Genomic DNA, 72089 nt, shown 5'->3' with positions numbered 1-72089 from the left:
ATGCGTGCGGCGCCATGTAGGCAGGCAGGCAGCTGAGGTGGCGCGGTGGTGGAGCCTTCACGAAGATCTGCATGCCGCCACGCAGGCGCTCGATGAGTTGGCCTGGGGCTGCATGTTGCCACGCAGGTGCCTGCCCAGCTGGTTGGGCTGGCAGCTGCATGTGAACGGCGGTGGAAGCTTGGTTGGCGTGGGCCTGGCGGTGGCCCTGCTGGCGTCCTTGGTGAGGGCCTTGCCGGGTGGCCCGGCAAGGGTCTTGCCGTGTGGCCTGGCAAGGGTCTTGCCGTGGCGCGCTGTCGTCCCCGGCAAGGGCCTTGCCGGGGGTCTGGTGGCCTTCCTCGGCAAGGATCTTGCCAAGGATCGTCGTCTTCTAATCCTCATCTAATCTTGAATATGTCTTCACAAAGATCTGCATGCCACCACAGAGGTGCCTTCCCGAGCCCTGGCCCCACGTGGATGATGGCGTTGGGGACCGTGGGCTCAAGGGTGGCTCGCTCTGTTGGTGTGGGGCGGGCTGCCCCGGCAAGGGTCTTGCCCGGGGAGCCTGCTTCGTCCCTCTGCTCCTTGTGGTCTCGGCCTCGGTGTTGCTCTGATTATCTTGGGCTTCGGTCTTACCTTGGCTCACCTCCCTGTTCTGCTTGGTGTGACCGTGGGCGCGGCTCCGACTGCCCGTGCACAGGTAAAGGGGTACGAAAGCGTGCCCCTCTTTTTGTACACCGACAAGAGCCCCCGGGCCTGGGCCACACATAAGCGCGACACGTTGTTGGGCCAGGCCCAAAACGGTGCGCGGGCAGGCGGGGCGGTTTTTACCGTGGTAAGACTTTTCGCGCGCTGCCCCTCCCACGACCCGCGCGCGCGGCGCGGCGTGGAGGGGTGTGCGTGACGTGGGCGGCATGCATGGGGCGGTTTCCACATGATGCGTCATATCGCAGTAAAGAGGCGGCTCACGCCTTCCCCATAAAAAGAGGGAGGCGTGGAGGCGCGGCTCATTTACTGAACGGGGCTGGGTCGCGGTCTTCAAGGCGTCCACTCCCCACGATCACGGGGTGGGAAGAGGTCGCTTCACCCGTCCCCTCAGTTCTGCACGTCCGCCACGCGTCCTTCATGCGCTTGGGGTGGCAAGCGGTGGAGGCGGGAAACCGGGCCGTCGCTGGTTGGGGCAGCGGGTCGGTCCTGATTCCCTGCACCTCCGATGGCTGGATTGGCTGAGCGGGGCGGCCGAGCCCCGACCCCGCCCCTTTATAAAGAGGGGGAAGGGGGATGGCGTCCCGCATTCTTCTGTCATCTACCTCCTCTTGCTTCTGCTTCTTCCTTTCACTCGCCATGGAGAAAGGGAACCCGGGTCGCCGCTCGACAGCGCGTCCCTCCTCCTCCTGAGCCCGTGGTGGTGGAACCGGCCGCGAGGGGAATGGGGAGGGGGCGAGGCTGTGGGCGAGGCCGAGGCAGAGGTCGTAGTGCTTGGGGAAGAGGAGGACAGGGCGGCGCGCCGGCTTCGCCCCCGCCAATGGTGCCTTTCCCGATGGAAGGCCATGTCGGAGACCAGCCCCGCGAGTTCTTCATTAGGCTGCGCCGGCCTCCGCGTCGTCGTCTCCGTCTTCCCGCCCCGTTTGCTCGGGAGATGGAGCGTGACTAGCCCCAATCCCTCAGATTGCACATGAGGGGTTGTGGGAATGGGGGCACGCAGGTTGACGTCGACTTCTCGGCTCCTCGGGTCATGTACCTCCGTCGTGGGTGGAAGACGTTTCTCGCATCCACAGCCTGACGGCGGGGCTCGTCCTCTACTTCAAATTGATGGAGGACGGCCTGCTCTCCGTCAAGGTCTTCGAAGACTTCGGGACTCGCCTGAAGTGCTGCGTGGAGAGCTCCTCCGATGGAAATTCCGACGATGGAAGCTCTTCCTCGAGCGGAAGTGATGAGGAGGACAGCGGGGCAGATGACGGGGATGAGTCCGACTAGGCGTCGGACACCCCGCGCCTGGGCGGGTGCAGCAGCAGAAGCATCTGCACCTGGCCGCTCCTCCGGCAGGGTTTTGCCGGGGGTGGGGCCAGCTCCTTGAACTTCTCGGGGTCGTCTCCTTGGGCGGCTGGCGTCGGGAGGCTGCGGAAGAGGAAGAGGGCGGGCGGCAAGGCCGTCAACTCGGAGTACGCGGGCACCGACGCCTTCGTCGCGTAGTGTCGGTCCTGCCGCCTCGTCTTCCAGCTCCTTTCCCGGCACCATCATCATCGGCCTACCGTGGGCGACCACCGAGGTGTTCTCTTGGTGCTTTCTGCTGCTCGTAGCTCGCCTAGGCGCCCCTTTTGTCCTCTCACCTCCTTGACCTGCCTCCTGAGGAGAGGGACAAGAAAGGGATCACGGGCACCTTATCTCTTTTTTAATCTGTAAGCCTTCGGGCCTTGTTAAATTTAAAGCTTGTAATCCCCTTTGTTCATGTTTTTCATTCCGTACGGACTGTACCTGTTGTGGGATGCTTTTAATGAAAAAGGGATGTTTGCCGGGGTTTTCGTTCGTGGGCAAACCCCACGACAAGGAACGAATCCTTGTTATAATTTAATATAAACGTTTTCACCCGGCAACAGGCCTTGCCGTCCCGCTACTTCGCTCGACCATTCTCGCGCCCTTGGCGGAGGCAGGGATGAAGCGGGCTTAGGCTCCTTGTTCTACTTCCTTGCCACCGCGGCTACAACCAAATCCGGGCCCAGGAGATAATCCTTGGGTATAGAAAAGGGGAGCACGGTGGCCTAGAAATAAAATGAGGTTTCACATATCCTAGTTCCGTTCCGAAATGCATGACAGAGGTGAAGGAAATATGCCCTAGAGGCAATAATAAAGTATTATTTATTTCCTTATATCATGATAAATGTTTATTATTCATGCTAGAATTGTATTAACCAGAAACATAATACATGTGTGAATACATAGACAAACAGAGTGTCACTAGTATGCCTCTACTTGACTAGCTCGTTAATCAAAGATGGTTATGTTTCCTAGCCATAGACATGAGTTGTCATTTGATTAACGGGATCACCTCATTAGGAGAATGACGTGATTGACTTGACCCATTCCGTTAGCTTAGCACTCGATCGTTTAGTATGTTGCTATTGCTTTCTTCATGACTTATACATGTTCCTATGACTATGAGATTATGCAACTCCCGTTTACCGGAGGAACACTTTGTGTGCTACCAAACGTCACAACGTAACTGGGTGATTATAAAGGTGCTCTACAGGTGTCTCCAAAGGTACTTGTTGGGTTGGCGTATTTCGAGATTAGGATTTGTCACTCCGATTGTCGGAGAGGTATCTCTGGGCCCACTCGGTAATGCACATCACTATAAGCCTTGCAAGCATTGTGACTAATGAGTTAGTTGCGGGATGATGTATTACGGAACGAGTAAAGAGACTTGCCGGTAACGAGATTGAACTAGGTATCGAGATACCGACGATCGAATCTCGGGCAAGTAACATACCGATGACAAAGGGAACAACGTATGTTGTTATGCGGTTTGATCGATAAAGATCTTCGTAGAATATGTGGGAACCAATATGAGCATCCAGGTTCCGCTATTGGTTATTGACCGGAGAGGTGTCTCGGTCATGTCTACATAGTTCTCGAACCCGTAGGGTCCGCACGCTTAACGTTACGATGACAGTTTTATTATGAGTTTATGTATGTTGATGTACCGAAGGAGTTCGGAGTCCCGGATGAGATCGGGGACATGACGAGGAGTCTCGAAATGGCCGAGATGTAAAGATCGATATATTGGACGACTATATTCGGACTTCGGAAAGGTTCCGAGTGATTCGGGTATTTTTCGGAGTACCGGAGAGTTACGGGAATTCGTATTGGGCCTTAATGGGCCATACGGGAAAGGAGAGAAAGGCCCCAAAGGGAGGCCGCACCCCTCCCCATGTACTAGTCCGAATTGGACTAGGGAGGGGGGCGCCCCCTTCCTTCTTTCTCCTTCTCCCTTCCCTTTTCCTACTCCAACAAGGAAAGGAGGAGTCCTACTCCCGGTGGGAGTAGGACTCCCCCCTTGGCGCGCCTCTCCCCTTGGCCGGCCGCCTCCCCCTTGCTCCTTTATATACGGGGGCAGGGGGCACCCCATAGACACACAATTGATCTACGATCTTTTAGCCGTGTGCGGTGCCCCCCTCCACCATATTACACCTCGATAATATCGTAGCGGTGCTTAGGCGAAGCCCTGCGTCGGTAGAACATCATCATCGTCACCACGTCGTCGTGCTGACGAAACTCTCCCTCAACACTCGGCTGCATCGGAGTTCGAGGGACGTCATCGAGCTGAAGGTGTGCTGAACTCGGAGTTGCCGTGCGTTCGGTACTTGATCAGTCGAATCGTGAAGATGTACGACTACATCAACCGCGTTGTGTTAACGCTTCCGCTTTCGGTCTACGAGGGTACGTGGACAACACTCTCCCCTCTCGTTGCTATGCATCACCATGATCTTGCGTGTGCGTAGGAAATTTTTTGAAATTACTACGTTCCCCAACAAGAGGATGAAAGACTTATCTGGATCTGCAGCCCCCGGCAACCTTGTCTTGCCACGGTTCGATCCTCGTGCTTGTAGCCCCGGGCAACTCTGGTTTGCTGGGGTCGGGACGCCGGTCTATTTCCCTTCTTCCAAGTAGCTCAGCAGAAGTGCTCATGTGCCCTGCGAACCAAAGGAGGACAGAAAAGAAACAGATTGACGCGCACTCGACCTCTAGGCTAAGGGTTAGTCGTCGCTAAGCACTATCAAACCTTACTAAGGAAGAGACTCGACCTAGCATGCATGCTATAACTTAGGGTGCCAGCACTTCATTTATTTATGCTCAGGGTCTGCGCCTGGCTTTGTACAAAGGGTTACATGCCTTGTCGGCAAGGCTTGTACAAAAGGTGGCTTGCCGGGAGGCCCGGCAAGCCGCGCCTTACGGGTAAAACTTGCGAAAATGCTCGATGTTCCAGGAGTTGCTCACTGGGATAGCATCTTTGGTCTCCAGGCGGACTGCGCTGGGCCTGGTGACTCGTATTACTCGATAAGGGCCTTCCCACTTTCGCGTCAACTTGTTGGAATTCTTGGCCGACTGAACGCGCCGAAGAACAAGGTCGCCTTCCTCATGGCTTCAGGCATGAACCTTGCGGCTATGGTAGCAGCGCAAGGCTTGCTGGTAGCGTGCTGCTCTCACAGCCGCCCGAAGACGATCTTCCTCAAGGAGCATTGCGTCATCTTGGCGCAATTGCTCTTTCTCAAGCTCATCATAAGCGAGCACTCGAGGTGACCCGTATATGAGTTCCGTGGGGAGAACTGCTTCTGCCCCGTATACCAGGGCAAAAGGTGTCTGGCTGGTGGCTCGATTTGGCGTCGTCCTGATCGACCAAAGAACCACCGGCAATTCATCAATCCAGCACCTTCCGCTCTTGCGCAGCTTGTCAAAAGTCTTTGTCCTTAGGCCTCGCAACACTCCGCTTGGCCGTTGCTCCGTGGGTGTGCCACGGAAGCAAAATAGACCTTGCTGCCGAGGTCTTGAATGTATTGCATGAAGATGTGGCTCGTGAATTCCGTGCCGTTGTCGGTGATGACTCTGTTTGGCACACCAAAACGGTAGACCAGTCCCTTGAAAAACTTGACAGCTAATTGAGCAGTCACCTTTCTCACTGCTTCCACCTCTGGCCACTTTGTGAACTCGTCGATCGCAACGTACAAGTACTCAAAGCCCCCGGCAGCGCGGGGGAAAGGGCCCAGTATATCGAGCCCCCAGACCGAGAATGGCCAGGAGAGAGGGATTGTTTGAAGGGCTTGAGCTGGTTGATGAAGCTTCTTTGAATGGAACTGACACCTTCACACTTGGTTACTTGTGCCGTCGCATCCTGGAGGGCGGTGGGCCAGAAGAAACCTTGCCGGAACGCCTTCCCGGCAAGGGCCCTAGACCCTATGTGGGAGCCACATATACCTCCATGTATCTCCGCCAACAGCTCCAGTCCTTCCTCCCGGGGGATGCACTTCAATTTCACACCGTTTGGCCTTCTCCTGTACAGGACGTCATCGACGAACTGGTATAGGGCGGACCGACGGGCTACTCTTTCCGCTTCTTCCTGCTCCTCAGGAAGCTCCCCTGTTTGGAGGAATTGGACGGTATGCTGCGCCCATGCCGGAGCCTGAGGCTCGACGGCAAAGGCCAAAGGCATTTCTTCCGCCATGGGAGCGGCTGTCTCTACAGCCAGGGCTTGACGCCCTGCCGGAGCCAGTTGCTCTTGGGCAGGCTCAACGTCCGCGGCAGCACCCTTGCCGGCAGCCCCAGGGGGCTTGGTAGGAAAGTACTTGCCGGGACCTGACTTCCTCCGCTTGTTCTGCCCCGCTGATGGTTCGACGGGTGGTTGAGTTAACCGGAGAAAAAAGGTACCTGGTTCCACAGGTAGCTTGAATGCGGCATGCTTTGACAGGTAATCGGCGATGTCGTTCTCTGCTCGGGGGATGTGCTCCGCTTGGATACCGTCAAAGCGTTCCTCCAGCTTCCTCACCTCATCTATGTAAGCTTCCATCAATGGGCTCTGATAATCCTTGTTGACCTGTCTGACAACGAGCTGCGAGTCACCCCTGACGATGAGCTTCTTAACCCCGAGGTCTACCGCGATCCTAAGACCGGCAAGCAATCCCTCGTACTCAGCAGTGTTGTTGGTGGACATCTCCCTGGGGAAGTGCATCTGGATCACGTACTTGAGGTGCTCTCCGGTGGGTGCGACGAGCAGCACACCGGCACCGGCACCTTGCAACGAGAAAGCCCCATCAAAGTACATGATCCAGTCACGGTCTGCTTCCTTGCCGGGGAGAGTGGTCTCCTGGATTTCTTCATCAGGCGTCGAGGTCCATTCTGCAATGAACTCCGCCAAGACTCTGCTCTGAATTGTCGAGGTACTTTCAAACCTTAAACCAAAGCTTGACAACTCCAAGGCCCATTCCACAATCCTTCCAGTCGCATCCGGGTTGTGCAGTATCTGTTGCAATGGGAGGCGGGTGACGACAGTGATCTCGTGGGCTTGGAAGTAATGACGCAGCTTCCTCGAGGCCATAAGGAGGCCGAAGAGCAATTTCTGCACATCGGAGTACCTCGATCTAGCTCCCTGCAAGAGGGAGCTGACAAAGTAAACCGGGTGCTGCATCATCTTCTTCTTCTGCACCACCTCACTTGACTGCGCGGGCACTGCCTTGGCAGCATCAGACTCTGCCGAGGGCCTCGCCTTGCCGGCACCAGGCCCTGCCGGGGGAATTTTGGGCTTGCCATCCGCTGGTTCTGCCGCCGTCACTGCCTCCTCGTTGACCTCCCTTTGTGCCACCAGCGCGGCGCTGACCACTTGATTCGTCGCCGCCAGATACAGCAGCAACGGCTCTTGTGGTTTAGGCGCAACCAGTATTGGCGTGGAGGAAAGGTATTTCTTCAGATCCTGCAATGCTGCCTCGGCTTCTGGGGTCCACTCCATTGGGCCTACCTTTTTCAAGATTTTGAAGAAGGGAAGGGCGCGCTCGGCGGACTTGGAGATGAATCGGCTCATGGCGGCAACGCAGCCGGTGAGCCGACGCACATCCTTGATCCGCTTGGGCGCCTCAATCTGCTCAATAGCCTTGATCTTGTCTGGGTTTGCCTCGATCCCGCGCTGCGACACAAAGAACCCGAGAAGCTTGCCGGATGGAACGCCGAAGACACACTTCTCAGGGTTCAGCTTGAGTTTGATCTTGCGCAGGTTGGCAAATGTCTCTTCCAGATCTTGCACAAGAGTTGGCCCGTCCTTGGTTTTGACCACTATGTCATCCATGTATGCCTCCATATTTCTATGGAGATGAGGTACAAAACCAATTTGGACTGCTCTTGCGAACATTGAGCCAGCACTCTTTAACCCGAAAGGCATCCATAAAAAGCAAAACGTACCACATGGGGTGATGAATGCTGTCTTCTCTTCATCCTCTCTTGTCATGAAGATCTGGTGGTAGCCTGAGTAGGCGTCGAGGAATGATAACAGATCACACCCGGCTGTGGAGTCAATAATCTGGTCGATGCGCGGCAACGGGAAGGGGTCCTTAGGACAAGCCTTATTGATATCTGTGTAATCAATACACAGCCTCCACTTCCCATTCGCCTTGCGCACCACTACCGGATTGGCCAACCATGTCGGGTGGAGCACTCCTCTCACCAAACCTGTCGCTTCCAACTTCCTGATCTCCTCTGTGATGAACTCCTGCCTCTCCAGAGCCTGCTTTCTGACCTTCTGCTTGACGGGCCGCGCGTGGGGGCACACAGCTAGGTGGTGCTCAATCACCTCCCTGGGAACACCGGGGATGTCGGATGCTTGCCACGCAAACACGTCGACATTCGCCCGCAGGAAGGTGACGAGCGCGCCTTCCTATTTGCTGTCGAGGGTGGAGCCTATGGTGAAGGCCCCTCCCGTGCCATCCTCCCTGACGGGCACCTTCTTGGTCTGCGGCGGCTCGGCTCTAGATCTCTTACTCTTGTCGGTAGAGCTCTCTGGCACGTCCTCGACGGTAGCACAACACTCTGAGGAGGTGCGCTTGCCGAAGTGGGTGCGAGAGGTCTTGCCGGGCTTCTTCTTCCTTCCCGGGCCTTCAGCGGCAGGAGCAGGTGCCTTGACGGCAGCTGCTGCAACTGCTTCCCGGTAGAGTTGGTCGGCGCAGATCAGCGCGTCCTTCTTGTCGGAGGGGACGGAGTTGATGGTCAACAGCCCGGGCATCTTTAGCATGTTGTAGGCGTAGTGCACCGCCGCCATGAACTTGGCTAGTGCCGGGCGGCCGAGGATCCCGTTGTAGGGCAAGGGGATCTTGGCCACGTCGAAGATGATCCTCTCCGTCCTGTAGTTCAATTCTCCTCCAACTGCTTAGCTATTAAATGGAAGTCCTCCCAAGGGTCGGACACTCTTTATTTATTTACCGAACTAGCAACAAGGAGCTTTTCCGACTAGATTTCCAACGTCATGGGCAGTGTGACCTTCCCTTCGGCTGGCTCCTCCCCGAATTGACCCCTTGAAACGTGCCTGTTTCCTCGAGGTCTCCATCAGGGATTTGCAATCTTTTGATCACGACAGGTGAGATCAGGTTTAGGCCGGCCCCGCCGTCAACCAACATCTTGTTCACCCTGAGGTTGCGTATCGTTGGTGAGACCAACAATGGCAAACACCCGACCGCGGTAGTGCGGTCAGGGTGCTCCTCGGCGTCAAAGATGAGGGGCGTGCTGGACCACTTCAGCGGCTTCTGAGCATCAAACGACGGCTCCGCTGCTGTAATCCCACGCGCCCACTGCTTGAGCTGGCGGTGAGAGGTATGCAGCGAAGCGCCGCCATCGACGCACATGGCCTCTGTAGCCTTCTGGAACCCTTGCCCACCAGACTCGTCGTCCTCGTCGTGGTCATCGTCTTCTTGTTTCTTGTCGCGGCCCCAGGCGGGCCTCTCTTGCTGGCTGTCCTTGCCGGGGCGGCCTCCTCGGCCGCCACGCTTCTTGCCGGATCCCTCAGCACCGTCCTGGTCCTTCTCCTTGTCCCACCTCTCATACTCAGCCTTTTGCTTCTCAGCAAGCAGCTCGACTTCTCGGCAGTTCTGGAGGTCGTGGCCCTTGGTGCGGTGGATCTTGCAGTATTGCTTGCCGGAGCTCCCTGGCTTGTCGGTAGCCACCAAGGCCCGGCAGGCGGCGCACCCGGCAATCTCCTTGTCGGGAGCGCCTTCCTTGACCTTCTTGCCGGTACCGGTGTCGTCAGATCCCTCAACGGCAAGCACGGCCTTGCCCTTGCATTTCCTGTTGCGACGCCGGCCCTTCTTCGTCGGGGTAGCGGCATCCTCATCGGTAGAGTCGGTTTCCGCGCCGGCGTCTTCGCCGGGGTACTTCCTTCCCTCTTCAGCCCAGGCGCATCTATTGGCCAGAACGTAGAGCTCGGCCACATCGTTAACCTTGGTCATCGCCAGCTCCTCGCGCATCTTGCGATTGCGCACGTTCTGGTGGAACGCGCTAATCACAGCGGCGGGATGAACGTCGGGGATGTTGTAATGCACCCGGCTGAATCTCTGGATGTACTTGCGCAGGGTCTCCCCTTCCTTCTGGAGAATGATATGCAGATCACTGGCCTGGCCATGAGCTTGGTGGCCTCCTGTGAAGGCGCCAACGAAATCATGGCACAGATCCGACCAAGAAGAAATGGAATCCACCGGCAAGTGCATCAACCAAGACATCACATTGGTCTTGAGCGCCAGCGGGAAATAGTTGGCAAGCACCTTGTCGTCGTGAGCCCCAGCAGCCTGCATCGTGATGGTGTAGATGTTGAGGAACTCGGACGGATGGGTCTTGCCAGTGTACTTCTCGCCGACGTCGGGCTTGAACGTGCGGTGGGACGGCCACTAGAACTGCCGCAGCTCACGGGTAAAGGCCGGGCATCCCACCTCATAAGGTAGGCCGCCGGAGCCCCCCGATGCGGGGTGATCCATAGCGGGTCCCGCCCTCTTGTCCGACTGGCGACGTGTTTCATGCCGGCGCTCGACGGTGGTTCGAGCGTCTTCGTGAGCTCGTTCCCGAAGGACATGGCGCTGGTCGCGGAGGGTCCGCAGGTCGGACGACGCTGTGGAGATGTTATCACAAGCGTCGTCACGACGGGCCGACGCCCGCGGCGGCTGGCGAGGAGGAGGAGAGTGCACTGTGGCCGCAACTCCCCCGGTCCTCCCAGCGTCAGCATGCGGTGGCTCGGTGGAGTGCCGACCCGAGGGTCCCGCCGGTCGCGGATCGTCTTTGTTGGCGACGGCAACGAGGCTCCGGATGGTGGCCCTCCACTCGTCAAGCTTCTCCGCGGCAGGAGGGAAGTCGAGGAGCAGCTGCGCGCACGCCAAAGCTTCTGCCGGCGTGGGCGGCGGAGGCAGCTGCGTGGATCGCGGCGCGCTTCGACTTCTAACTACGTTAGAAGGAGCTCCATTACGACCCAGCGGCTGCGTGCCATTTTCGCCAATGCTTCGGCGGGCGTGCTGAACCCCTTCATCATGCGGACGACGCACGGGGCTCTTCCCACGGCGGTGCCCAGGGTCACCAACGCGGTGACGCTGCTCGACGCGCACACCATGGGAAGAGCGCGCAGTGGTCGCCGGTGTGGGCGTCCTGGAGGTCGCTGCGCCACCCGAAGATGGCACAACGACACCCCTGGAGGGCCCCGCGCCGCCTGCGGGGGGCCCAGCTCCGTCTTTGGATCCAGCGACGTGTAGCCGGTCGTCTGGTGCGCGAACGACACCGCTCGCCAGGCTCTGACTACCAGGGCGATGCTGGTGCTCGCGGACCGCGGCCCGGGTCCTGTCTGCGACCGGTCCACTGCCCGCCCACACTGGCACGGGTCGTTCGGCTCCCAACGAGCCGACCGCCGTGGCCGTCTTCTTCTTAGGAGCCATGGCGATGAAGAACTGCTAGGCTAACTACTAGACCAGATTCTCACATTTGCGCCCCCTACCTGGCGTGCCAAAGATGCCGGTGTGGAATGACACCTATGGGATCACAAGAATCCCTACTACGGTTGCCGGGGCGCGGGGTTGCGAGAAGAGCAGGGCTAGTAGACGGCACAAGGATCGTTTACCCAGGTTCGGGCCGCGAGGATGCGTAAAACCCTAGTCCTGCTTTGGTGGGTGTATTTCAGAGAGTTCTTGAGCTCTCGAACTAGCTGTGGTCAGTGCGTGGTTCAAAAGAGCCGAATCCCTCTCCAGTATGCCATGGGCCTCCTTCTATAGTCGAAAGGGGCTGCCACAATGGCACACAGGAGGTGGAAAGGTGCACAGTGCCCTGAGCTTATCACTCGTATTACAGGACAAGACGCATTTAATGCGTAGCTTAGGTGTCCCCTTGCTTTATCGGGGACGGGGGCGAGGCCCATCCCGTCCATCGCCGCTCCTCCTTGTTTCGACACGCGCCTTGGCCAGCGATGCGTGCGGCGCCATGTAGGCAGGCAGGCAGCTGAGGTGGCGCGGTGGTGGAGCCTTCACGAAGATCTGCATGCCGCCACGCAGGCGCTCGATGAGTTGGCCTGGGGGCTGCATGTTGCCACGCAGGTGCCCGCCCAGCTGGTTGGGCTGGCAGCTGCATGTGAACGCCGGTGGAAGCTTGGTTGGCGTGGGCCTGGCGATGGCCCTGCTGGCGTCCTTGCTGAGGGCCTTGCCGGGTGGCCCGGCAAGGGTCTTGCCATGGCGCGCTGTCGTCCCCGGCAAGGGCCTTGCCGGGGGTCTGGTGGCCTTCCTCGGCAAGGATGTTACCGAGGATAGTCGTCTTCTAATCCTCATCTGATCTTGAATATGTCTTCACAAAGATCTGCATGCCACCACAGAGGTGCCTTCCCGAGCCCTGGCCCCACGTGGATGATGGCGTTGGGGACCGTGGGCTCAAGGGTGGCTCGCTCTGTTGGTGTGGGGTGGGCTGCCTCGGCAAGGGTCTTGCCGGGGCTGCTGAGGCTGCCCCGGCAAGGGTCTTGCCGGGGGAGCCTGCTTCTTCCCTCTGCTCCTTGTGGTCTCGGCCTTGGTGTTGCTCTGATTATCTTGGGCTTCGGTCTTACCTTGGCTCACCTCCCTGTTCTGCTTGGTGTGACCGTGGGCGCGGCTCCGACTGCCCGTGCACAGGTAAAGGGGTACAAAAGCGTGCCCCTCTTTTTGTACACCAACATTTCTCTAATGTGAATTCTCAAACCACTAAGCACAAGATCAGCCAAATCTCTCTCGGTTATCACCAAACTATAGCACTGGTTTTTTGTATCTCTAAATCTCCTGACGTAATCGGAGACCGATTCATCATGCTTTTGTCTAACCAATGTAAGATGTGACAAATTAACCTCATTATCACCACTATAAAAATGATCATGAAACTTTTGTTCCAAGTGAAACCATGTAGTAATAGAACCAGGTGGTAACGCGGAAAACCATGAGAAAGCAGTGCCAGTTAAAGATAAAGGAAAATAACATACTATCCACTCATCGCGTGAACTTGCCTCACCTAATTGTGCCAAGTACTGACTAACATGCTCCCAGGTGGTTTTCGTGCACTCTCCATTAAATAACAAAATCTGGAATTTTATATCCCAGAGGGCATTGAATTGCATCAAAGTATTCTGGATATGGCTTTTGGTAAATACGGTTCCTTGGTAACTCAACTCCAAAATTCTCTCGGAGCATCTTAGCCATCTCCCCTCTAAGATTAGCTAGACCATCATCCACAGTGGGCGATGAAGCTTGTGGCAGTAGCATAGGAGGAGTAGGGTTAGTAGTTGCAGGTGTGAATTGTGGCATGTATGCCGAATTGTAATTCGGTAGTGATCTAACAGTGTTTGCTCTTGTAGGTAGGGTTTGGTTCAGCGTCACCACCGAACTTGGCATACTCATGATAGGATTAATGGGTGCAGCAACAATTTGATTTGTGGGGCTAGGATAAAAATTCATCGGCACGGGAGGCGCCGATGAAATAGGTAAAGTTAGACTAGGGATTTCTGCGGTAACAGGCACACCAACATTACCACTAGACGATTGAGGCATACTATTTTTAGCATTACTATTTTCCAAGAAAATTTGGTATAAGAGATTATTGCTATCAGTAATGTGACTATCAATTTCAGCCCATACCTTGGGAGAGAAGGTATTACTCACAGAGGGTTTAACCTGTTCATCATGAAGAGGAGGAAACTTGATTTCTCCAACCGGAGTGATATTGCCTTGGCGATCCTTCTCGAACTTAGCAAGGAACTCCTACATCTCCTTCTCTTCAAGCGCCTTCTTGTACTCCTCATAAGCTTGGCGATGTTCCTCCGATAACTCCTCAAAATTGGGCTTGATTATGTTATCGGCATTGATTTCCGAGGGCTTGGGAATCTTGCCGTTGCCAGACATGATGGATGATGATGATTGATCTTCATTCCCTAGCGGAGTCGCCAAAAAGTGTGTTCGCACATGAACATGCCACGTGTACCCTCGACGCTGGGGTGGTGCACCGCAGCTCACGTCGAAGCAGTCTCACCAGAAGCGCGATTCGCAAGTCGACCGGCGGGAGCTTTTGAGGACCTGAAACCCTACACTCCCGAGAGGGACCCCGTCGGGGAATGCGGCGGCTATGGGCTGCCCTAGGTCGGTCAAGCCGCCCCTAGAGCCTCGCGGTTCGCAGCTCTCCAACATGAAGAATGACGAAGAACGAGGGACAAGACGTAGATGAAAAAGCTATAGATGTGTTTGCGATTGTGTGTTGTTATTCAATCGGCCGTCACCCCTTAGGTATATAAGAGGCGGATGGACTTCCCGTGCAAGGAAAGGTTACAATTCACGTTCAAAACCCTAGTTTGGGTCCAACTCGGAATCAAACTTTCCTAAACGGTTCGGTTTACAACCTGGCTGCACCTTGCGGGTTATGTTTGAGGCAGTAAACGACCTCGGATGGAAACGAGCCCAAAAGCAATCTTGACCTTTCGACGAGACGAACAACTTTCGTGTTGAACGTTTTTTGATCAGAGGCCATCTTGAGGGGGTTTGCGGCTGTTTTCCAAAGTCTGCGGCAGAAAAATTCAAAACCCAGACAAACATACCCGGAGTGTCCGGTTATCCTCGGAGAAATCAAAAACTCGGATGATCATTCCCGGAGTGTCCGGACATCTTGATGCACCCGCGCATTTTCGGCTCTAACTTTTGCATACGAACTCTGATTGAGACGCTTTTTATATTAGAATCAACCGGTTCGACGAGACGCACAACTTTCATGTTGAAACTGTTTCCATTTGAGGAAATTTTAATTGAGTTTCAAGCTATTCTTTAATCTGGTGTCAACATGAGCATCTCTGAACTTGTCATAACTTTTGCATCCGAGCTCCGTTTTAGACCATCTTCATATCCATCTTGATCTTCTCGAAGAGAGCCATCCCATGATGACCTCCAATCATAAGTTTGAATTCATCTTGACATAGCTTAAAGCAACTTCTACCATTGTACCACTTTTGAGCGTCAACACACATCTTACTAAATTGAATGATATAGCCACCCTATTTGCTCATGAGGAAAAAATTTGTTGTTACTATATTCTCAAATTGTTTCCTTTCTTGTTAAAGGGTGATGCTAAGTTATGGTTTAATTCTCTTGCTCCTGTTTGTGTGCGTAGTCCCCAGGATATGATATACTACTTCTCTCAAAAATATTTCTCCGCTCATAAGAAACAAGCTGCCCCAAGGGAAATATTTAACTTTGTGCAAATTGAAGAAGAGAGTCTCCCACAAGATTGGGGGAGGCTTCTCCGATTACTTAATGCTTTGCCTGGTCATCCTCTCAAGAAAAATGAAATACTTGATATCTTTTATAATGGACTAACCGATGCTTCCAGAGACCACCTGGATAGTTGTGCTGGTTGTGTTTTCGGGGAAAGAACAGTTGAGCAAGCTGAATTTCTGTTGAATAATATATTGAGTAATGATAATAATGGGACCCTTCCTGAATCAACTCCTAAACCAACTTCGAAGAGAAGGGGTATTCTATTTCTCATTCTTGAAGATATGCAAGAGGCAAAGAAATCTATGAAAGAAAAAGGTTATTAAAGCTGAAGATGTTAAGAATCTACCACCTATTGAAGAAATACATGGTCTTGATAACCTGACACAGGTAGTAGAGGTAAACTCTCTCCATAGATTTGATGAAGGTGATATTCCTCATAATAAGTCTGCTAGTCAATGCTTAGATGAGTTTGATAATTTTATTGTTAAACAAGAAAACTTCAATGCTTATGTTAGTAGACAATTGAAACGTAATGCTTACATGCTTGACCACTTGGGTGATTATATGAGTAGAACTGTTAATGATCTTAAGCATATTAGTAAACATGCTTCCATGGTTACAACTCAAGTAGAACAAGTACAGGCACAAGATGATTTGCTTAATGAGTTGAATAGTAAGAATAATGATAATGTTGTTAGGGTTATGACTAGAGGTGGTAAAATGACCCAGGAACCTTTGTATCCTGAGGGCCATTCTAAGAGAGTTGAGCAAGTTTCTGAGAGAATTAATACTGATGCACCTAGTCCTAGTAATAAAAAGAAAAAATAAAACTGATAGGACTTTGCATGCTAGTGAACCTGCTATAGACACACCTGAGAATCCCAATGATATTTCTATTTCTGATGCTGAGACACAATCTGGTGATGAACATGAACCTAGTAATAATGTTAATAATGATGTTCATGTTGATGCTCAACCTAGTAATGATAATGATGTAGAGATTGAACCTGTTGTTGATCTTGATAACCCACAATCAAAGAATCAATGTTATGATAAGAGAGACTTCGTTGCTATTAAACATGGTAAAGAAAGAGAACCATGGGTTCAGAAACTCATACCCTTTCCTCCTAAGCCATCCAAGAAAAGGGATGATGAGGATTTTGAGCGCTTTGCTGAAATGATTAGACCTATCTTTTTGCGTATGCGTTTGACTGATATGCTTAAAATGCCTCCTTATGCAAAGTATATGAAAGATATTGTTACAAATAAAAGAAAGATACCAGAAGCTGAAATTTCCACCATGTTTGCTAATTATACTTTTAAGGGTGGAATACCAAAGTAACTTGGAGATCCAGGAGTACCAACTATACCATGCTCCATTAAAAGAAACTATGTTAGAAATGCTTTATGTGATCTTGGAGCCGGTGTTAGTGTTATGCCTTTCTTATCATAGACTTGAATTGAATAAGTTGACACCTACTAAAATTTCTTTGCAAATGGCTGATAAATCAACTGCTATACCCATCGGTATTTGTGAGGATGTGCCTGTAGTGGTTGCAAACGTTACTATCTTAACGGACTTTGTTATTCTTGATATTCCCGAGAAGGACAGTATGTCGATCATCCTTGATAGACCCTTTTTGAATACTGCAGGGGCTATTATTGATTGCAACAAAGGCAATGTCACTCTTCATGTTAATGGTAATGAGCCTACGGTACACTTTCCGAAGAAACAACCTCAAGTTCATAGTATCAATTCTATTGGAAAAGTTTCAAATATTACTATTGGACGTTTTGAATTCCCTCTTCCTACTGTTAAAAAGAAATATGATATTCTTATTGTTGGGTAAATGCATATCCCCGTTGAGGTAACCTAGTGTTATTCGAAAATTCTCCGATTTCATGTCATTCGAAAAAGTTTGTTAATAAGACTTGATCAACCTTGTTAATGGATTCCTTTTGATGAGCATGAGATGGATGAATTTAGAAGGCACAACTCTCTGTACCCATCTTTTACTTTCTGTTATTTAGATTAAATAAAGCAAAAATAGTATTTTATGTCTGTTTTCTGAATTAAAAATGTCCCAAAAATAAAAGTTCTCCAAATGCCCTGAAAATTTAGTATGATTTTTTATAGAATATTTGACAATTTCTGGCACTGAACACAAACCAGGGGCCTCACCAACTGGCCACAAGGGTGGAGGATGCGCCCTAACCTCCCTGGGCATGCCCCCGTCCTTGTGGGCCCCATGTGGGTCCCCTCCACTTATTCCAGCACCCATCCACTTCGTCTTCCTCCAGAAAAATTCACTCCATAGCTCAAACTCGTGTTCTTGCTCATTTTGCTGCCATTTTCGATCTCCTTGCTCAAAGCTCCACTCACAAAACTTCTTTGGGGGATTGTTCTTCGGTATGTGACTCCTCCAATGGTCCAATTAGTTTTTGGTCTAGTGCTTTATTTATTGCAAATTTTTGCTGCTGTGGTGACCTTGTTCTTGAGCTTGCATGTCAAATTTATATGGTCCAAAGTAGTTTTGATGCATGATATAGCCTCTAGGCACTTGTAGGAGTAGTTGCTATCAATTTTGTTGAGTTTGGTACACTTTTATTTTGAGTCACTAAAAATTTCAGAAATTTTTCAGAGGAAGAAAAATGTCTAGGAGAATGTACCAAGGTGGTTCTTCGAGGAAGCAAGCACCGAGGCTCACGATACGCGAACCGGACCTTGAACCACCAAGGGAAGCTCAAGTGCGGCCTTGTGAATGGCCGTTGGATGAATTTATGGTTCGTGCAGGTTTCAAGGATGAGTTCTATACATACGTACAAAATGCCGGCCTTGAAGACTTCTTGTCAGACAAGTGCCTACAATATTATTATCTCACCGATTCCTTTGTGCGGAGGTTTGAGTTTTCATCTAAGCGCAATACTCACACTGTCATGTTTGATCTCTATGATGAATCTTATACCATGGACCTAGAAGACTTTTGTGATGCATGCAAAATTCCACAATGGGGTATTCTTAGTGAGCCTCACAAATCTGAATGGAATGATTTCCTTGCTAGCATCACCGTGGGGGAAACTAGAAATATCACACAAGCCACCATAGGGAACATTCACTTTCCTGCTATACATTATTTTGCTCTCTTTATAGGAAGATGCATTAATAGTAAACATGATCATAGCCACCTTTGCGTTCCAGATCTTAGTGTCATCAAGTGTGCGGTGTTAGGTGATAAGTGATATAGCTTGGGGGCTATTATTGCGAGGAGGTTACATCTTAATGCTAAATATGGAGATTTATTTGGTGGGATTTATGCAACTCGTTTAGCTAATTATTTGGGTGTACCCATAAGATGGTATGATATTGAGTTGCCACCTGCTATTTTGGATTATGATGCTATGGTACGCTACCAGTTTCTTAAGAGGAACGAACATTTCCTCCAGTGCCGACTAATCTTTGATAGACGGCGCGCCGTCCATGTTACTCTTCCTGCTCCTGCCTTCTTTAACTTTCAAGTAAACGGGAGATATTTTATAACTAGAGAGGAGGCAAACGAGTATGAGAGAATAGCGGAGGCTTCTCGCCTCCATGCTGCGGCCCTTCAGGCAGTAGCTGACGCATCTCAGTACAACCCCGACTACAACTTTGGATATCCACCAGGCTAGCCGTGGCCATGGACCAACTTAGGTCAAAAGCCTAAGCTTGGGGGATTACGTATTTCTCACCGACATTACATTCATGTTCATACATTCATTTCAGTTGTCGGTGTTCATACTTTTTCATTGTATTATCCATGTTAGTTTATTTCTTTTTCCCGCTTTCTTCTTGTGTGTTTGAAAAACCTTAAGAAAAACCAAAAAAAATAGTTGTAGTTAGTTTACCTTCTATGCATGCTTAGTTGTAATATTAAAAGAAAACCCAAAAAGATTTCCCGTTCTTCTTTTGCTTGTTGGGAGCTTGTGTGTTTCTTTGAATTTCTTTTCTTTTCTTTGGGGGTCGAGAGGAGAAGACCACGATGAAAACGTTGAGTGGCTCCCATATGCATTATTGTTGATCTAACAAAAGAGTCCATATTACCTTGTCTTCTCCTTTGAATAAATGTGGCAGATTCCAGATTAGTCCAATGCACACGCACTATTATTATTATCCACACCGTTCGGTCGTGCAAGTGAAATGCAATAATGACGATATATCATGAAATGATTGAGATGAGGAAAAGCTTGTATGAAATCGACCTATCTTGTTTTGTAAATATGATTAGTTCATCGTTCCTGATTCATCCTATTATGAATGAAACATGTTTGCAATGACAATTAGAGATTATAGTTACTCATGCCATGCTTAATTAGCTAGGAGTTTATAATGGTTTACCTTGCGTGCCAACATGCTTTTAAAATGGTTGTGATGTAGTATGATAGGATGGTATCGTCCTTTGAATGATTCGAGTGGCTTGACTTGGCACATGTTCACGCCTGTAGTTGAAACAAAATCAACATAGCCTCCACGGTATTTATGTTCATGGTGATTTATATCCTACTCGTGCTTGCACTCAATGTTGGTTACTCTTAATGCATGTTTATGACTGTTGTCGCTCTCTAGTTGGTCGCTTCCCAGTCTCTTTCTAGCCTTCACTTGTACTAAGCGGGAATACTGCTTGTGCATCCACTCCCATAAACCCAATGTTGTTCCATATGAGTCCACCATACCTTCCTATATGCGGTATTTACCTGCCGTTCCAAGTAAATTTGCAAGTGCCAAACTCTAAACCTTCAAATGATAATCTGTTTTGTATGCTCGAATCGCTCATGTACCAACTAGGGCTGTCAACATCTTCCATGCTAGGTGGGTTATTCTCACGGTGAGTGGACTCCGCTCATCATTCACGAGAAAATGGCTGGTAACCGGGATGCCCAGTCCCATGCTCAAATCAAAATATAATTGCAAACAAAACTCCCCCAGGATTGTTGTTAGTTGGACGGTACTCGTTGTTTCGGACCAGCCATGGAGTGTGCTTGTTGGTAATGGGGGGTATAAACTTTACCATTCTGTTTGGGAACCGCCTATAATGTATGTAGCATGGAAGATACCGAGATCTCTTACTTGTTATGTTGACAATGAAAGCATGCCGCTCAAAATATTATTTATCTTTGTTTAAAAAACTCGAGCTCTGGCACCTTTGCAAATCCCTGCTTCCCTCTGAGAAGGGCCTATCTATTTAATTTTATTGCTGAGTCATCATCCTCTTATAAAAAGCACTAGTTAGAGAGCACCACTGTCATTTGTATGCTTTGTTATTAATTTATATTGAGTATGACTGTGACTGGATCTCTTTTACCATGAATTACAATGTCTAGTCAGTCCTTGATCTTCAGGGGTGCTCTGCATTTATGTTTTGCGGTCTCGGAAAGGGCTAGCGAGATACCATCTTGTTATATCATATCATGATTGTTTTGAGAAAGTGTTGTCATCCGAGATTTATTATTATTGCTCGCTAGTTGATTATGCCATTGATATGAGTAAATGTGAGACCTAAACGTTATTGTGAATATGGTTAGTTCATAATCTTTGCTGAAAACTTGAATGCTGGCTTTACATATTTGCCACAACAAGATCAAATAGAGTTTGTAAAAGTTTTTCTTTATCACTTTCAGTTTGTCAACTGAATTGCTTGAGGACAAGCAATGGGTTAAGCTTGGGGGAGTTGATACGTCTCCATCGTATCTACTTTTCCAAACTCTTTTGCCCTTGTTTTGGACTCTAACTTGCATGATTTGAATGAAACTAACCCGGAATGATGTTGTTTTGAGCAGAATTGCCATGGTGTTATTTTTGTGCAGAAATAAAAGTTCTCGGAATGACCTGAAACTTCACGAAGATCAGTTTTGGAATTAATAAAAAATATTGGCGAAAGAATCAACCGAAGGGAGCCCACACCCTGGTCACAAGGGTGGGGGGTGCCCACCCCCTATGGTGCGCCCTCTGTCCTTGTGGGCCCCCTGGACCTCCACCGGCCTCAACTCCAACTCCATATATTCACGTTCGGGGAGAAAAAAATGAGAGAGAAGGATTTGTCGCGTTTTACGATACGGAGCCGCCGCCAAGCCATGTTCTTCCTCGGGAGGGCAGATCTGGAGTCCGTTCGGGGCTCCGAAGAGGGGAGTACGTCGCCATCGTCATCATCAACCATCCTCCATCACCAATTTTATGATGCTCACCGCCGTGCGTGAGTAATCCCATCGTAGGCTTGCTGGACGGTGATGGGTTGGATGAGATTTACCATGTAATCGAGTTAGTTTTGTTAGGGTTTGATCCCTAGTATCCACTATGTTCTAAGACTGATGTTGCTATGACTTTTCTATGCCTAATGCTTGTCACTAGGGCCCGAGTGCCATGATTTCAGATCTGAACCTATTATGTTTTCATGAATATATTTGTGTTCTTGATCCTATCTTGCAAGTTATAGTCACCTACTACGTGTTATGATCCGGCAACCCCGGAGTGACAATAGTCGGGACACTTCTCGGTGATGACCGTAGTTTGAGGAGTTCATGTATTCACTAAGTGTTAATGCTTTGGTCTGGTACTCTATTAAAAGGAGGCCTTAATATCCCTTAGTTTCCAATAGGACCCCGCTGCCACGGGAGGGTATGACAAAATATGGCATGCAAGTTCTTTTCCATAAGCACATATGACTATATTCGGAATACATGCCTACATTATAGTGATGAATTGGAGCTAGTTCTGTGTCACCCTATGTTATAACTGTTGCATGATGAATGCTATCCGACATAATTATCCATCATTGATCCATTGCCTACGAGCTCGTTTCATATTGATCTTTGCTAAGTTACTTTTCCGTTGATACTGTTATGATTGCTACAAAACTGCTACTGTCACTTTTGCCACCGTTACCGTTACTTCCATACTACTTTGCTACTAAATACTTTGCTGCAGATATTAAGTCTTTCAGGTGTGGTTGAATTGACAACTCAGTTGCTAATACTTGAGAATATTCTTTGGCTCCCCTTGTGTCGAATCAATAAATTTGGGTTGAATACTCTACCCTCGAAAACTGTTGCGATCCCCTATACTTGTGGGTTATCAGTTTCATATCCGCTCCCTCAACCCAGACCGACAGAGCCAACGCCAAGTCTTCATCACCAGTGCCCATCGATCGAGCTTAGTCTTGAGAGTCGTTAGGACTATTTCTTCATTTTGGTATATTTATGCCAAAGGGGGGAGGGGTCATAGATCTAGACTAGCTTCAAGGCGATTTTTGGGAGCGTTTGAGTGAGTTACATATTGCTTGCTACTTTATTTGGTTCTTGTGTGATGTAAACGCTTATGTCCTATGTGTGATCTTAACTCATATGCTACTGCACTTATGCTACTTGTTTATGCTCTAGTGCATCTTTTGTGGTCACTGACATATTCTTTTGGTTGTCTGTGCATTTCTTTTCATTCATATCTCTTATATGCACTCCACCAAGATCCATGAGTTATAGAAGATTTTTCTCATGTACCTAATGGATTGTGCATTTGAATTCAAACACAAATCTTAAATAATGCACAAATTTAGGGGGGGGCTCTTTTATACACATGCTTCTTAAAGCATCATTTTATCATGATTATATATTTTGTCCAAGCTTTGATTTATGTTGTTAGAAATTACCAAAAATGGTGAGATTGAAAGTGCATCTAATCCCCTTGCTAAATTTTGCTAATTAATGGCAACATATCTCAAGGAACTAATGCCTAATATAATATTATTTCAGGAAGTTCCTTGTGTGTGCAACAAAGGAATTGAAGGTGGCCCCTACAAAATTACATGAAGCCAAGTGTTGGTCAAGCTTGAGGATTCTTCATTTTTAGTTTAGTGATCCAAGATCACATTGAGTCCATAGGCATGTCCATACTATCAAAAATGGTTGAGGATGTTGTGATGAGTTTCTTTCTCCATGTGCTTAAAGATCAATCTTCAAAACCCTCAAGTTCCTCCACTGTATCCACCTAAGCTTTCACACTTTCAGAACTTTCGAGCTCTTCCGGTCTGAATTGTCGAACAGTTCACCGTATATTGCAATGCCCCTTTTCATTCCGAGCTGCCAAGAATTCCATTCGGAATCATTGAAGCGTCTGGCAAACCTTCTGCTTTCACGTCAGAATTTCTGAAGCCATCCGATCAGAATTTCTGAAGTGACAACATAGAGTGTGCCACTGTTGAAGTATTCCATTCGGAGCCTCCAAATGCTCTTTGGTCAAACCTTTCAAACTAGCTAAAATTTGCCTCTTTATTCACGTCGGTGCTTCAGAGATGATCACTTTAGAGCCTCCGAGTTGTGTAATAAAGTTGATAACAGTCAGATTTCTGGTCCCTCATATTTATACTTCCACCTATCCCATGTGTTCGATCGAACCAAACTCCACTCTCATCATATGTTCTCAGAGACAACTCTACCTCCTTGTACCGATTTCAAAGGGCTTTCTACTCCAACCATCCAAGCCAGTCCTTTGAGATCAAACCCCCTCTTGCTTTCCACTACTTCTCCAATGCAAAAGCCAAATAATTGAGAGAGTATGAGTGTTGAGGAGATTATCTTTTGAAACACAAGAGCAAGGATTCATCGCCAAGAAACATCTATCTTATTGATTTTAGAGAGTGTGCACCTCAGTTAGGAGCTTGGAAGTCTTCAAGTTCGTGAAGAATCCAAGAAGTTTGTAAGAGCTCATAGATCGTCTACTTCACAAAGATCTACCCTTAATGAGGCTAGTCCTTCGTGGCGTACGCCATGGTGGAATAGGTTGTTTGCTCCTTCATGGACCTTCCATGGGTGAGAGTCCTTGGTGGACCGTCTCTTAGTGGGATCTCTCAACTGTGACCCTTATGATCTTAGGTTCTTCGTGAATTGAAGCGTTCATCAACATGGATTTAAGATAGAGCCAACTATCCAAACCATGGAAAAAATTCACTGAGCCGACCCGTGTTTGCATATCTCTAACTCTACCTTGTTATTTTCGCTTGCATATCTTTGTTTTCCGTTGCTCACACTATTGTAGACTTGCATGTGTAAGGTGCTTGATAGATTGCAAAAAAAGCCTAAAATTTCCTAGAAAACTAAAACATGGGAAAAGAGTCCCTTTTGGCTTAGTAGTCTATTCACCCCCACCCGACATACTTATTCAATCCTACAACATCATGTAGGTTGTGGGCAACCAAGATGCATTTAGGGAAACTTAATAGCCCGTGGAACTTAAAATTGTTAAAGAAATGAAATAAAAATTGTAGTTGCCTATTCATCCTGTTGAGACTTCTCACGATGGGTAGTACCATAGACAAGTATCATAGTGCATGATACCACTTTAGTTACTCCATTGTCATAGACTATTTATCTTTGACAAAATAACAAGGTTAAGACCTCTAAAAGTGGGTAGTATCATAGTGCATGATACCACTTTAGTTACTACCTAATCATTTGCATAGTATCATAATGTCGCCTTATTTAGTAATTTGTAGATTCAAAATGTGAAGTTGCGTAGTACAAGATTTAAGTCGCGTTAAATTTTTGTAGTTTTGTGTGGTTATCATGGCATGGTACCATGGTCACCTCTCTCATTATTAATTGTAGTGCCACAACATTTTTTTCCTTAGGTCCAATGTATGAATTATGAAATCTTATGACACTTGATACTTCACTCGGACAGGTCTAAGCTTGAAGTGGTAAAGGTAAATATCGGTCCACTAGGGATGAAGAAGTGGTGTATAATTCATGGCGGGATGCTAGTCACCGTTAGAGAGGTATGCGTACCACAAGGTGCAATGCATGATAATCATAGCTAGTTGTTTAAACTTTTGCCGAGTTGACTCTACTTTGATAATGTGCCATGTAGGACTAAACGAAACACTCCAAGTACATAATGATTACACACGTCATGAAATACATGGTGATAAATGATGAAAAAAATGAGACAATTGCATTTTTCCCCTAGTTGGAACCCGCCCACGGGTTTTGCCCTTACTTTTCGACTATGCTCAGTTTTGCCCTTAGATTTTCCCCCGAGGTCGCCGAATGCCCTTTGACCATTTGACCAATACTTTGAAAATTCGTAACAAATTCATATGAACTCAGAAAAATGCAAATAAGATATCAAAATTTTCAGATAAACATTACCTTTACACGCATGTCATTTGCATTCAGGACAAAAGCACCGTTTAAACTACCCAAGGTTATTAATCTTATTAACATAATTAAAAATAAAAAGGTATGAACAATAGACTTTTCATGAATAAAAATTACATGCAAATGTAGGTGATGTTTTCTGAACATCCTGATATCTTATTTGCATTTTTTTGAGTTCATATCAATTTGTTATGAATGTTCAAACAACTTTGACCATTATTTTGAAACTTCATTACAAGTTGATATGAACTCGAAAAAAATGCAAATAAGATATCAGGATGTTCAGAAAACATCAGCTACATCTGCATGTAATTTTTATCCATGAAAATGTATTGTTTATACCTTGTTATTTTTACTAATGTTAATAACATTAATAACCTCCAGTAGTTTAAACGGTACTTTTTTCCTGAATGCAAATAAAATGCACATAAAGGTAATGTTTATCTGAACATTTTGATATCTTATTTGCATTTTTCTGAGTTCATATGAATTTGTTACGAATTTTCAAAGTATTGGTCAAATGGTCGAAGGGCATTTGGGCGACCTCGCAGGCAAATCTAAGGGCAAAACTGAGCAGAGTCAAAAAGTAAGGGCAAAACCCGTGGGTAGGTTCCAATTAGGGGCAAAGATGCATTTGTCCCAATAAAAATTCAATCAAACCATCATATCATCATTGTTGACCAAGCAATTTACTATGAAAATGTTTATGGTGTAGTGCCATAGTTAATTCGTAACTAATGATAATTTGCAGAGTTTATAATTTGCAAAATCTAAGAGAGAAATTAATTACACAATTAAATCTAAATTGGCAATGGTCTAACTAGATCGGTGAGGCATTTGGGTTCGATGGAGTTTTAGGGTTGAATAGATGTAATAAGATCTTGGGATTTCTATTTCTATGCCTCTCATTGCTTAGTCCTCCTCAGTTTTGCCCCAACCAACTCTTTTTGCTCGCTTTTCCCCTCCATCGTGCCACCCACCCTCACCAATGCCCAAACGGGGGTTTGTCGTTGGTCAAGGGAGTTGACTGTTAACTGCTGCTGTTATTGATAAGTGGGACACACCGTGCCACGTGGTGCTCTCAAATCGACCGTGTGCATGCCCGCATGCATGAGTAGTCACATCGTGGTCACGTCCGCGTTTTCACACAAGGGGAGTACGCACCGTACGGTTTCCATACGAGGAGTCATGTCGTCGGCGTACCCGTCATGCGCCTATTAAGGTATTTTATAGTCGTGCGCGGCGCACTGGCGTTCACCCACTCATGTCCCAATCCCCTTTGTTCCCCTTCTCTTCCCTCGCCGGCCCACAGCCTTCTCCATCGTGCGCCTCCACCAAACCCTAGTTGTCTCCCCTTCCGCAGCCGCAACAATGGCCAGCCACGATGGTGGGATGGGAAGCAACAGTCGGGGGGCGACGTCGCGCGGTGTTCATTCCCGGCATGCCTCGCACCCTCAGGGTCGACGAAGCATTGCTCCTCGCCCGCTGCGGTGTCATGGTCTCGCCGGACATGCGCCTGTCAGCCGGATGGCACCTGAGCGTCGGGGGGATCGGTGGAGCCTATCCCCAGCGTCGGCACGCCGGCCCTATCGCGCGCAATATGCACGTTTTAGTAAAGCATGCCACCGGAGGAGCAGTCCAAACCGCGCTATGCGCCTAGCGGCCAGCGGTGGCCACAAATCCTTGGGGAGGTCAATGTCGCCCGCATCCAGCGCCACGACGGAGGCCACTGCCTGCCCTTGTACAACAACATCGATGAGAGGTACGTCTTCTGGGAAGGGCGTACCTTCCCCGATGTCATGGTCGTGTGTCGTGCGCAGCTCAACCTCGAGGAGGACGACCGGATTTTGCTGCCGCGGTCCACGTCTGCGGGAGGCTGTAGCAGTGCCAGCAGCAGTGAGGACCTTTGTGTTCCGAAGCTGGAGCCGGGGACGGGGATGAGCTCCCGCCGTGGCGGCGGCGGCCTGTGCATCCTGAAGCTGGAGCCAAGGATGAGCTCCTGCAACGGCCCCCTGCTAGTCCCAAAGCCTGAGCCTGGGACGACCTCGCGTGTCCTCCTACTCATGCCCAAGCCCGAGCCTGGGACAGGCTCTGGTGGCCCCCTGCTCGTGTTGAAGCCAAAGCCGGAGCTGGAGCTGGCGCTGCTGGCGGAGTACGGGGGGCAGTAGCCGGTGAGCCCGACGACCCTGCGGACCTGACGTGGCTCCTCTAGGCGTTGTGTGAATCAACGAAAGGGCTGCAGTGCTACCCCGATGACCCGGTCGACACGTCGGGGCTGCAACAGGCGGTTGTCGCCTCGGTGGCTGATGTCACCGTCGACCTCATGAGTGACGACGACGACTGCAAGAAGGAGGACGATGAGGACATCTTCGGCGGCGGCAGCGGCTGTGACATGGACGACGATGATCGGTAGCGGCCTCTGTTGAAAAAGGCAGTGCCTAGAAGACGCTTAGGCACGCTTAGGTGATAGGCGATGGCTTAACGCCTCGCCTAGGGCATAAGCGGAAGTCTAGGCAGGGCAAGAAAATGAAATTCTACCCCAAGCGAGAAATCATGCGATATTATACTAATATGCCAAACGTGGCATATTTCAATGGCGGTAGCTTGTAGTTAACTTATTTATATGCCCTGAATTAATATAATACACATATAATAACATAGATACACCCCGGTAGTAAAATCTATATTACTGCCTAGGCCGCGCCAAGGGCGCTTAAGCACCGCCTAGGCACTAGGCGAAGGCCAACCGCCTCACTTACGCCTACCACTTTTTCCAACCACTAGCGGCAGCAGTAGGTTAGGTTTATGAACTAGCGTTATTTTTTCAATAGCTGTGTAGCGTTTATGTTTGTAATAATTGTCATCTTTAAATGAAATTTGTGCATGTTTCAATGAACAATTTCTACCCTGTTGGAATGTCCAATTTTTTTCCCTGTTTGCATGTCTATGACAAGTGTTGACCCACATTTTATTATTATTTTTAGAATAATTGGTTGTTTTCAAACAAGAAGTGCCAAATTTTCACCAAAACAATCCAAAAGTAGCTTTATGATTTTTTTTCCTAGAAAGTATTGCAAGGCTCAATGCAAAGGGATTTGAATTTTCAAGGCTTTTTCATTTTCTTTGACTTTTTTTCAAAATGGGGTCAAACTTGCAATGCTGACCATTCATACCAAATGGGTTGGAATTTAAACTTTGGTTGTCCCAAGTTCATGCACCACCAACATTAGAGCATAAAATGACTTTTGTCAATTCTCAGGACCAGACTACATCACACAAGTTCGAATTTGGGCAAATTCTGATAATTGACTAGAAGTCCACTAAATGGATGAAATATAGAAATAATGCTCTGACATTAATGACACTTGGTCAGTGGGCATCCAATGTGGCCTACCTTTGATGAAAAATGAAAGGGCCCAATTCTCAAAATTATTGGAGGCACTTCATTCACAAAAAATGCCATTTCTACGACTTGGAAAATGGAAAACTATTTTGAAAACAATAATTCATAATCTCTATGGCAACATTGTAAACAATGGTAATACCCATAGTTGTGCCAAATTTGGGCATGTTATCATGAAATATGCCATGGGTGTGGCCATGGCCATGGGCATATGCCTTGAAATCCATGCAAGTTCCTACTAGATTGGCCATTTTATGAAGGTTTTTTTTTAACTTGTTGTTTTGTAAGTTAATGATTTTTCCCAGAAAGTATTGCACATAAGAAGGCTGAATACAAAGGCATTTGAATTTTCAAGGCTTTTTCATTTTCTTTGATTTTATTTCAAAATAGGGTCAAACTTGCAATGTTGACCATTCAAAACAAATGGGTTGGAATTTGAACTTTGGTTGTCCCAAGTTCATGCACCACCAACGTTACAGCATAAAATTAATTTTTTTGTCAATTTTCAGGACCAAACTACATCCCACTTATAGTTCAAATTTGGGCAAATTCTAATAATTGACTAGAAATCCACTAAATGGATGGAATATAGCAATAATGCTCTGAATTATTGAAACTTTGTTAGTGGGCATCCAATGTGGCCTACTTTTGATGGAAAATGAGAGGGCCTTATTCTCAAAATTATTTGAGGCACTTCATTCACAAAAAATTTCATTTCTGGGACTTGGAAAATGGAAAAATATTTTTTTTAAAAAAAATAATTAATAATTCATATAGCAACATTGTAAAAATGGTAATATCCATAGTTGTGCCAAATTTGGGCATGTTATCATGGAATAGGCCATGGATGTGGCCATTGCCATGAGCATATGCCTTGAAATCCATGCAATTTTTTTGTGAAGTTTTTTTCAAACGTGTTGTATTGCAAGTTTATGATTTTTCACAGAAAGTATTGCACATAAGAAGGCTGAATGCAAACGGGTTTGAATTTTCAAGGCTTTTTCAATTTTTTTGATTTTTTTTCAAAACTGGGTCAAACTTGCAATGTTGTCCATTCATACCAAATGGGTTGGAATTTGAATTTTGGTTGTTCCAAGTTCATGAACCAACAACATTAGAGCATAAAATGAATTTTGTCAATTTTCAGAACCAAACTACATCACACTTGTAGTTTAAATTTGGACAAATTCTGATAATTGCCTAGAAGTCCACTAAGTGGTGGAATATAGCAATAATGCTCTGAAATTATTGAAACTTGGTCAGTGGGCATCCAGTGTGGCCTACTTTTGATGAAAAGTTAAAGGGCCCAATTCTCAAAATTGTTTGAGACACTTCATTCACAAAAAATGTCATTTCTGGGACTTGGAAAATAGATTTTTTTTTTTAATTCATAATTCCTCTGGCAACATTGTAAACAGTGTTAATACCCATAGTTGTACCAAATTTGGGCATGTTCTCATGGAATATGCCATGGCAATGGGCATATGCCTTGAAATCCATGCAAGTTCCTACTAGATTGGCCATTTTATGAAGGTTTTCTTTTCAAACTTGTTGTATTGTAAGTTTATGATTTTTTCCGAGAAAGTATTGCACATAAGAAGGCTAAATGCAAAGGGATTTGAATTTTCAAGGTTTTTTCCATTTTCTTTGATTCTCTCAAAATGGGGTCAAACTTGCAATGCTGACCATTCATACCAAACGGGTTGGAATTTGAACTTTGGTTGTCCCAAGTTCATGCACCGCCAACATTGGAGCATAAAATGATTTTTGTCAATTTTCAGGAAAAAAAAACTACATCACACTTGTAGTTCAAATTTGGGCAAATTCAGATAATTGACTAGAAGTATCCTAAATGGATGGAATATAGCAATAATGCTCTCAAATGATTTGAAACTTGGTCAGCGGGCATCCAATGTGGCCTACTTTTGATGAAAAATGAAAGGGCCCAATTCTCAAAATTATTTGAGGCACTTCATTCACAAAAAATGTCATTTCTAGGACTTGGAAAATGGAAAATTATTTTTAAAAAATAAATAAATCATAATTCCTATGGCAACATAATAGCCATAATTATGCCTAATTTGGGCATGTTATCAAGCAATTTCAAATACTAGATGATAAAACATTCAGACCCCGGCAGTATACCGAACTACTGATAATCGTTGGTTAAAAAACACATGTAGACACACTAGGTCTGGCGCTAGCGTTGCTCTATAAGCGGGTGGTCTCGAGTTTGAGTACCCTTCTTGGCATAATAGGAAGCATCTTTTTTATCGCCCATTTTGCTCTGGGTCCACGTACGACCGTGCAGCCGCTAACAGTGGGTGTCCCACTCGTTAGTAAATTAGCCCACGCACATCCCAGAAAAAACTTAGCCCACATACAACGTTGCGGCTGACAAATGGGCTTGTAGGGCGTGTTCCACACGTCAGTAACTTAGCCCATGTACAAACACGACAGATAGGCCCGTAGGTGGTGTCCTACGTGTCAATAACTGAGCCCACCTACAACCGTTTTGCCGCTGACAGGCGGTGTCCCACGCGTCAATAACCATGCCATGTAACAGTCAAAGCATTTGACCCAACGACAAACCCCTGTTTGGGCTTTTGTAAGGGCAGGCCGCGCGTAGAGGCCAAAAATGAGGACTACAAATGAGCATGGCAAAACTGAGGGCTAAGCAATGAGGGGCATGAAAATAGAAATCCCTAAGATCTTATATTATGGGACGGGCGGAGTATTCTTTATATTTGTATACAGTCAATCATCTTTAGAAAGATGGAATAAAAAGGAAATTTGCTTAGGCAGGATTCTCACCCATCCAAGCAACCGAAATTGAAATATTTTGAAGAGAAGGTTAAAATGATACACATTTCAAATAGCTATGTATATTTTTACATGAAATAGCTGTGTATATTATGAACGTAAGAATCTTGCTCGAAAATGGTCTTTCGGAACCGTTGAACACAGAAGGCAGGACTGTCGGTATTTGTGTACAGGTACACTTGTATACTGTATACTTTGGCATGGATGCTAAGCCTTTAGTGCAGGCAGGATGCACCTGACAGGATGAAGGTCAGGCTCATGTCCATTTTTACAGATTATAGCACCAGACCTAGTAAATTGCACGCTATGCTTGACAAAAATGACTGGCTATGGGATGAAAAAATATGGTAGCTATTCTACACAAGGTTCTGTAAGACTATATTTACAAAAGACAAAAACTAAAAAAGAAAGAATATTCCCCTCGCTAGTTCGGGGTAGAACAATCTGCCGTATCAGTTTTGATAACTCTGGTATTGTAAGAACCACAGGAGCCGCATTTGTGGTACAGCCAATGAAACTGAGATCTCCCTTTTCTTTCACAGTCATTACAAAGAATGTCCTGCATGAATAGTGCAACAGAACATAAATACAACAGCATATGAAAATAATGAAACAAGAACAGAACGTGAATACCTGACACCTATCGCGGTATTCCTCCGGAAGCTCTTCAGCAGCCAACAACGCATCAAGCATGCCAAAGTACACCTGTACATAGACAAATGGAGAAATAAATATTAGTTCAGTAAGAATCATGTACGTGCTTACAAAATTTAGACAAGCAGCTCACAACCCACACTCCAAGGAATAACTAACCACAGAAGAACATCAGGATGTCCATACTATTCTGAGACTACCATGGTAACTTTAAAGTATTGGATAAAATAGTTTCACGGCAGCTAACTGATTGGAAGCTAGATCTCAAACAAGTCAAAACGAAACTGGCAGTTTTCAATTGGCATCTCATATAATGGCAACAATTTAAAATGCTTCCTCTTCTTTTTTCAGATACCAATACCACTGAAGTTTGTCTACCATTACATTCAGTCACTCAACATGACTCGAGCAAAATGTCCAGACTGTGTATTCCCCAAATACCAAAACAGTCTTCATTTTGCATTTTAGGAACGAGTTTAAATAACAAAACCACAAGTAAATTCACCCTCAGGCGTCAGGAATCAGCATTGTATTGTCCCTGGAGAATAATCATACAATACAACTGAAGAGATAAAACATTTGATTGTGTACTCTCGAATGGAGGTACAGGCTTCCGGTATCAAAGTAATGAAAAATGTGTCTGTTTCAAGCTTTATGAAACATCACTTATCAGCTAGTGGAATGCCCTCTAGATGAAGAGCAAAATAGGAGAAATAATAGTTTTCACTAAGACATGAAAACACTCATGGGACTCAAGATGAAGATTAACTTCATTGACATAAATGCAAAGATTTGCAATGCCGTAAAAAGTAATGCAGCTTACCGCCATATCTCCCAAGGATTTGCAGCAGATAGGACAAGTGTAGTGACTGCAAGTGTATGCCTGGGGTTGACAATTGTCAGAAGCATTTGTGACAGCCAGTAGCCAGACATATATTATCAGAAAAACAAATTATTATTTTACTTGCTAATACCTGAAAGCAAGCTGAATGCATGAAGTGACCACAAGGAAGAGCTCTAACTGCCGCGCTTGATGTGAATAGGAAGTCACAGCAGATTGGACAGTTTGTCTCTAGCCCCTTCTCCCGACATTTGTGTTCTGTTAGTTTCATTCCAAGGCAGCAATTGCACTTCATGCAATGGAAGAAATCAACACCAAGACCTTTACCAAGACGACACAGATTACAAAACGGACAATGGTACACAGTCCTGTAAAATATCCCAGCATTAGTAGGGGCCCAATTGCTTGCCATGGAAACCCAATTGCTTGCCATGGAAACGCTATTTCAATGTCCAATGTAAACTATCACACAGCATGGCCACTTGGGAAACCAACAGGTTCTAGCTTGTGTTATTGCATTTGAACAACTGAGCACAGCGTTGGCGAAAATAACCCAAGGTGACATCCAAATATCTAAAAGTTGAGCAAACGCGGCATTGTTTCTTCTTAAGTAAGGGTCTGTTAATGCAATTTTCATGATGAAGCCAATTAGTAAGTATACCTTGTGGAAATCAAAAGCTAGGAGAAACAAACAAAAGTATCTCATTCTCTGACAACTTACAAAAAGTGTGGAAGATTAAAGCAATCATGGACGTCGAATCCCTCAGAGTCATTTCTCCTAACACTGGCCAACTTTTAGCTTAAATTCAAAAGGTAGTACATTCGACAGACTATTTTATTTACCGATGATGACTATTCATTGGTGAATGGAACTGGTTTGCACTAATTGTTCCCTTAAAAGTAATCATGGACATTGAATCCCTCGCTGTCGTTTCTCCTAACACTAATCAACTTTTAGCTTAAATTCAAAAGGTAGTACATTCGACAGATTATTTTGTTTGTTTACCGATGATGACTATCAATTGGTGAACGGAACTGGTTTGCATTAATTATTTCCTGTTGTAAATATCTTATAAAACTAACGACAGTAATGCTGGTTATGCTGCTCTATCAGACGTACAAAACTTTACTCAGATTTGCATGTGGGCTAGATTATTACTGACTACAGATACATACAAGTCTTTTTATATGTACATCCGGTATGTATCAGATATAAATAATGTCAATGGCAGTTTTTGATGTAATCTAATCCGAATTTGAATTTAAATTTGGACGTGGAGGTGGCTACATATCAAAAAAATACATAGAAACTAACACGTAAACAATAATTTGGGACAGTTGTTCGATGGCCCAAAAAATTCGAAATCCCAGTGCCAATTATATAGCAGAGAAAGTATGACCTTTCAATGACGTTGGCTAATGTTACCTTTCGTCATCAAAAAATTTGCAGATATTACAGTAATACTTTGCCATGGATAGTCCATTGCAAGATGGAGTTTGGCAATTCGGACCGACAGGTTGAACCTTCAGGCATAGCATGCACATCATCTCCTGTGTTGCTTTCCTACAGGCAGAAGTAATGTTGGCACATTTACATTTTGATATGATTGCAACCGTCTAGAAAAAAGAACATACACTAGGGAAGTCATTTCTTTCTTTTCAACAACACAAGAAACTATACTCACTAGTCCTCATTTTTATATATTATAGATTGGTGAAGCACTGCCACAGAATTCTGAACGGTAATAGCGATAAATAGAAAGGTCAAGGAACAGAAAACGTATCAACTCAGACAGAACTGATGCGTATTTGTTCATCTGAGCAATGCAACCACATATGAACAAGCAAAGCCAACAAAGCAAGAAAAGGGATAAATAAGAAATCAATTGAAATATGAATGAAATAACCAATCACAAAATGTAGGAACTTTATGCTTTTTATATGAAGACAAAAAACTGCATGTATATCTGTTTCTTACGTATCTTTTTTTTTACTAGAGCTGATTAGCAGTTTGAAATTGGGTTTACAGAAAACAAAAAGCAAAGCACTCTAGTATGATCAAACAATAGAAATACCCTTCAGGGTAACAAGATAAGTGTTTTTGCATAATACAGAATTCACCTTTCCATTGTATGGTCGCTAACTTTATCATGGCAGAATCTGCATGTAAAGAGCTTGTTACAGCAAGCAGCAACAAGCTTACAGTTCCGTTTGTAGTGCTCACAACCGAATATTTGCTTCTCCTGGTCACGATAAGAAGAACAACATCCAGGTATACCGGCACCTTCACTACACTCTTCTGATCTTGGATCCGGTAGCTTTTGCTGAGCAGCTATCCAGCGGCTAAGGTACACATGTGTCAATAAAATTCTATTAATATATTTCTTAACAATTTATTCATTGAAATATCAAGATGACAACCTGGTCATGAGATTTTGGATTAGATAGGCCTTTCGCCTTGGATCAAGTGTTGGATCCCGTGAAACCTTTCGAACCTCTGCCTCAAGTTCACTCTGGTTCATTCGAAATATGTCCTTCCAGCCAGGCTTGAACATCTGGTCATTCTGGTCAAGCTTGTCTTGTGAATGACTGTCTGTAAATGGCAAATTATAGTTGTCAAAGAAAGAATCATTGGAAAGGAAGGAACCCATTGTAGAACTAGTTCTGATCAAGGTTTTTGAGTCGCGACTTGGCGAGTCGCCGCGAGCCCTGCGGCTCAGCGTATAGTCGACGAAAGTCGCTGTATAGTCGCCATAAGTCACTGTATAGTCGCGAGTCGCCCTGATTTTTGGAAAACGACTTGGCGATTAGTCGGCGACTATACAGCGACGCAAAAACCATGGTTCTGATACCGGGAATAAGGGTCAAACATGCATCAAAATGTGTCATCTTGTATTAGAATAACACCGGTTAGGCAACAAACTATTTTCTAAGTATTCTGATAATACTGCAGTTTTTTCAACTACTACCTCCGTCTCGGTTTATTGGTCACCTTCCTATTTTGTGCCAAAATTTTGACCATAGATTAGACTAACAAACATGGTATTAACACATGGGGCGCACTGCAGTTGAAAACATTGTTAATTGTAGAGGGCAAAGCCATAAGAGACCAACAGCACAAACCTTCCGGAATGGGGGATGTCTCTGACGAAGAATCAGATGGTGTTGGAACTCCCTTCCACCACTCATTTAGCCACTCACCGAACATTGTGTTCTTAGTTGCTTGCTTCCATGTATCCAGCATCTTGTTCTGTTCTTCTTGATTAAGCGCTGATGTAACCCAGGGTAGCATTGATTGGAGAACCTCAGCACCTGTTGTACCAATTATACGACCTACAAGCTTATCCTGTTCCTCGACCGAAAAATGTTTATCAAACAATGGCCACAGCTCAAGTTCTTCTCTGTGGACATGATTAGACAAGGCGACCCGGATAGACTTGCACATTCCTTGAAGCTTCGTAGCAAGCTCATTGTACTTTCTAGTCGAATCAATCACATTAGATGAATTCAAATAGTGTTTCTCTGCTTCATTCGCTTCAGTATGTGGCTGGTTCAAGCTCTCATGTAGCTGTGAAAGCTCACAGAGAACATTAGATATATCTTCAAACAATTGCTCTTCCTGCTTGTGGTCAAGAGTGTATGAATGGCTCACATTGTGCAATGGCTCTCGTGATTCTAAAGCAGGAAAGACAATTTCATCCTCAGCATTGCTGTGCGCCCTATAAAGACCCCACAATAAACGAAATCTTCCAATGAACTGGCGAAGGCAGGATTCATCACCATCGATGAGCTTTCCAGATTCAACATCTAAGTACTCCAAATCCTTGCGAATCGCCTTGTGAAATTTGAATATGGTATCAATTGGTCTTGAAATGCCATCAGAACAAGACAATGCTGTATCTGTGTCCCATGAAAAAAGGCTTGAATATAATGAGGGCGCAGAAGAATTGTATGACAGGGAGAGAAAGGACTTTGCAGAAGCCAGTGAACCGATGCCAAGATTGCTGGTGTCTACTCTCAACCCAGGAATACAACAAGGTTTTTTGCTACATGGACGTGCTACAGTGTCAGTAATTTGAGAGCAGTGACTTCCATTAGTACCAGGAACAGATTCTGCATCATTTCCTCGCTTGCCTGGCCTAGAACCATTTTCATTTTCCAGATGAAGAGCAACATCTGCACTGGTACGTGAAGCACATGGGCAGAATGATTGACATTTTTTCAGCTCTTCTACATCATCCAACAGGCATCTTGCTGCTCCTGATGTTAAGCATATATATTCTCCAGAATTGGATTTATCCTCTGAGCGAGCCTTGCATGCCCAACCAGAGAAAAGAGTGACCAATGCGGTGTCACATAATGGTGCTGTTTCACATGAATCTTTCAGCAAACATTGAATTCCCAATGAAAACTTCAAAACATAAAGACAGGAACTTAAAATAATCAGAGTAAGGAGATGACCTGCCAAGCGCATATTCTGAAGAAAAGAAGATGCCTCCTCATCGCTCAGTTTTGACACCAACCATGGTAGAACACGTTCCAATAGCTTCAATGGCATGACACAAAGACTTCTGTATAGAAGTTCCCTTTGCTTCTCAGGAGAGAAAAGAACCCTAGCTTGGGGAAGCACCTAGGTAAATTAAACCAAAGATGACATTCTAACAGACAAAGCAATAATTCTAGTGGCCCAGAAACATCACTATGAAGTACTAACCTTGGTTTCTTCGTTACAGAAGTGTTTCTCAATTGCCTCCATGATCTGATCAGCATGAGAACACAATTCAGAGTAAAACTCTGCTGCAGTTGATTTTGCTCCTGCCATTTGGATTTGCTGAATTAAGCATCTAAAATTGTTAAATCGACGTTCTTCTTCAGCATGCTCCAGCACGAAGGACAGCTCACTATTGACTGCAGGAAATACAACCTGATCCTCGGCGATACTGTAGATAATAATAAAAAATGCAACAGGTGAAATTAAAGAAGGTACATAGTCTACTTTCAGAACGTTCTGTTTTACCGGTGAAAGGTGTCAAAAAAGAACCAGGAGAAAACAAGTTCTAGTACACAACAAGGTGTGACTAGCAGGACACCAGTACATGCACAGAAAAATATACCTTTATGTACAACAAAACAATAATACATATGTGCAGAACTCTTCTCAGTTAAACTGTTCCTAAATTTTAGGAGAATTAGCACGTTTGTTATACTGCTTGCTCAAGTGTTTGTAATCACCCGTACCATGCTAGGATAAAGAAAATAAAACTCATGTGTGTAGCAAAAGTGCAAAAGCCATCAGTGCACCACAATGTCAAAAATAGTGCATAAGCCACATAACTGCCCAAGCAACAAGCAGGGTATGTTAAACAAGGCAGACAGTGTAACACTAAAAATGATGAATGGGAGTGCCAATTATGTATATTATTAATAACAAACAAATGGTATACTAAATGTCAACTTGCATAGAAAAGCAGCATTGAAAAGGAGTGTATATACCATAGTTGCACAATAAAATCTTAAATTAAAGTGTGAACAATTGAAGATTAAAACTACATACCTGTGGAAGATGCACACATCTGCAATAAACTGAAGTCTCGCATTGAAGGCTGATATATCAGCAAAATCTCCAGACTGCTGCATCCTTCTTGTCTCCTCTGCTATATCATTTAGTTCTTTACGGATAGCATTATGCCAATATAAAATCTCATCTATGGGGTGCCTGTCAGCCTGACCAACATTAGATTCTGTATGCTTTATATGCCCGACTTTAGACTGTTCAAGTGGATAAATAAGTTTCTCCGCTTGAATAACAAAGGAAGCATCCTTGCAACAATGACTTCTTTCCAAATTATCACTGACAACACTCTGTGCCACTTCTCTTGTTGCTTTCCCTTCGATCCAAGTGAATACAACCTTCACAAATTTTAAAACTCAAATTTAACAGGACACCAAGCAAGTTATTGCCAGAAACTGTAAAGAGGCGCAATTGTGAGACCTGTTTAAGAAGTTTCTCTTCAGGAACTATTTTAAATAAACAGTTACGAATATCCTGATGCTCGTCAGATGAAACAGAAGTTGAGAGCCACGGAAGGAACTCCGCCAGCATATTCACAGGAATGTTGCATAAGAACTGCCACACTAAATCCGACTGCTCTTCGTATGAAAATTTCTTGGTAAGCAACGGGAAGACCTAGAAAATCAGATGATCAGACACCAATAGATATGAAATATGATCAATCACGAACACCAAATATCTTGAGTAATCACACCATCTAGATATGATTTTAGAATGCAGACACCACAACAAATACATGACCATGCAAAGCGCGTAATCCAAAAAAAATAAAATTGCCACATTTTCTGAACTCCCAAAGATCTAGTTCATGCAAGTTAATATCGCAACCCAGCTGTCCCACTTGTTTGTCTGGATTATATTAGTCAAACAAACAATTAGTCCAAGCTTCTGATCAATGATGGGAAGCCTCTTTAGAGTGCAACAGCAAGGGATACAAGAACAGACACACAATTTTATATTTACTAAGTGGAGGCTCCCTTCAAGCCACCACACATTTGCCAACATCATCAGAATTAGAGTAAATTGCACTTTACACCAGGTAGATTTCCACTTGTGTCACCTTGCAGCAGTCCCCTGCATAATAATATTACACTTTGCACTTGGTCTCATATGTCATTTTTGGAAAAATCAGGGGGGGGGGGGGGGGGGGGAGCATAGGTTTGTGTTGTGGGACACACATGGATTTTGGCTTTAAAGTTAGATGTATATGCACCTAAAAAACTGAGACAGAAGACAAAGATAGGTAAATAATTGTATATATGTACCCTACAGTGCAGATCAAAATTCAAAACAAAGTGAAAATCCCAATTTAGAGATAGATGTATATACAAAATACTCCTAGTTTCATCATGAAAAGAACAAGGCTCCTAGTTAAGAATAATTTCAAAAATATCAAACATTAAAGCATACATGTGACCATGCAAGATAAAATGAGTAATTGATGCCAATCATAATGGTAGGATCAAATTTAAAATGTAATTGAATTTACAACTGCCATTTATTTCAGAAAGTAATATAATAAAATCCAAATCATTATGTATTACTCCCTCTGTCTCATAATATAAGATTTTTGGCAAGCTATGAAAGATTTACTAATCAGAGGCTTGCCATTAATTTACAACAGCCGGATTTCATATCACAAGATGAGGAATATTCGCTTGACGAATTAAGAGTTGTAGTAGAAAAAAGGCAATCAGATATGTGTGAAGTGTAATCAGATAGAAAAATGCACATCAATCAAATATCCTTAGAGACTCCCCTTTACGTTAAGAGGTATTTATATGCAGCCCGTGTAGGTGCATAGGTCGATAACTAGCTTATTTAAATGGGATCCACATATAAGCTAAACACTTCTGATCAGAACATGCAGTCCGGGATTTCAAAAATGCAGAATAAGAGTAATACAGTCCAAGATGCCTGCATGACACCGAGAGCTGTGTGACCCTTTAATCAGAATACAGAAACTGGCGTACGAACCCTTGGTAATGACTTAAGAAAACAATGACGATAGAGTAGCAACTAGAAGACAACATATGTCCCACTACCATCACTTCTCTGTTTCCACCTATCCTTACTGAGTATACCATAGAATCTCTCAAAATACTTAAAAGTAAAAGTTTGCCAGCTTGATTTGCCATCCTATAACTGTTAGCACTGTCATAAAGGAGATCGTGAGCATTCAAATGTTGTAAAAAGGGGCAAGAAAGTTGGACAGCCTAGTAATAAGATGCTTTTGTTAAGGACTTCTCGACACAATTACAACAAATGAGCACCTTCATAAAATGCCTAATAAGAGCATGAACAGACATTAAGAACAACTTTTGAATGGTGACATTGTCATAGAATCCACTTGCCCTAGAACAAAATTGGTTCAAACATAAGAGACTGAGCAGCATACTGTTTTCCTTATCTAGTTGGATATGAACTGCTTAATATGATAAGAGGCCGTTTAAAAAGGAAATATGCTACTGACCTGTTCTTCTTCCTTGGACATATGCTGGGTGAGGCACGTTTGTATGGCTCCTGTGCAGGATGCAAGTTCCCTCCGAAGAGCATCGTCATTTTGTATATCAAGTTGTAATAAAGCAAGAAGCTGGGTAAAGAGGTCATTTTCGCCTTTGTGCTCTAGAGAATACGTTCCAGCGACATTCTTGACTCGAATATCAAGTGCTGGAAAGATAACCTGCAATAGTCAAAACAAAAAAGTATGAGCATGTTTTAGTACAAAAAATACGATATGAAGAACTCATAACTAATCTGCGCAATATTTCTAAAAAGCAAAGCATAAACAATGAAGCATTAGAAAGATAGATTGCCAAAATAGATTTGAACAAGCAGCTATGACAGCTCTTCCCATGAAGAAAATGGTCAAGGTAAAAGAAGTTTACAACAGCACTAATGTTTTTGTGCTTCAAAACAGAACTTCTATTTTTGCAGCATTTGAGGGAAAATAGGACATCAAGGTGCATTTACTTGTCAGTTAGATTCTCTGCCACTAAACAATAGTGATGATCTATTATCATTCTGCAGGGTAACAAGATTTAAGCACAAAAGTCTTGAAGGACCTGACCTCCATTAGACCCTGACTCTAACAGATTGAAACTAAGAAAGCTCTATCCGACTCGATCCGTTAAAGTACGTTGTGCTCTAATGAAAGTGGGAAAACATCACCATGGAAGCAAGAAAGAGAAGGCCTCACATGATGATGTCAATATCAAAATTACCATTGTGGTTTCAATTGAACGGAGGCTTTTGTATCACGGCTTATACAACTTGGGCATCACCTCCTTATGTCAACATCAGAAGCCAGAAGGGCAAAAAGTGTGACCAATTATTCATGTGAGCATAGGCTGATTCAGCCAAACAACCTTATACTGTCCACTGCTGCATCAAAAGCTACCCGAAGAAGATTCAACATCATGGTATGGAGTCCACCGGATTCAGATCCTAACAGTGGTCGAACGATTCAATCCCAATCCCGCCCAGCTCCTTCAGACCGAAGGGAACAATTCCGCAACTCTAAACCCAAAACAACACCAATATTCGTACGCGCCCACGCATCTCCATAGCCCATACCCAAATTCACAACCGGCTACAGGGGGATAAAACAGAGGAAAACGAAATGCCTCAAAGAAAACGGAGCTCTGCAGAGGGGCAGCGGCCGTACCGCGTCCTCGGCGTCGCAGTGGTGCTTGTAGATGTTGACGAAGAAGCGGCAGCGCTCGGCCAGTGCCCCCACGTCGCCGGCGCGCTCCGTGGCGAGGCGCACGGCGGCGCCGTGCAGCCCCTCGAGCTCGGCGCGGATCGCCTTGTGGAAGTAGAGGAATATCAGCATCGGCGCCTCGGCCGCCGACCCCGCGGCCGCCTCCGCCGCCGCCGGCGGGGGCGGCGACAGCGGCATCACCGCGGCGAGCGTCCCCTCGCCGGCCATGGGCGTGGGCGTCGCCATCCGCTGCCTACGGCGAGCCCGACGACTCCGCCACGGCTCTGAGCGCGCGCGCCTAGGGTGTTCGTGCTCGCTTCGGTTGGCTTCGTCTCAGCCTGTGGAGAGGGAAGAGGAATGGATTTGGCGTCGCGTTGGCTTCTGCGGGGGTCTCTTTCGCTCGCCGTGCTCAATTTATTTTTATTTCCCCTCTTCTTGTCCTCTGTGTGGTTATTTTTCTACTAGGAGAAGACTAGGTTGAGGAGACGCTCCTGTTCTTGTAGTTGTTTTGAAAGTATTCTCGGTGTTTGATTAGGCCTTCTAGGATGACATGCTGAAATTATTATTTTCGCCTTCTTGTCCTCTGTGTGATTATTTTCTATACCTAGATTGAGGACACGTTGTTTTTGTCCCAAAATATTTGAGTATTTGGTTAGGTATTCTGGGATAGAAAAACTGCAACTATATTATACTTCCCCCCTCCCATAATATAAGACTAGTGTGTAAAACGCTCTTACATTATGGGACAAGGGGGTACTAGATTGAAGCATGAAAAAATCAGGAAGTATGAAATAGAATGAACCCACTTGGAAGGGACTATTTTCATGGATTTGTGCCATTTGTCCTTGGGGAATGAACGTGTGAAAAACACAATGTGGGTTATAGCATTGATCAAGCATGAGCAGAACGAGGCGTGTTATTTTGGTCAAAATATATAATTTCATATTGCTAGACAATAAGAATGCTCCATAAGCGAACAATCTAATTGATCAAGGTATGAACAGTCACCGAGACTTTGGAAATTTTGTTTGGTTAGCATATGGAGTGATCATCTAACTTCAGATAAATTGTGAATCCACAAGCACCATGTGACATAGCAAAGTAATGGTACTCGAGCAACAAGCACGCACGCTTTTTAGATTGAAAATTATACCGAAAGATAAGATACCGATGAAATCTATGACTTCTTCCCGAGAATAGAGAAGATTAACTCCTTTGGCAACATCTAGAAATTCCATAAGCTAGTCACAAATCCATACCATATGACCAACAAGAACAATTTTCATGAAAGCCCGGTGATTTTGCTTGGAGTTCAGATCTACTTTTTGAAATTAGCCTGGGGGAGAGGTGGACTGTATGCGAACCGTGATGGATTTGGGAGTGTCGCCGCGGCGCGACGCACGTCGAGGGCCTTGGCGGCCTCTCGCGCTGCTTGCTCTTTCGTGCCCAACGCGTTGTTCTCGCCGCCCATTGCCTCGCCGCAAGAGACGTGGGGAGAGAAAGGGAGATGGGTGGCGCAGTGGTGGACCTATGGCAGTGTGGGTGCCTTCTTGCGTGTGCGGGGGGTGCGATGTGGAAGGGCTAGATCTGGGGGCAGTGCGGGTGCCTTACTCTTTTGTATCAGTGCGGTGTATCTCGAAGACAACAAACACGCCGCAAATCGACAAGCCGCACCCGGACTTTGAACACACGAGACCATTGTTTGGGGGGTTGGCCTACAGAGCCCACAAGCCGGACGGGGCCCACCACGCGGATGTTGCCCTGAGCGCTCCATTCCTGTAAAGCATAGTGTCTTTAAGGACAGTGCCCTTGTGTGAATACTTCATTACTTAAGCAATCTCTTGAGCAACTTGGTTTGTTCTCTTTTTCATATGATTAAACGTTGCATTTAGAACTGATAACAACTTCAATGCTTCCTATTCTCCCCGTTTCTTTCTCTCTCTCCTGCTCGTGCGTTCCTTGCCCTTTCCACCTACTCTGCCACCTCCTCTTCTCTCTCTCGGCTTCGTCGGCTGGATAGGAGAGGGAGAGGAGATTGGCCCCCCTCTCCACCATGTCTATATAGCCTCTGAGTTGGTGTCTATAGTTTTTCTTGGCTTGTATCTAGCTAGATCTTGGAGGAGACTTTCGGTGATGAGGAGTGGTGGTCTTAGATTCGTTTTCGTACCTCTGCTTCAGCACCGTCTTCCTCGGCTACTGCTCCATGAAAGTTGGATTTGAAGCCTCTACGACCAATTACTTCTCGGATGTAGTCGGATTTGGTCGCCTTCCTTTTCTCTTCTTTGGAGTTGTAGGAGATGACTGTCGGCGGTCCTTTTTTCCAATTTTCTTCTAGGTCCCAATAATAATTCATGCTGAATACTCTTAGTCATTCCGTTGCCGAGTCTTCCAGTGGAGCATATTATTTATCTTCATCTCCGGTTATCTTCTTGCACTCTCCATGTCGTTGCCCGGTGGATAACACAAGTTGGTTGGAAGCTGGTACATGTTTTATTCCCAATCTCTGGTGATGTATACTTTGAACTACAGCGATGTTATTATTGTTTTTCTCATGCGTTAGAGTGGCGTTGGTTTTTCCCAGTGGCTTCTCCTCTAGCCACTATTTGTTCTCTTCAACCTCCTTTAGAGGCCCGCCTTGCGGGTTTTCGGCGAGGTGGTCAAGTAGAGCGACGGTTGATGGCGTTCTTTCTTCCTCATGGCGGCGTTTCCCGCATCTCCTCTTCCCCTCGATCTTGCTATCGTGATGGTAGCGACTTTGGACAAGGAGATGTCATTTTGGTCCCGTACTTTGATGGTCAACGTGGCGGTCCGAAGTGGTGAGAGATGGAGGTCCAGATCGGCAAGTAGCACGACCTCAGTGGCTGTTTTGGGAAGGCCTTGGTGCATGTTGTGACATTTCGGTGACAGATTGCTTCAAGACATACGCCATCGCGTATGCGGGCCGAAGGGCGGCCAGATCTATTCCTCCTGGCCATGGAACCTAATGGGAGGCGGCATTTCTTCATCACCAAACCTGCGACATGGTGTCTTGGAGGTCTTGTCGTCCCAGTGGTGTTGTCCCCGGTACCGATGAGGTTATTCTGGTGGAGAAGAAGCTTTGGTCTCGATTGCGTTTTCCATCTTGGTTCCGGGGTCATTTTTGTAAAAGTCAGGATCCAGTTTGTTATTTCCTTGTAGCCATTGGTCATGTTGTAATATGTTGTGTACTTGCTATGTTTAGTTAATGCTGCTCCGAGGTCCTTCTGAACTCTTCTTTTCGCCATAAAAAACTTCAATGCTTCTTTGACGAGATAGTCAACATATGAAACACGAATCGAGAGTAAGTGTTTGAAATGCACGTATTATGATACGCATGCGGAAGAAGATTTTAAACCTATGGAATATTTACTCTTTTAAACAATTTCTGTATATTCCATATATTTGGTAAAGATTTTATGAGTTAACAAATATTTTTGCTAATTTTCAAGTTGGTTTTATTTTTATATCCGTATGGTTAGACAAATATCGTAGCAAATCTGCATGATAATGCATTTGCGTTTTTATGCATTTTTTGCTCCGGGAGATCGGTATGTGTTCCTAACTTGATAATATTTGATTAGATTTGTAGGTAATATTTACTTCAAGGCTCGAGTAATTTTTTTTGTATGGATTTAAATCGACATTTTGTAACAACATTTATTCCTTGAAACAATATGCCCAATCTCAGGTGGTATATGTGAATGATGCTACCTTATGTTGTAGGTATAGATGTCAATCTAAAGCGCTTTCCTAAATAGAGAGGTGAATTGTAGCACAAACCAATATTTTTTGCATATGAATTTGTTTTGATGAAATGTACATAACTTTTTGGGAAAAGCTAGAGATTATGAAATTGCTTAATTAGTATGGCACGCTCGGTCCCTTCCTAAAATACAGTGTAAGGCACATTATTATGAGTGTGATCATCATTTTAAAACTTCGACATCTAATGTGCACGAGAGTATATGGATTAGTCATATAAGATTTTCATTGTATCAAAATATTCCTATATTCATTTACCTTTTACTAGGTTAGCCATAGTATAAGTAAACGTTGTACATTGGAGACCGAATAGTAAAGCACACTTTATATTGAAAAGGATGGAGTAGTATGTCGGATCTCGGGTTCCGGCAAAACTCTCAAGGTTCGAACACTGGGGTGCGCACGAAGATCTCCCCCCTACCGATCCACGTCCTAGCTTCGCTAAGATCTCAAGGGCTAACTCGACGAACTCGCAACACAAAGAACACAAGATTTATACTGGTTCGGGCCACCGTTGTGGTGTAATACCCTACTCCAGTGTGGTGGTGGTGGATTGCCTCTTGGGCTGAGGATGAACAGTACAAGGGGAAGAACAGCCTCCTGAGGTTGAGGTGTTCTTGTGTTTGGTGTGTGTGTGGGGTGAGGATTCGATGTCTCCTGCTGTGGTGGCTAGCCCTATTTATAGTGGCTCTGGTCCTCTCCCCAAATATTGAGCGGAAAGGGAGCCAACAACGGCCAATTTGAAAGGGGACAACTAGTACAACTTATCCTGACAAAAACAGTCTTCGCCTGCAAAAGGTTCTGGTGGTGATGCCGCCTTGGGCTCCATGGTGACTTCCGTCTTGCCGTCCGGCTGGTCTTGGTCTCGTTGCACTGATATGGAAACCTTTGCTTGACGCCTCGGTACTCCGCGCCTGCGCTTGCCTCCTTAGCACCAAAGAGGAAACAAGGACACTGTGCGCGCTGGCGCCCGCCTGATCTTGATCGTCATGGCTCACGTCACGAGAACCTCGCGAGATTTGCCTCGCCTTGATCTCTCCGTCCCTCGTGAGCCAGCCTGGCGACGCCGCTCCTGAGGAGGTCTTGTGTCGTCCGCCTCGCGAGGCTTGGCCCCTCGCGAGGGTCTTGAATGCCTTGTTGATGAAGATGGGTCGTACGATCCTGCTAGCAGAGCCATGCCGTGGGCCGCAGGCAGGCAAGTCTGGGGACTCCCGTTCCCAGAACGTCGACAGTAGCCCCCGGGCCCAAGGCGCGCTCGGGCTTGGCTTCGAGGCGAAGCCAAAGGTCAAGTGCGGAGCGCCGCGGGCCCCAATAGTCTGCGGCCTTGGTCGACGCGTGGCGGTTGATTGGACGTGGGTGTCTCCGCTTCCCCACGCTGCCTCGGTAACTGCCCGACTTGACAAGTCCCTGCGACATGCAAGGAGAAACCATCATTACATGTGATCGTGGGGGGCGCTGGTTGGCCTTCTCCTGCTATAAATGAGGAGGGGGGCAGAGCCCCCGTCGCCCATCTCTTTCCGTTCCGCCCGCTTCTTCTTCCTCTGCTCCACCGTTGACACCGATGGCGCCCATCCGAAGGTTTTCTGCTGCGGAGAAAGGAAAGACTCCCCTCAACGGGCCGGTACCGCTCCCGCCGAAGAAGAGGCCGGGCCACCGCCGCGACGCGGCGGCGATGCAGGTGGTGACGAGGCCTTGGTGCGAGCGGCCTCCTCCTGGGTATCCGTTACCCATGTACGCCCAAGCCGGGGGCTCAGGAGGGAGATGCGACGAGCGTCGGCGCGCGCGCCGTGGCCATGGTCGACGTGTCGTCGCGGCGCGCGGCGCCGCCCCTGGAGTCCATGCCACGGACTCCTCGCGCGAGCTTGTGCTGTGGGCGGCGATGCCCCCGAGCATTTGGATTCGCTTCCCGCGGTTCTTCTCCGACGTGATGCCGCCGAGGGGGGCCCCTCGAGCTCTGGTTGCAGCATGCTGACTGCGACGCTCCGGCGACCGGAGCAGAGGTTGAAATGATCTACTCCGGCAAGATCTTCATGACCCGCGGCTGAGGTGAGGTCGCGCGGGTTTGCCGCGCGGAGGGCGCCCACGCGATCCACTTCAATTATGACGGCGCCTCCACGCTGTCCTTCAAGGTCTTCGATGCGGAGGGCCGCCGCCTGGAGTGCTGCCCTAGAGGGGGCGCCAGGACGATGCGCGCCCGCCTGCGGCTCCTCCAGCAGCAGCGACTATTGGGAGTCCAGCGGTTCTCCTGAGCTCTACGAGACTCTGGAGACGAGCGACGACAGCTACGTGCCCCCAAGCTCCCACCGCGCCCGGAGCAAGGCTGCGGCGTCCAGCCGCCGCCGTCGCTGATCTGGATGGGGTTGGCGCCGGCCTCCCGTGGCCCACTGTTGATGATGACGTCGGCCGCGGGGGAGTGTAGATAGGATTCTCCTAAGTTCTCGTCTTTTGTTGCCTGCGAGGAATCGAGAAGTAACCCGCGGGGGCGTGTAAAGGGTCTGTAGTGTCTTTTGTTGATATTACCCTTATTATGGAAATTTGCGAACGCATGTCCTGTTTAGGCTCGGTCTCCCCTTTCCAACCTCGCGACGGCTTGTTGCTCTACGCTGACAGGTCCCGGTCCCCAGGCAAGCTGCAGTCGTCGCTGGTATGCCAGGTCGCGTGCCGTGGTCAAGGCCAGGAGGTAAGCGGCCCGAGGTCCAGTAAGACCTCCTGAGACGCGATGCTCAGGAGGTCCCCTTTAGCGCTCAAGCAGCTGTGGTAAGGTAAGAAAGGGAGGCGGCGTTGCCGCAACAGGGCTGCGGCGAGTATGACCCCTAGCTCCAACGATTAGCCGATCTGAGCGCGGGACTTATCTTGACGATTCAGGGTTGATTCCTCGTGATGCGCCAGGTTCGTGCGTAGGCGTCCGCAGCGTAGCTAGGTCAGGCCCATACGAGCCTCCCCTCTTCCCCACGTTCTCCTTTGTGCCCTACTACCTCAGGTCCCGGCCCTCGGGCGAGCTCAGCCGCCGCTGGTATGCCAGGTCGTGTGCCGTGGTCAAGGCCAGGGGGGTGAGAGCCGGAGAGCCAGTAAGAGCTCCTGAGTCGTGATGCTCAGGAGCCCCCCTTTCAACGCGCATGCGGATTGCATGGGGGAAAAGGGAGCTCGCGGTGCCGCCTGCCGTCATCCTCAGGAGATTCCTGCAAGCCAGCACAAGGAGAGACACAGTTTGCCATTATGGTTGCCGGGCGGCCACTGATTGCTTTGCCAGAGAATGGAGGCACTGAGGGCCCGGTGAGGTGGCGCGTGTGCCTAGGGCTCGGCCGCTCAGATTTGTCGACGTTGCAGGGACGGACCCGTGCACAAGCGCCGTGCCAGCATGAGTAGCCCCTGTGGGAGGTGAGAGTCAAACATGTGATAGTCATAGGTAGATTAAGCATGGAAATCATACTGGCTTAAGTAAATGCAGGGAAGATACATGCCACTGGGTCAGGCCCGAGCGACTTGGGGATGATGCAGCCCGAGGGGCTCCCCCAGCAAGGTAAGCTAAAGACATGAAAAGGGATACATGCCACAGGGACGGACCCACGTGGCCTGGGAATGATGCAACCTTGAGGGCGCTCCCAGCTAAACAAACTTGGAAAATTTCACCTGATTCTGTTGATGAAGGAGAGTTGGGGTAGCTGAAGGTACGCGGCGAAGGGGTCGCTCCTCATGAGCCACCGGGGCCCTGAGCCTCGGGAGGCTCTGGGGGTCTGGGCGGTTCCTTGAGGACCGTCTCCATCTCCGTCAGGACGGCGTGGCGCCTGGCCTCCTGAGTCGCCAGGGCGCGCCGCAGGTTGCGCTGATAGGCGGACGCCACGCTCGGCAGGCCAAAAGTCATGCGAACGTAGCTGTGCGGTGGGCCCTCGCAGCGTCCCACGCGCGAAGGCCAGAAGAGCTCCTGAGATGCGGCCCTGTTGAGCCCTGGGACGTCGATGAAGACGTGCAACCCGGCATCCTCGCCTGGATGGGGAGCTGCGCCTGGTGAGCGGCGGCCGCCGCGCATGGCCCTTGCGTCTTGCAGTTCCTGAGTGGTCTTGGTGATGAACTCCTGAGCGGTGGGCGCTCCTCGCCCTGTGTTCTCCTGATGGAAACGTGCCGCGAAGCATGCCTCCAAGTGGTGCCCAAGCGCCTCCCTCGTGATGTTGGCAAAGTCTGAGGCCCTCCAGAAGAGAGCCCCCGAGCCCTGCCCGAGGAGGGAGGCGCCCCAGGTGCGGGCGCCGATCCTGACGAGGCGCCGCTTGCCTGAAGCCCTGCGCGGTGCAGCTGCTTCTTCTTCTTCGGGTTGGCCTCAGGAGGGCAGTCGCCCTTGCTATCGGGGTCGTCGATTGCTGCAGCTTGGAAGGCACGCTCGAGGGAGCACACCGCGTCTCTTTCTTCGCACGGGACTGTGATGATTCCGCCGCTTCTTGGCATCTTGAGGACATTGTAGCTGTGATGGGTCACCGCCATGAACTTGGTCAGGGCTGGGTACCCGAGGATCGCATTATATGGCAGGCGGATGTGGGCGACGTTGAAGTCGATGAGCTCGGTGCGGTAGTTGTCGCGCTGTCCGAAGGTGACAGGAAGGCGGATATGCCCGATCGGGGTGGTGGAGCCGTCGGTCACTCCTGAGAAAGGCTTGGTGGGCTAAAGCTGATCATACGGCACTTGGAGATTGTCAAACATGTCGACGGACAGGACATTGAGCCATGCGCTACCATCGATGAGGGTCTTGGTAACTTGCACGGTGCTGATGACTGGTGAACAAAGCATCGGGAGGGCGCCAGCGGTAGCCGCGCACTTGAGCTGATCTGCCGAGCTGAACGTGATGGGGCACTTGGACCATGTGAGCGGGCGCATGGCCTCGAGCTTGGGGAGGACTGCATTCACTTCACGGACAAACTGTTTGAAGATAGGCTGTGAGGCCGGGGCTTGAGCTCCGCCCAGGATGCAGGCGATAGCACGCGGCTCCTGGAAGCCCCCAACCCCCTCATCTTGATGGTGGTCGTCATTAATTCCTTCTCGGTGGTGGCAGTAGTGGAGGAAGACCGGCGTTGCCCTGAGGACCATCCTCACGAGGCTGATCCTTCCAGGTGCCCTCGCGAGGCTGATCCTGCCAGCGGTCCTCACGAGGCCGGTCGCGCCACTCCTGGCGCGGGCCATGGTCATCCCAGCGTCCGCCACCACGTCCTCCTCCTCGGCCGTAGCCCCGGTCGTTGCGCTCGGGGCGTCGACCGAAGCGTCCTTCTCGAATGGCTCTAAGCTCCTGACAGTCGCTGGTGTTGTAGCTATGCAGGTTATGGAAGGCGCAGAACGGTCGACTGCTCTTGGATGACTCGGGCTGGTCCCTGCCGCGCTTCGTGTCCGGCTCCGCCGCGAGCACGGCTGCTCCCTTGCGCTTCACGTCCTTGGCCTTGGCTTTCTTCTCCTCCGGGTCCGCAGCCGGGAGCTCGAGGAGGGAGAGGCGCCCCTCCTCAGCTCCTGCGCACTTGGTCGCCAGGTTGAACAGCTCCAGAGACGTGCATAGCTCCTCGTGGATGGCGAGCTCCTCCTTCATCTTGATGTCGCGGACGCCATCAGAGAACGCGGAGATGATGGACTCGTCCGTCACCTTGGGGATCTTGAGGCGAACGTTGTTGAAGCGCTGGATGTACTTCTGGAGGGTCTCTCCTGGTTGTTGCTTGACGCGGCGTAGGTCACCCGCGGCTGGTGGACGGTCGCGAGTGCCCTGAAAGTTGGCAACGAAACGGTCGCGCATCTCGTCCCAGGAGGAGATCGAGCCTGGAGGCAGGTTCAGGAGCCAGGAGCGGGTGCCATCCTTGAGAGCCATGGGGAACCAGTTCGCCATGACTTTCTCGTCGCCGTTGGCCGCCTCGATGCTCAGCTCGTAGAGCTGCAGGAACTCTGCGGGGTCGGGGGTGCCGTCGTAGCGAGGAGGCAGATCCGGCTTGAACTTGCCCGGCCAGGCGACGCTACGCAGCTCAGGGGTGAAGGCGCGGCAGCCTACCGCGGTCACCGGGACTCGGCGTTGGTGGAGAACTTGTTCTTGATGGGGTCCCCGCACCGCCACCGCAGGCGGCACGCGGTCTTGCCGTGGTGGTGCAGGGAGCGCGGGGGCGTTTTCTCGTGGCCGAGGGACTTCTTGGCAACTTCTTTCTTCTTGCGCGGGCGCCGGACGCGGCAGGTCGCGCCGTGGGGCCGCGTGCCTTGGCGCCAAGACTCCGTCTTGGGGGCAGAGGTGGTGGAGGCGCTCCATGGGCCACGGCGCCCGTGGCTGGCGGGGGCGAGGCAGCGAGAGGGACGGCGTAGGGGAGCCCCCTGCGCCGCTGACAAGCTCGGCGATGCGGTCGAGCCAGTCCTCGTAGAGGTCGTCGACGGGGCGGTAGCGCAGGAGCTCGCGCGCCATGCATAGAGCGGCCTGCGCGTCCACGGGAGCGCGACGAGCGTGGGATGACGAACCGGCCGGGGTCAGCGATGGAGTGGCGGTGCGGCCGTCCCACCGCACCGAGGGGTGCAGCGAGGATGCTTGCTGCTCGTTCCCCGTCGGGCCGGTGGCGGCGTTGGCGGCAGGCGACAGAGAACGACGGGGCGCGCGTCCGCCATGGGGACAGAGCCGTCTGAGCAACGTGGGCGGCGAGGGCAGCCCGGCGCTCAGCGCGAGCGCGGCGCGCGTCCGCCATGGAGACGATGAAGCAACTGGACGCGGAGCAACGGAAGGGAAGTTTCGGCGCACCCCTACCTGGCGTGTCAAATGTCGGATCTCGGGTTCCGGCAAAACCCTCAAGGTTCGAACACTGGGGTGCGCACGAAAATCTCCCCCTACCGATCCACGTCCTAGCTTCGCTAAGATTTCAAGGGCTAACTCGACGAACTCACAACACAAAGAACACAAGATTTATACTGGTTCGATGCCTCTTGCTGTGGTGGCTAGCCCTATTTATAGTGGCTCTGGTCCTCTCCCCAAATATTGAGCGGGAAGGGAGCCAACAATGGCCAATTTGAAAGGGGACAACTAGTACATCTTATCCTGACAAAAGCAGTCTTCACCTGCAAAAGGCTCTGGTGGTGACGCCGCCTTGGGCTCCGTGGTGACCTCCATCTTGCCGTCCGGCTGGTCTTGGTCTCGTTGCACTGATATGGAAACCTTTGCTTGACGCCTCGGTACTCCGCGCCTGCGTTTGCCTCCTTAGCACCAAAGAGAAAACAAGGACACTGTGCGCGCTGACGCCCGCCTGGCGCCCGCCTGATCTTGATCGTCATGGCTCACGTTACGAGAACCTCGCGAGGTTTGCCTCGCCTTGATCTCTCCGCCCCTCGCGAGCAAGCCTGGCGAGGCCGCTCCTGAGGAGGCCTTGTGTCGTCCGCCTCGCGAGGCTTGGCCCCTCGCGAGGGACTTGAATGCCTTGATGAAGATGGGCCGTACGGAGCTGCTAGCAGAGCCACGCCGTGGGCCACAGGCAGGCAAGTCTTGGGACCCCCGTTCCTAGAACGCCAACATAGTATATTATTTTGTGAAAACATTTATATTTTTATCTACGTTTCAGTATCACCAACGTACATCTTTTTGGTCTCTTCCGGTCATAGAGGAGTGTTAGCACACCAATAATCCAACCAATATGTTTCTGTAAATTATTGTTGTTGTATCAGATTATGTGAACCTCCTTTGGCTTGAAAAATATTACTTTGTTTTACAGATAATTTATGAATAATAAGTTAAGACCTCCTTTTGTGTTTACAAGGCCTACACGCATTTTTTTAGTCCATTTGACTAAATAATAATAATTATGTCATAATAATATATCACTATCTATAGCAATAAATAAAGACCCAAAGGGGGTGGATTCAATAAATCTCGACCATCAAACCATGTTAATCGAACAACCTATATGTTTCTGTGGTGAGCACTCGACATGTTAGCGTGCAATTAACATCGTACCAAATATGAACATCTACACTATCCACTTAATTAACACGTAATTGATATCCTATCTAGTATCGATGTGTAACTAATTTTCTCTTTAATATCAATGTGCATTCCACATATGCATTTACCAGTTCATGTTAAAACATGTTTCCCATGCTGTCTTTTTTTATGGCACGCAACTCATAAAAATTATTTGGTTTAACTGGTTTTGTTTTCTTGAAAAGGAGGGTTTTCCCCTGGCCTTTGCAATGGACGATGCACACAACCATTTGGTCTAACTTGTTGTAAAATAATTCTCAAATGTGTGTGTGCTTGTAAACCTAAAAGAATGGAGAGATGAGTTTTAGCTCAGTTTTCTCACATTAACTGAACAACTCTCTTCTTCTAATATGAAATGACAGAGCTCCTGCCCTTGCCTCGGCAAGCATTTCAAGAAAAATAACGCAGGGAGAGATGAAGGAATGAATTAGCCAAGCCGTTATATTAAGATTGTGTGGTAGATTAGCAGGGGCCGGATGAATGCACAAATCAGAACTGCATACCAGAACACAAAAGGCAATCCAATTTCTCCATGTCCCTCTCAGTCCAACTCTAGTTAATCTTATCGCCAACCTCCTCCTCTACAACTACAACCTTATCGCCAACTTCAGCGGTCATTTTTGGCATGGACACTTGGCGGAAAAGAAAGCAAGGCCACCATATGTGTGCAGCTGCCAAGAAGGAAAAGCTATAGCCAGGGAAAGGGAGTGGAATGCGGTTGCTTCTTCCACCTGAAAAGAAAAGGCGCTTTTGAGCTAGCAACAGTCTCGGGTACGGGGGTGGTTGCTGCGGCGTGCGGGGAGAGTGATGCGCGCATTCTCGTCGGCACCGGAGTGCGAGGAGAGAGTACGTGATGGAGATCAGTGGTTGCTGCGGCGTGCGCGACCACCAAAATCTAGCCGGAGTTTGCGCGGTCGTGGAGTAGTTTATTGGGTCGAAGAACGGGCGCGCCGAAGCCTCGCCGCTTTCGATACAGAGCAATGCGTTGCATGCGCGCGCGCGTGGGGAGCCTGAGAAAGAGCACGCTGGTTTGAATTTCGGTGGGCATCTTGGATGGTTTCCGTGGGTAGTGTGGTGTTGCTTGCCATCGTGTGTGATTCCGGGGGCTGATTAGACCGGTTGATTGACACGCGCGCTTAACAAGCCACACCTGCATCTTCCAAGAGACAAGCCAAATTTGATACGGCATGCATCTTGCTAATTGAGAAGGCACTAAGTTGGGTATGCGAAGTAGCTAGCTTACGTGAGTGAGGAAACACGATGAGGTGCACTCTTCGTTCTAGAGATGATCAGCGTGCCAATCTAGCACTCTGGCGCGACAGAGGCTAGTAGGATCTGAGTGTGTCTCTGGATCGATCCTTGTGTCGGACATGTGCAGGGTGGTGGGAGGCAAAATGCTTGCCCCTGGTCAAACGGAAGTGATATCGCCGTCAACCAATCCAATATATGCATGGCTACGCAGATAACATTATCTTTTCTTTCTATCTTCCACTCCTGCGGTCCTATCTTGTTAGTGTAGTACTTATTTTCTTCGATCTAGTAGATCCGAAGAGATATTGTTAGTTGTTACTTTCTCCATCCGGGTTTATCGGCCCCCTTCGTATTTTAGGTTGATGCCTGATAATCTATATTAACTAATAAAATATAATGCATATGTTAGTAAAGCATACATTTAAGGATTTGTATTCAAAAGAGGATTCACACGGTATATTTTTTTTGTCATGTATTATATATTTTATTAGTTAAATTTATGGTCAAAATTTAACCATATATATAAAGACGCTCAATAAGCCCGGACGGAAGGAGTACATACCTTTTTCTCACGGAAGGAGAAAGCTTTGTAATTAATTACGCAACATCGTGATTTCAATCATTGAGCAGCTAATGCTCAACACACTAACACAAGGTAGGTATTTTACATGATACACTAACAATTAAGCGTTTATGTTGTACCAATGAGCACTAATGCTCAAGTAAAAACCAAATTACTTTTCTAATTAAGCATCTTGCACTATACATCGCCTAACTAGTACTACCTCCGTCCTGAAATTAATTGTTGCTGACATTATTGTATTTAGACGTGTTTTAATGTGTAGATTCACTCATTCCGGCGACAGTTAATTCCGGACGGAGGGAGTACATGTTAGTGGAAGAACTATATATGTCTAATCGATGGTTTACCGTGCAAAATTCTCTCTACTAGCTATCGCCCTAGGCACAAGCGGTAATTTTATCTCACTTCGGCTTTTAAAGGAAAAAAGGGGGCTATTTATGACTAGGTCAATGGAGTTGCATTTGCCAAACTGAAGTTGCACTTTTAAGAAATTGAATCAAACATGAGAAACTCAACGTAGGACCAACAAAATCCAAAAATAAATAAAATGCCTACTCACATGCGACCCTTGGGGTTGCGAAAAAATGTGTCAAGTGTAAGGTCATCACTAATATACTCGCATGTATTAATCAAAGTTGTCAAGTCATGTGGAAGCTGATAACCAATTGTTTTCCTTGTCGCTTTTGTGGGTAATGGAGGCGTTAACCAGGAATGTCCATATCATGGTGATTCATGCGGGTTATAGCTAGCTGACAAACACAAAGAGCATTACCACTCCATGGCAAGAGAAATGAAACATTTTGTGTTGTCCTTGTGATGATGATACAAGGATGCATGTTTGTTTGTTGTGTGTCGTTGCTTGCATCGGCTCCCTTTACATTCCCTTCTTCTTCTTCTTCTTCTTCTTCTTCTTCTTCTTGTTCTTCTTCTTGGTGTTATCTTTTGTGGTTGTGTGCATCCCCAATATATTGACCAGGTACTATATAGTGTTATTGCAAAAGCCGGTGTAATTCATATCATCTAGGTATTGATATATTAGCTTCTGTAAAAACAAAAGGAAATTTGTATCTAGATACGGCAACAGCTCGTACACAAATGCACACACCCAATAAGTTTTGCCCTGGTAGCTTGTCAAGTTGAGCATGTATCATGCTGCTTTTAATTAGGACACATCCTTGAATACTATTACATTTGGCGTCTGTTGTTGCAACGATTTGTTAATGTGCCAGCTCTTTTCTGCTAATTACATGCTCAACATTATTTTGAAACAAGGCTATATTGTAGTGTTATATAATTTCGATTTCTTAATGAGTTACAGTGACGCTATCTTAGCAATGACACATAATATACATGATGATGGAATAGAGAGAAACGGGAAATGAGAGAAATTGCCTTCTCTTACCGAAGAGCTAATATCTTAGTTTAAAAAAATGAGACACTCTCTCCATTGTACGAGATGTCTTCTTCTATTTTTTTAAAATTTTAGTTTTAATCACCCAATAATTTCAAGATCAGGTAAACATTTAGCGCTAGAGATAACCCATTGTATACCATGTCGTTTGTGGGAATATAACATGCTTTTATCCCTAATAACGTGAAATATATGTAAGGAGACCGCTTTTATCAACTAGTGTATATGTCGTTGGCTAGTGCTCAACTTTGAAACCTAAAATGTGTGGAAGAAGATAATCATCTTTCCTTAATGTGTGCTTTCATCTTGCTTGAAGACTTCTGTTTTGAATCAGAAACCCACGTTTCCACTAATACCATTTCCCCGAGTTTTGCAAGTAAAAAAAAATTTTGGCTTGTCCTTTAACAGTTTTGTGTACCGTGTTGGACCAGATAGGTTGGCAAGTGCCATCATACAAAGGCATATATTTTTTTTTGCGGATAGAAAAATGTATTACTCAAGTAGTAGAAATGCTACGGTCTGCAATACAAAGGCATATGCATGGCAGCATTCTTAAAATAAAACACTAATTAAACCCATTTTGATAGTTGGAGTGGGTTAGGTTTCAAAATGTCAAACTTGTAATATATTGTATTTTATGTATTTATACTGTAGTTTTCATCATCTCTAGTAGTAATAGTATCACTACCGGCTTAAGTAAGTTTTGTACTTGGAGGACCACCGTACCGTACTCGCTCTTGCATTTAGTCAACTCGGTAGCCGGCCAAAAGAAATAAAACTCGGTAGCCGGCGGTCCGGGTGCACGGCAAATCGCGGATCCACCTCAGCATGCTCAACGCAAAAATTGCGTGTACAACCTGTGCCTGTCCGTGGCCATATTGTTTTCGCCCAAGGAAACGGGAGCTGCGAGGAGGCCTGGAGCGGGCGGGCGCGTGGCCGTACGGTCCCGGCACGAGCCGGCGCGTAGCCCAGCTGCGGCAGACCACGCGACCCCGGGCCCGCCAGCCAGTCACGCCCTACCAGACAAGCAGTGGACCCGCTGTGATCTCTGATTGCGACCCATCCAGTAAACTGCTGCCAAGTTTTCCAACCACCGCTAGCCCTAGCGAGACTGCGACCCGTCGGGGATGACCGAACAGCATACGGTTTTGTGCACTTCCTTTTTGTTTTACCTAACCCAGATGCATCCTTCGTTGTCCTCTAGTACATGCGAGGCACCATTGTTGCGCGGGCATGCACACACATTCAACGTAAGTTATCCCACAATAATTGCAGTACAATTGTTGCAAGTTATATACTTCCTCCGTCTAGGCGAGTAAGTCACCTTACGAAAACCAGATATTTTCAAAAATCTTAGGCGCAATACATTAAATTCCTTCCTCGTTTCTCTCCTAGCCTCGTACTGCTGCCCACTAAAACCAGCAAGAGGAGGCGCCCGCAAGGAAAGGACCACTGCATGCATCGTGGCTGTGTGTTGATTAGGCAAGAGATTAAAATGATTTTGCATGCAGTACATACGCACGCGCATGGACAACTCAAACAGCAGCTAATAACTAGCGAGTCAATGCTGGTTTTCCTTCCGTTTAAAACAATGCTGTGATTGGAGGTTTCCTGGTCGAGGTGCTCCTCCTCGTCCAATCTCCAGCCACCTAGGTTGCGCTGCTCTTCCTAATATGACTTACCCACCTAGACGGAGGGAGTACTCCCTCCGTTTCTAAATATTTGTCTTTTTAGAGATTTCAAATGAACTATTACATACGGATGTTTATAGACATATTTTAAAGTGTAGATTCACTCATTTTACTTTGTATGTAGTCACTTGTTGAAATATCTAGAAAGACAAATATTTAGGAATGGAGGGAGTATATGTTTATTTAGTTGCAACGGATGCTTGACGGAGTCGAATAATAAAATGATGCAACCATGCAATCCTCACACTTCGATCTACCTTAGTCATGCGTATCTGCTAACGAAAGAATGACCATGTGCCTCGTTTGACGCAGAGGCAGAAAGTAGTGCTCCTTTTTGAAAAAAAAAAATCTGCTAACGAGAGGGAGTGGAACAAAGGAAACAATTGGGTATTGTTAACATGTCCTTAAGCCCAGCAGACAAGTGGCATATGGAATGCGAAATCGCGACTAGAATGTTCATTTATTATTAATCGTGGCACGTCAAGCTGTGGACATGCGATTATTTCCGATTGAATTGGAGCCACGGGTTCAGGTGGACTATACATGAATGAACGAAGTAAAGCACAGCCACATATTAGATCTGGTCACCATTTTGTACCAGTTGACATAATTGCACCCTTGCATGAGAACCATACCATACTGCTTCCTCCGTTCCTAAATAGTATAAGTCTTTCTGGAGATTTCAATATAAACCATGTACAAATGTATATAGACATATTTTAAAATATATATTCACTCATTTTGCCATTTTGCTTCGTATGTACTCCCTCCGTTTGAAACGGAGGGAGTAGTTCATATTGAAATCTCTAGGAAGACATATTTAGGAACGGAGGGAGTACGTTCCATGGTTGCACGTAATTAAGGGGTGTGAATTTGGTTTTCTTCCAAGTATGGTGGACTAGTTGCTTACTCCATATTCTGATTCTGAATCGAGAAATACACAGAGAGTTCAATGCGCAAGACATGCGTGCCACTGATCCGTGCGAACGGCTGAGTTAAACTTCATGTGCGTGGTGCATGATCTCACCATCTGTACAGAGCCAGTCAGTAGTTCGAACTAAAGGAGTCCTGACTCGAAGCGCTCTCAAGAGGCATGTGAGAGGGCAGAGGTGGACGAAGTTGATCAAGACATTCGTCGTATTTCTTTCAGTAGGCAGCAAGCATTTCACTTGAGCTGACAGTTATGGCAGCCTCTCCCGTCTCCATGAGACGAACACCACCACCACTGACTGGTTCACAACCATTCCAATAATACCTACCTCCATGGCATTTCGCATGATAAGATTGCGAACTACCCTAACTGCCCCCCAGTTAACTGGGCCGTGTGTTCTCTGTTTTTAGCTACTCCGTTCTAGTCATCCAGAGGATTCTCGCTTAAAATAACCTCATCTGAAGGCAGGATAACAGGAGATCACGTCACAAGATTATCAATTGCCAGGGTATATTTCAGCGTTCAGATTAGGTATGTCGGCCTCTTCAAACTTAGCATCAGCAATATGTGAGTGAATCTCAACTCTTCCCTTCCTTGGCTTTCTTAATTCCATCCTAATTCTCTGGATGTACAGAGGTTCAAGATAACCTTCAGCTTCTGATCTGGACGCTTCAGGGAGATCATAGTAAGAACAGAAGAATAGCTAAGCCATCATGCAAGTGGCCCACAAGGGGACAAACTTATAATTTGCGGTAAAAGCAGCAACGGCAGCATGTCATAATCGTACACAACATTTGAGACAGGATTTTTCAATGCCTTCCCTGTCTCGCTAAGCAGGCTGTTCTATAACCTGCGGGGCATGGGCCTCAAGTGCCCAATAAGAGATCTGGACAGGTACTTAAAACAAAAGGAACATAGGAATATCTAGCTACATAACCTGCATAAGGCATCAGACAGAAAACTGCAAACCAGGAAATTTGCTTCCTAGGTCTTGTGGGTTTTTGCCCACCTATTCTGCCTGCTGACAGAAAGATGAATACATCCAACTAGGTCATCAAGAAGGCATAAAGATTTTTTTGCCGTTTACATGGAGGGTTGCTTTGCTCTGAGAATTTAAATGATCTTCAGAAATTCACATGTTTGCTTTCCTCTCCCACCGTTCTTTAACATCAAGCCTGAAAATATGACATACGGGTGATAAGAGCGAGAGCCAATCGTTTCATTTCACACAAAAAGTGGTGGCAAGCTGGCACGTTAGCATTTGCCAGAGGTGGCCATAAGAAATGTCACACCTTGCTGGCTTACCACAGCTCCATTAGAACCATGGTAAAAGAAAGAGAAAAACTCGTCCTTTGAATCAGATTTCCTTAGTTTTCTCACAAGAGTTTATCTCATGTCCATCAGATTAAGTCGACCATAAAAAATCTCAAAATAACCTGTAGATAGCCTATTGGTAATTTGCAGTTTGAATCATTATTGCCCACTTTGTTCACAGCAAGTCAAATGGTGTCTTCTTTGTCAGATTCAGTCGTACAATGTATATGAACTTCTTGAATGATTTAAGGTGAAATTTAAGGGAATTCAGTGTTAATGAAGTTTTCCGATGAAGATGAACATGAACTGCCCGAATAGCAACTAAGTAGAGAGTAGCATGAGACTGCATGAGATAGTGGAAAACATAAGCTGTCACATAGTATGATACAGTACAGTGATGAAATAGTACCCCCAATGCAACTTCCTTTTGTTCCTCAAGGGCAGGGACGGTGCAAGATTCTGCAAATATGTGGGAATAAATCATCAAGCTATTTTTATGACAATGATATTTGTGAATTCCGTTAATTAATTAATGGGCTTGAAGAAACGATGATATGGCATCAAATCAATGATCTTGAATATATGAAGTATAATAAATGTCTTAAAGATGTAAATGTATCTCGTATGACAACCGAACAGCAACAAAGTTAACTCAATCTGGTATCAATGTAGACAAAGGGACACATCAACTTTTGATCCTATCGAGTCAATGTACATTCAACAGACAAAGACACAAAAGGTATTATAATTGCAATTATATTGCATTTTAAACCTATTTGGTAAACACTATGTAAGAAATAGACAGATGCCAACACCAAACAGGCACTTCTAGATAAAACCAATAAGAATCTAGATCATTAAATTTATGTTCATTTCGTGGCGAGACACTTTCTTCATCAGCCCATGACACCTACTCTGAACTAAAACCAGAACAATTATTTTGGAACGAAGGGAGTATTAACAAAAATAAGAAAACAACGTATATTTTGCTGCAACAACTGCAGAAATCGAGGTATAGCAGTTTGTTCCATTACCTGAGAAAATTTCAAGACCTAAAGACCAATTGAAATACGTTACCGGGACTTGAGAAATAAAAATTCTGCAGTAAATAGCTTTATTTCTACAGATAACCCTTTTCCTGTAACTAATTTTCTGTGCTACGATTAAAGGCCCAAGCAAAAGCAACAATCTTCACGAATTTAGATGAAAATAAGATAGCCAAGCATTTTCATAAGTATAACCAGACATACCGCTTGGGCTCCTGTAGTTGATGTTGTATGCTGTACATCTATTGCGGCACTATCAATTGATTTATCCTTATTATTAAATTTAGAATCATTGGCTACATTTGTATTCGCCCCAGTTCTTCCTACAAATTTCAAATACAACGAACAAATAGCTTAAAGATCTCCTGCAAAAAAGAAAAGAAAAAGAAACTGAACACAAGGTAATCGCAGATACATAAAGAGAGATACCTTTAGGTTTTCCTTTGGATTTTGTTTTTTCCTTTATTTGTAGCCATTTCTTGTGCAATTCCTGTAACATGAAAGATCAAACAATTTAGTTCGTATTTCTCAAAGCAAAAACAATACTATAGAGTTGGTAACTTCAGAAAAAAGGATAGAAACACTCTGAACAAACGTTTGGAAATTTGCCGTTTAATTCAGGGTTGAGATTCTTAAGGATGAGAAATTATGCTTTTCAACTGGAACTTCTCAAATGAAATTGTTGAGACCAGCATCTCATTAACAATCTATGTAATATGTATGGCACAAGAGAAAAAAATGACCCAAACAAAAACATCACATCCAGTTTAGCACAATATCTTTTCTATAATCTAACCCAAACTCTAGCAACAACAGGTTTCAAATAGGCATTTCACAGAAGTGCTAATATTATATTTCTCTCTCTTTTTTTGCCGTGTTTTCTCATTTATTACACTCATCAATGTACAACAGTGCAAGTACAGTATGCAGGATTCCTAACTAAAGCATAATATTGTGGCCTCTATGTTTTGACCAGAAATTTTGCAAGTTTTTTTTCCTTTAACTTCAACTAGTGCTAAACACAAAAACTGCACTCTTAACAATATCTGGGAGATTTATTGTCTTCAAATTTTGACGCCGAGCGGTCAATGGCTCGGCTAAAAACCTCTGGAAAACAACTGGATTTTGGATGCCTGTTCTGTTCCTCTATTGAAACACTTCCGTGTCCGGTCGTGTGGTCAAAAAGGCGAGCACTTCAACTATCAGAATTCAGAAGCTGAAGATATGTCTATGCTGGAAACAAATCAAACTATTCCTAACAATTTTCTATAAAAAGATCTGGATAAATTGGTTCATGGCAACGATGAGGGCAGCATAAGAAGAAAACACAACATGTCACCCCTAGACAAAGGTGCTACCGCCATTCTGTATGACTATGACATTGACATTAAAGCCTACAGCTTGAACATTTTCCTCCAGTAATTGAGGAGCAGGGAGGGAGGGAGGGACCAATTTTGCCCTGCCCTAGTGTGCCCTTCCAAAGTACAGTACTAATATGCTTCCTATAACGGTTAGAAAGAAGCATCCACCTGTGGGGAATCATGAACCTCACAAGATTCGCACTGAACATTCGAGAAATCTACTGTAAGTAAGAGAAGAAAACCTTAAACTTGTCGAGCTGATCTTGGGACAGCTTGGAGGGCTTGAATTCCGGATCGAGGAGCCTACTGGATGCGAGCGCATCCTCCTTTCCCTTCGCCTCGTCGCCTTCGTCAGCATCTCCTCCGCCTCCGCACCCCATCTCTTGCTTTGCCTTTTTCTTTCTTTCTTTCTCTCTTTCTTTTTCTGTCTTCCTTGCTTGTGTTGTCGCTTCCTGGGCTCGTACCTAAGAGATAGGCTGGGCCTGATCTTGGCCCAAAGGTTCGTATGGTGGTCGGGCCTGATATCACCTTCTTCTGCTTGTATGGTCGGGTCCGATCTTGGCCCAATGTTTGTGGATTTTGAACCCCTCAAAAAAAAAACTCAAAATAATAATAAATCCCCTCTCTGTATGTTTTTTCTTCCTCTCGGCGACGCACGACGGTGTTGTTGAGAAATCCACTTCCCCACCCTCGAACTCCGGCATGACAAGTTCGCGATGATCCACGGGCTGGCCTTGTCTCGGAGGAATAGGGGTAGGGTATCCCGCCCGGCGGAAGTTTCCTTCTTGGTCTAGGGTTCAAGATGGCCGGAAGCACGTCAAGATCCGGTGCTACGGATGATGATGCGGCCATGATGAAAAAGTTGGTGCTCTCGGAGGAGGACCCCGATGACGTGGTAATTGAAGAGGAAGATGCGATCTCGGAGGATTCCACTAGATGGATGGCAATTACCAGGGTTCATATGGAGAAGCCCTATAGTCAGTACTGGTTCTACAGAAATACGAGGGCCGCGTGGGATCTGACAAAGGAGATGAAGATTCGTCCACTTAATGATAATTTATACACGCTAAAATTCTCTTGGTTAAGCATTTGGGAACAAGTTATGGAAGGACCTTGGACCTTCCGGGGAAACGCGGTGATTCTGCCACCACATGATGGATTCTTGAAACCCTCGCCTTTCGCTTTGGATACAATAGAGATATTTGTTTAGATACAAGATCTTCTAGATGGCTACTATCCTCTGCACAAGTCTCTAGCACGGAAGGTAGGGGAGTTTGTGTACACTGAGCCAAAGTCGCAGGATTTTGAGGGAAATTCTTTAGGGTAAGGGTGAACATCAATGTTAATAAACCTCGCTTGCCCTCAAGCGAATGTTGAGCTCAATAATCATGACCACATGTTTATAGAGAGAGGTGTCGATAAACAAAATACAAACAAAGCATCATGCTCATTATTATAACAACAATTATTCCTCATAACACTTCTCATGATCAATTAATAATTCATTCACATGCTAAAGTATAAACAATAAACTTTCTTGAAAACTAATAAACTATGTTCTCAGTCACTGAGACAATTACTATTCACCAGGAAGAGTATATGTAAGAGCTTTTGGTTTAGCAAATTCAACATACTCAACTATCATATAGTCTTCCATGATTGCTGACACTCAAAGCATATTTTCAAAACAAACTTTTCAGTCAGACACAAAGGAAGATGGGGGTTTAATGTTTCACCTCCCAACTTATTTACCTCAAGGATAATATCAACAATAATAACTCATGATTACCTATATCCAACAGGATATATGTGCCTGGATCGTTACCTACCACATGAAGCTTGCTAAGTGGAGAATAATTGAGGGCGGAATAAGAATGAATACTATTGACTTTTGCATAGAAGTAAAAGTTAAAAAGTAAAAGATATGCCCTTCGCAGAGGAAAGTAGAGGTTGTCATGCACTTTTTTAATTTGGATGCGCAAGCTCTTAATGCAAATGAATGTTACTTTATATTGCCCCTTCTGATAGCAACCTTTATTATGCAGTCCATCATTTTAATTGCCACTACTGTAGGATGGTCCAAACACGACACTACGATCAAAGACCCCTTCGATGAAACTGTGTGCGATGCCATAATCGCAAACGGTGGTGTAAAAAAACCCATCAAAAAAGGTGCAAAACGTTTGCGATGGCGGATGCATCAAACACGGTTCAGATTTTAGTTGCGTGTGCGATGTAGGGCATACGGTTCAGTTCAATTAACTGTTTGGATGAGGAGGAACAAAACAAACGGGCATCCAGATGAAGGTGTGTGCGATATACAACATACGATTCACTAGGATGAACTGTGTGTGATTAGGCAACACAATGGAAACGGTTCAACTGAATTTCAGTTATATATATATATAACTGAAATAAACATTCAATTACATAAGTGACTATACAGATCATTCGCACATACCTCAATAAACAATTGCATGCATTCTGAAGTAGGAGAAACGATCGTCTAGTCTCTTGTGACGCTCCCGCTACTGCTATGTGGCTCGATCCCTCGTTTGGGTCAGGAAGAAGACAGTTCCTCACGTCAATGATCCGCCTGTACATCTCGTAGCTTGTGTACGCGTCCATGGCCGCGTACTTGACATGTTGTTCATCCAGTCTCTCATGCCACACACTGTGCCAGGCGTTCTTGTCCTTATTGCTCTTATTCTTCATCTTCATGTAGTAGGGGTCGATGATGGCCGAGGCGAGGTCAACTAGGGAGTTCAATTTCTTTTTGTCACTATCCCAGACCTTGTAGTGACGCTGGATGTTGACAAGATTCAGGCATTTCAAGCCCGAAACCTTGAGCGCTTTTAGATCGTTGGTGGTGTCCACCACAGCAAAACTGCAGTCAGAGCTGTTGATAAACCTGGAGAAACGCTCGAAAGGTGTTGTGGCCAGGTGGTAGTGGTAGACGAGGACGTCATGTCGCACGCACAACTGGGTGATGGCAACCTTCTGATCATGCCCGGCATGACCCATGGTGTACTCGAGGTCGAAGCAGACCACTTGGTACTTGTCCTCGGCAAGGAACTGCTCCATAGTTTGGATGGAGCTCTCCACCGAGACCGGAGCGTTCGTGTACACCACCGAGAGAGCCTTCCCCCTCACGTGGGTGTCCACGACGTGTTGCGTGGTGAACTGTCCGCCGTTGTCGTCGTCGGCCGCTGGGAGTGCCATTGGAGCCACGGGGAGCTCCATTGGAAGCGCTGGATGTCCTCTCTGTATGTGTCCTCGTGGGTGTGCTTATTGTGTCGTGTGAGACGAGAGATGAAGGTAAATGGCTACAGGAATAAAAGGGGGTCGGGCGGCGTGGATTCTCGACGTATCCGCATGACAGTTTTTGCACCGGGTAACTGCATCGTTGCGCCGCGCCTGGCGCAACCGCATGCACACGAACGTGCGTGATCGTGCGCCGGCCCCAAACACTGGCAACACGCGTGGAGGGACGAGGGCAGAGCACCCGAAGGGACGCGAGAGCAGAGCGCGCGCGGCGGGACGTGAGTAGAGCGCGCCGCGGCTGCCTGAACCGCAAGCAACCACACGCATAGAGCAGTTGAACACGCAGGAAATGGTCACCTACAAGCCGGCCGACAGTTGCGTCGCTGCGTAGAGAGCGGTCGTGTGCTACCACCTCCACTACAAAAAAAAGACACATCCATGATTGAGGGAGTCTTGGACTAAGGGGTCCTCGGGCGTCCGGCCTGTTATTCATTGGGCCGGATTGATGGGCTGTGAAGGTATGAAGGCCGAAGACTATACCCGTGTCCGGACTGGACTCTCCTTGGCGTGGAAGGCAAGCTAGGCGACCAACTATGAATATTCCTTCTTATGTAACCGACTCCATGTAACCCTAGATCTCTCCGGTGTCTATATAAACCAGAGAGAGTAGTCCGGATAGGCAGATACTCATTACCATAGTCATACAGGCTAGACTTCTAGGGTTTAGCCATTACGATCTCGTGGTAGATCAACTCTTGTAACACTCATATTCATCAAGATCAATCAAGCAGGAAGTAGGGTATTACCTCCATAAAGAGGGCCCGAACCTGGGTAAACATCGTGCCCCCCGTCTCCTGTTACCATCGATCCTAGACGCACAGTTCGGGACCCCCTACCCGAGTTCCGCCAGTTTTGACACCGACATTGGTGCTTTCATTGAGAGTTCCACTGTGCCGTCGACAAGAGGCTTGATGGCCCCTTCAATCGTCGATAATGACGCTGTCCAAGGAGGAACCTTCCTCCTCGGACAGATTTTTGTGTTCGGCGGCTTCTACTGCGGGCCAACTCGCTTGGCCGTCTCGAGAAGATCGATAGCGATGCCCCTGGCCACCAGGTCAGATTTGGAAGCTTGAACTACGTTGCGGATACCCGTGGAGACTTGATCTTCAATGGGTTTGAAACCGCAGCGATCGCTCCCCCTCGTCCCGATGAACATGACTTATATCTGTTATCGGATTACATCGAGGAGGTGGATCCTGTTGCTGCAACGGCCTCAGAACCGAAGCAGATCGTGCCCTCCGACGCCACAAAGTCCGTGGCGTTGCAGCCACACACGGACTCGACATCCTGCAATGCTTGCGTCAATGGAACTCCGGACTCGTCTCCGGCTATACGTTCCGGACCAGGTACGCCTGCGGACACCAAGCTGGATCGGTTATCGATTTTCGAATTTAGCGCCGCAGACATCTTCCAGCATTCACCTTTGGGTGACGTGCTAAACTCTTTAAAGAACTTGTCCTTGGAGGAGGACTCACAGCCGAACTATGTTCGGTTCGAGCTAGAGGCGGATGACGAGGAATTTTGCTTCCCACCCGCCACCCACTTCATAGCCACTGTCGATGACTTAACCGACGTGCTTGACTATGGCTCCGAAGACATCGACGGCATGGACGATGATGCCGACAAGGAGCAAGGCCAAGACCCGCCATTTACTGGACGTTGGACGGCCACCTCTTCGTAGGACGTGTACATGGTTGATACACCTAAAGGAACTGGCGACGACAGAGAAGAGCCAGATGCGAATAAAACCTCTGAGACGCGGTCCAAGCACCGGCGGCCCAAAAGCCGCTCCAAGCCCCGTCGCTCAAAGGATGGCAACACTGGCACCGGAGAAAATAGTACTCCGGGCGACACCGAAAACAATGAAGACCCTGTCAGAGCTGCATCCGAACAGGAGGAACACGACAACAGGGAAGATAACCCTGATGAATAGGCCATAGAAGATGACTCGGAGGACGATAGTTACCATCCACCCTCCGAGGGGGAGACAAGCCTCGGCAACGAAGACTTCATCGTGCCTGAGGATCCTCTGGAGCAGGAGCGCTTTAAGCTTCAGCTCATAGCCACTGCAAGAAGCCTGAAAAAGAAACAGCAACAGCTTCAAGCTGAACAAGATCTGCTCGTCGACAGATGGACTGATGTACTGACAGCCGAAGAATACGGCCTCAAGCGCCCAGCCAAGAGCTACCCGAAACGCAGACTGCTACCTCAATTCAATGAGGAGGCGTCGGAGCACATATCTCCCTTGCGTAATGCTGAACGACCAGCACGTGGTCGAGACAGGGCGGCCGACCGGCCACCCCGCGGTCGGGATAAAGCGGCAACTCAGGCCGAACAGCAGCCCGCCCCACCGCCGTGTAAAAATAGGGACGGAAGAGTTCGGGGTCATACGTACGACCTCCGGCAGACCCTGGACAGTAGAGCAGGACACACAAGATCGATCTACGGATCGCGAGGACATGCCTCGAGGCACGAGGACGGCTACCTATTTGGACGTGACAAACCTAACCATGCCCGAGCCGAATGCCGCAGACGGACTCCATCAGAGCTACGCCACGATGCGGCCCGATACAGAGGCGCCGGACACCCTCTCTGCTTCACAGATGAAGTACTGGATCATGAATTCCCCGAGGGGTTCAAGCCCGTCAACATCGAATCATACGACGGCACAACCGATCCTGCAGTATGGATCGAGGATTTTATTCTCCATATCCATATGGCTCGAGGAGATGACCTCCACGCCATTAAATACTGATGACCCACAAGTATAGGGGATCTATCATAGTCCTTTCGATAAGTAAGAGTGTCGAACCCAACGAGGAGTAGAAGGAAATGATAAGCGGTTTTCAGCAAGGTATTCTCTGCAAGTACTGAAATAAGTGGTAACAGATAGTTTTGTGATAGGATAATTTGTAACGAGCAACAAGTAATAAAAGTAAATAAAGTGCAGCAAGGTGGCCCAATCCCTTTTGTAGCAAAGGACAAGCCTGGACAAACTCTTATATAAGGAAAAGCGCTCCCGAGGACACATGGGAATCATCGTCAAGCTAGTTTTCATCACGTTCATATGATTCGCGTTCGGTACTTTGATAATTTGATATGTGGGTGGACCGGTGCTTGGGTGCTGTTCTTACTTGAACAAGCATCCCACTTATGATTAACCTCTATTGCAAGCATCCGCAACTACAACAAAAGTATTAAGGTAAACCTAACCATAGCATGAAACATATGGATCCAAATCAGCCCCTTACGAAGCAACGCATAAACTAGGGTTTAAGCTTCTGTCACTCTAGCAACCCATCATCTACTTATTACTTCCCAATGCCTTCCTCTAGGCCCAAATAATGGTGAAGTTTTATGTAGTCGACGTTCACATAACACCACTAGAGGCTAGACAACATACATCTCATCAAAATATCGAACAAATACCAAATTCACATGACTACTAATAGCAAGACTTCTCCCATGTCCTCGGGAACAAAAGTAACTACTCACAAAGCATATTCATGTTCATAATCAGAGGGGTATTAATATGCATATAGGATTTGAACATAGGATCTTCCACCAAATAAACCAACTAGCATCAACTACAAGGAGTAATCAACACTACTAGCAACCCACAAGTACCAATCCCGGACTTGGAGACAAGAATTGGATACAAGAGATGAACTAGGGTTTGAGAGGAGATGGTGCTGGTGAAGATGTTGATAGAGATTGCCCTCTCCCGATGAGAGGAACGTTGGTGATGACGATGGCGATGATTTCCCCCTCCCGGAGGGAAGTGTCCCCGGCAGAACAGCTCTGCCGGAGCCCTAGATTGGTTCCGCCTCGTGGCGGCGGAGTCTCGTCCTGAAAGGTTGCTTATGATTTTTCTTCGGGCGAAAGACTTCATATAGCAGAAGATGGCCACCGGAGAGCCAACAGGGGGCCCACGAGGCAGGGGCGCGCCCCCACCCTCGTGGGCAGGTGGTGCCCCCCCTGACGTATTTCTTCCGCTCAATATTTTTTATTATTTCCAAAAATAACTTTCGTGGAGTTTCAGGACTTTTGGAGTTGTGCAGAATAGGTCTCTAATATTTGCTCCTTTTCCAGCCCAGAATTCCAGCTGCCGGCATTCTCCCTCCTTATGTAAACCTTGTAAAATAAGAGAGAATAGGCATAAGTATTATGACATAACGTGTAATAACAGCCCATAATGCAATAAATATCGATATAAAAGCATGATGCAAAATGGACGTATCAACTCCCCCAAGCTTAGACCTCGCTTGTCCTCAAGTGGAAGCCGATAACGATAAATATGTCCACATGTTTAGAGGTAGAGGTGTCGATAGAATAAAATACGGACATGAGGCATCATGGTTAATCTTATAACAGCAACATATATGGATATTGTCATATGATTTCTTATGCTCAAGTAATAATCTACTCACAATGCAAAGTATGAATCAAAAACTTTATTGAGAACTAACAAACTATAATCTCAGTCATTGAAGCAATTGCAATTTATCATAACATCAGAAAGAGTCTATGTCAGAGCTTTTTAGCAAGTCCACATACTCAACTATCATTTAGTCTTTCACAATTGCTAACACTCACGCAATACTTGTGGTTACGGAATTTTAATCGGACACAGAGAAACATAGGGGCTTATAGTTTCGCCTCCCAACCTTTTACCTCAAGGGTAATGTCAACAATAATAGTTCATGCTAACTTACATCCAATTAGATATATATATATATATATATATATATATATATATATATATATATATATATATATATATATATATATATATATCAGGATCTTTCCAACACCCTGTGCTTGCCAAAGGATAAAATGTAAAAAGGAAAGGTGAAGATCACCATGACTCTTGCATAAGGTAGAAGATAATAGTAACAGATATGCCCTTCGCAGAGGGAAGTAGAGGTTGCCATGCGCTTTTATGGTTGGATGCACAAAATCTTAATGCGAAAGAACGTCACTTTATATTGCCACTTGTGATATGAACCTTTAT

At 46.7% G+C, this 72089-nt stretch overlaps 2 protein-coding genes across 4 annotated transcripts; both read right to left on the bottom strand.

Annotated features, from left to right (window-relative positions):
• Positions 1-31712: 31712 nt before the first annotated feature.
• LOC109732392 (zinc finger protein BRUTUS) lies at positions 31713-43982 on the bottom strand. Of its 3 annotated transcripts, none has more exons than XM_045234881.2 (14): positions 43782-43982; positions 41188-41397; positions 39135-39329; positions 38697-39052; positions 37857-38082; positions 37604-37772; positions 36266-37507; positions 35564-35735; positions 35264-35485; positions 34569-34706; positions 33276-33510; positions 33125-33184; positions 32281-32352; positions 31713-32206 (listed from the first exon to the last, which is right to left on the bottom strand). In XM_045234881.2, exons 2-14 carry the CDS (start codon positions 41206-41208, stop codon positions 32072-32074), a joined length of 3243 nt encoding a protein of 1080 aa, XP_045090816.1. In that variant the 5' UTR covers positions 41209-41397; positions 43782-43982; the 3' UTR covers positions 31713-32071. The 3 variants fall into 3 exon arrangements, with proteins under 3 accessions (XP_045090816.1, XP_045090815.1, XP_020147157.1); XM_045234880.1 differs by lacking the exon at positions 43782-43982 and adding an exon at positions 43677-43718; XM_020291568.4 differs by lacking the exon at positions 43782-43982 and adding an exon at positions 42382-42849.
• A 16759-nt stretch (positions 43983-60741) lies between these two features.
• Positions 60742-64243, bottom strand: LOC109732390 (uncharacterized). Its single transcript, XM_020291566.3, has 5 exons — positions 63994-64243; positions 62820-62880; positions 62595-62713; positions 61754-61803; positions 60742-61205 (listed from the first exon to the last, which is right to left on the bottom strand). The coding sequence occupies exons 1-5, from the start codon at positions 64129-64131 to the stop codon at positions 61163-61165; spliced, it is 411 nt and encodes a 136-aa protein (XP_020147155.1). The 5' UTR covers positions 64132-64243; the 3' UTR covers positions 60742-61162.
• Positions 64244-72089: the final 7846 nt, after the last annotated feature.

Source organism: Aegilops tauschii, chromosome 3 (assembly GCF_002575655.3).
Source record: "Aegilops tauschii subsp. strangulata cultivar AL8/78 chromosome 3, Aet v6.0, whole genome shotgun sequence".
Taxonomy (NCBI): domain Eukaryota; kingdom Viridiplantae; phylum Streptophyta; class Magnoliopsida; order Poales; family Poaceae; genus Aegilops; species Aegilops tauschii.
The sequence above is the reverse complement of the archived record's forward strand: the minus strand, read 5'-3'. Positions and strand labels throughout refer to the sequence as shown.

Coding starts and splice junctions, on each gene's coding strand:
- LOC109732392 (XM_020291568.4), bottom strand. CDS start 42,663: ATGGCGACGCCCACGCCCATGGCCGGCGAGGGGACGCTCGCCGCGGTG. Junction 39,053..39,134: donor AAGAGAAACTTCTTAAACAG/GTCTCACAATTG, acceptor AAATTTGTGAAG/GTTGTATTCACTTGGATCGA. Junction 34,707..35,263: donor AGCGACCATACAATGGAAAG/GTGAATTCTGTA, acceptor TTCTGCCTGTAG/GAAAGCAACACAGGAGATGA.
- LOC109732390 (XM_020291566.3), bottom strand. CDS start 64,131: ATGGGGTGCGGAGGCGGAGGAGATGCTGACGAAGGCGACGAGGCGAAG. Junction 62,714..62,819: donor ATCCAAAGGAAAACCTAAAG/GTATCTCTCTTT, acceptor TGAAATTTGTAG/GAAGAACTGGGGCGAATACA. Junction 61,804..62,594: donor CAACTACAGGAGCCCAAGCG/GTATGTCTGGTT, acceptor ACATATTTGCAG/AATCTTGCACCGTCCCTGCC.